This window comes from Arachis stenosperma, chromosome 9, assembly GCF_014773155.1.
Source record: "Arachis stenosperma cultivar V10309 chromosome 9, arast.V10309.gnm1.PFL2, whole genome shotgun sequence".
NCBI classification, from domain to species: Eukaryota; Viridiplantae; Streptophyta; class Magnoliopsida; order Fabales; family Fabaceae; genus Arachis; species Arachis stenosperma.
The window spans coordinates 142,030,217-142,102,305 of record NC_080385.1 but is presented as its reverse complement, the minus strand read 5'-3'; the positions used below and the strand labels follow the sequence as shown (position 1 = coordinate 142,102,305).

Sequence of the window (72,089 nt, the reverse complement as noted above, 5' to 3'; positions counted from 1 at the left end):
AACAGTGATTTGCTTTCTACAACACCAAGACACAAGATTAGATCCTAAAAAAATGTAAAACCCAGTGACTGACCTACAGTCTTCAAGGTCTGATGCCCAATCAGCATCAGCGAATCTATACAGTTTGAAGTCTGTACTCTTATGAAAGAGTAATCCTTGTTGCTTAGTGCCTTCAAGATACCGAAGAACTCACTTTAGAGCCTTCTAATGTGCAAGCAAGGGTTTATGCATAAACTGGCTAAATTTGCTCACAACAAAGGAAACGTCTGGTCTAGTTATTGTGAGATAATGAGAACTTCCAACAACAGATCTATATAATCTTGGATCCTCAAATTCTTCTGAACCTGTAGTCAACAACTGAAGATATGATATCATGGAAGTTGTAACCACCCTATCCCACGAGGCCTATGATTCCTCATTCTTTACAACATTCACTGACGCGCATAGGTTTAGATATATATAAATATTGAGCATAGATAACAAATTAGAATTAGAACACGTAGCGCTAAAACTTTTTTTTAGTGCTTTTGTGTGACAAGTTTTGGTAATTAGATAATTACTGCTATAGTTAATTTATTTCTTTTAAAATTAACTACCTCTTAATAATTCATAAGTAATGAATTAGTAAAAAATTACCTAGATGCTTTACCAACTATTAACTCGATTTTTCCTTCCTCCCTTTTAAAGCCACGATTTTTTCTTCTTTACCTTCTCCCGGTTCAGCCGAACCAAGTTTCTTTTAATTAAACTAAAACCCAAGGGAAACTCTGGTTAAGTTCATTCCCTCTTCCTCTCTCACCATCGAACGCTACTCCAGGAGGAACCATGGTCACCTCTTTATACAATGACTGTTGTGAAATGGTGTTGCAAGAGGAGAGAGCCACGAAGCCTTGTCACAACATCTCATCCTTCCCCACCTTCTATATATATATATATAGTAGAGCCAAGCCTTTTAATTCCTCTAGAAACTACATGAAGAGAAGGAAGGAATCAAAAGTGGCGATCGCTCAAGGAAGAGGAGAAGGAAAAAAGCAATAGGATCATCATCATCATTTGCGTACACCACCATCAACAAGGAAGAAGAGGCCCACTAAAAGAGTTGCAATTTGAAGCCAGAGAAGAAACCCTGCCCCTTTACTTTTTGATTCCCTTGGTATTTTTCTAATATGGTAGGAAATTAGTAACTCTGTGCTTTGTTGTTCTTTCTAATTCAAAGGTTTTACCCTTGTTAAGCTTTAATTTTTGTAAATGAGGACCAACTAATTAAATTCATCCCATCACAAGAATGCGACTCCTTCCCTTACTCCATGTGCAGCTCGGTCATATGGAGTACGATATGGACCTGCATCTATGTTTCACACGAGTCTGAGTTTCACATCTCTGTACAGTACCCTCTCTTTGACTTTAGTATGCTGTACGCGTTCACGCTATCCGAGTTACACCACGTTGGAGATCAGTCCCCCCTTTTCTCGTCCTCTTCTCTTGATAGGACCACGTGGTACGGAATTTATAACCCACAAACTAACCAGCAAGTGCATCGGGTCGTACCAAGTAATACCTTAGGTGAATGAGGGTCGATTTCACGAGGATTGATGGATCAAGAAATAATGATTGAGTGATTGGCTCAGTTAGACAAACAGAAAATGATGTTTGAAGGTTCAAAAGCATTAACAGTAATTCAGAATATTAGAAAGCAAACAGTAAACAAGTAGTGAATGATATATGGAGAAACAGTTAAGGTTTCAGAGTTATCTATTTTCCGGATTGACTTTTCTTACTAGCTACTTTAATCATGCAAGATTTAATTCATGGCAAACTATATGTGACTAGACCCTAATTCCTTAGACCTTTCTAGTCTCCTCTAACTCTCATCAACCGCCAATTCCTTGGTCAATCGATTCCAATTAGGGGGTGAAGTTTAATTCTAGTTATTATGCCACAAAAATCCTAATTATCCAAATATAAGAGGATTATATGTCATGTATCCCGTTAAATCCAGATAATTAGAATTTAGGTGAAATTGTTTTCAAGCTGTTGTTCAAGTAAACAGCTTTTCCAAGTTATACAAGAATTCAGTTAGAAAGAGGGTCATACTTCCGTTCCACCCAAATTCATAAGATAAAGAACAAAAACAATTCTTAAATTATAAATCAGTACATAAATTAAAATAGAAAAATAATAGAATTAATCCATACAAATAGACAGGGCTCCTAACCTTAACAGTAGAGGTTTAGTTGCTCATGGTTTAGAGAGAAAAACTAGGATTCAGGTAAACTGTAATTTACATTATCAAAAATGGATTGGAATCCCTGAAGAGAAGTTTCTTTTTCTCTTTTATATCTAATCCTAATTAGTTTAAAATCTAATTTCTAAAATTAAAATAATATCTTTTCCTATTTTAAAATAAAATTTAAATTTAATTCAGACTTAATTATAGCAATCAGCATTTTTCTACACGTAGCGCATGTCACACGTACGCGTCAGTCACACGTACATGTCGATGGTCTTCTTCGCGTGTCACGCGCACGCGTCGCTCCTCGCTGGTCATCTCCTTCAGCCTTGGCCAAATTGGTGGTAGAGAAGTGTGGACTATTATATATCGTTGGAAAGCTCTAGAAGTTAGCTTTCCAACGCCACTAAAATCACGTCCATTGGATCTCTATAGCTCGAGTTATTCAGGATTGAGTGAAGAGAGGTCAGGGTTGACAGCATCATTTGCCTTTATCTCTTCTTCTGCAGAAACTCCATCAAATCTAGCCGAATGATACCTAAAATAAACAGAATTGTACAAGACTCAAAGTAGCATCCATAGTGGCTAAAAGATAATTAATTCTTGATTAAACTCAACAAATTAAATGCAAATTCACTAGGAAAGATACTCACGCATCACAACACCAAACTTGAATTGTTTCTTGTCCTCAAGCAACCAAAACTAATATAGGCTTAGGATGTGAATTTGTATGAGAATAAGAGTTCGATTAAGCTCATGTTTCTTTTTATAGTGGGGTTTACAACTGCAATACTGAATAGTTTTTGGCATCTCACTCTTCTTTGAATCAAAAGGATGTTACTGTCATTCGGAATTAGAATCTGGATAATATTATGAATTCTCTAATCTTTTGTACTTCAATTTAATCCTTGAACACAGCAAATTTCCTTTGATTATCTTCTCTTTGGTGCTTTGCACCCTGAGCCTGGCTGTGACTTTAAATGTTTTGTCTCAAGATTCACTTGACACAAAAACACCACAAGCACTTAACTGGGGAACTCTCTTTAAGTTCTGATTTTTCTTTCAGTTACTTCCAGACAGTGGTGCTCAAAGCCTTTGGCATACTCTGTTAAATGCAATTGATCTCGACTCTTAGTGTTCTGTCTCAAGGGTTACTTGACACAATCACACCACAAGCATATGACTAGGAAAACAACTTTTTGAGCTTTTAATCATGTCTGACCTCCCTAGTCATTGATGCTCAGAGCCTTGGACCTTGCTTTTATTTTTCTTTTGCTGTTTCTTCTGCTTCAAGGATTAAACTTTCACTTATTGCAGAGAATTCATAATAGTTCTCTAGATTCCTGTTCCTTGTATATCAATATTCTTTAATTCAAATTTAAATATGTACTGTTCATGTCATACATTCAGAGTCACAAAAAATACCACCACATTTGGATAAACGAGACTACTCTTAAAATTAAACCCAATTTTTCATGCACTACATCTTTTCTTCTTTCTTTTTTATTTCAAGCCCAGTGGGCAATATATGAGACATCTTTCAACATTAAAGCAAATAAAAGAATAAAAAATAGCAAAATAAACTGAAACTTAGGAATTGAAGATATAACTGATCATGCAGTAACAAAATAAATAGAAAACAAGAATATAACATAATAAGAACGGGAGAAAGTATAGAATGAAAGAAAATCAACCACCTCAATTATCCTAGTGGCCATCTCATTCTTCTGGTTGTGCTCCTCTGTGAAGATAATTTACCTCCCTTTGGTGCTATTAAAACTAAACAGAAAAGCCAAAAGCGAAGCGTCAACACCAAACTTAAAGGTTTGCTTGTCCTCAAGCAAAGAAGAACTGAAAACAGAGAGGGACATAAAAAGACACACGAAAAAAAGAAACAAATAGTATGATAAAAGAAGAATAAAAGGATAAAAGAATAAGAGGGAATTAAGATTTAGGAGGGAGAGAGAATAATTGAAATTTGGGCGGCGCGCTAGTAAGGTGAGGGGGTGTGTGCGACGCGCACGCGTACGGCATGCATACGCGTGGGTCGCAGAAAGTTCAAGTGACGCGTAAGAGTCTGGGATGCATACACGTGCTCTCAATTTGTGCGAATCGCGTGAAGGTAGCTCCGTGCACGCACAACTCTCGGGTTGATGCGCATGAAAGCTAGATAGACAGATGACGCGTGCGCGTCAGGTACGCGCACGCGTGGATAGGAACAAGGTGAAAATGATGCACACGCGTCCTTGAGGATTGTGCTTCTAGCACAATTCCGGCCCCAAGCCATCACAACTCTCTGGCCAAACACCTATTGACGCCGATTTCCACGGTCACGCGTACGCGTCAAGGACGCTTACGCGTGGTCTGGCAATTGCGCAAGCGACGCGCACGTGTCAGGGATGCTTGTGCGTCGAACACCACTTTTTTTTTGAAATATTTTTTGAAGTGTTCGGTTCCTGTTCTAAAATAGCTGCATGATCAGAACACACGTAAAACGAAAGAAAAACAGGAAAAATTCAATAAAAATCAAATAAATAAGAAAATCACTACTACGAAAAATAACTAAGGATACAAAATTATCGGGTTGCCTCCCGACAAGCGCTTCTTTACCGTCACTAGCTTGACGGTCAGCTCCTCTAAGGAGGAGGATCATAGGGGCTAAGCTCTTCACCCCTTACTTTGAACTTCTTTCCTGTCTCTCCATAGAGTAGTTCAATATGCTCCAGAGAGAGGATTCTGTTTACTCTTTAAGTCCACACTGGATTGCTAGTCAACACCACCTTCATTCCTGGGGAGAAACCTTCAGTGGGGATCTTCTTGTTTCTCCATCCCCTGGGTATTTTCTTCTTTTTGGGAACCTCCTCCTTGGTGGATGATGCATTCCCGACACCAAACTTAGGTTTGATATCAGGGGAGATTTTATTGCTTGTCACCAAAGAAGGGTTGAGCTGCAGATTCTGCTGTCTGTCATCAGGGGGTTCTTGAAGGTTTGGAACAATAAGCTCAGTCTGCATGCACCTCTCTTCTTCACCTACTGAATGTATATCTTTGAAGACATGAAAGACTAGTTGCTCATCATGCACTATAAGCACTAATTCACCCACTTTTACATCAATTAGAGCTCTTCCAATGGCTAGGAATGGTCTTCCTAGAATTAGAGGCATTCTCATCCTCTCTTGTGTCAAGAATCACAAAATCTGCTGGGAGGAAGAACTTACTCACTTTGACCAAGATATTCTCCCGTAATCCGTATGCAGGCTTCATAGATTTGTCTACCATTTGTAATGCTATCCTTCTGGGTTGTTGATGAGCGGATAATTTATACGCTTTTTGGCATTGTTTTTAGGTAGTTTTTAGTAAGTTCAAGCTACTTTTAGGGATGTTTTCATTAGTTTTTATGTTAAATTCACATTTCTGGACTTTACTATGAGTTTGTGTGTTTTTTTGTGATTTCAGGTAATTTCTGGCTGAAATTGAGGGACTTGAGCAAAACTCTGAAAAAGACTGACAAAAGGACTGCTAATGCTGTTGGAATCTGACCTCCCTGCACTCGAAATGGATTTTCTGGAGCTACAGAATTCCAAATGGCGCGCTCTCAACGGCGTTGGAAAGTAGACATCTAGGGCTTTCCATCAATATATAATAGTCCATACTTCATTCGGAAATTGACGACGTAACTTGGCATTGAACGCCAAGTTCATGCTGCTGTCTGGAGTTAAACGCCAGAAAAACGTCATGATCCGGAGTTGAACGCCCAAAACACGTCATAACTCGGAGTTCAACTCCAAGAGAAGCCTCAGCTCGTGGATTGATCAAGCTCAGCCCAAGCATACACCAAGTGGGCCCCGGAAGTGGATTTATGCATCAATTACTTACTCATGTAAACCCTAGGAGCTAGTTTATTATAAATAGGATGAATTACTAATGTATTAGACATCTTTGGTCTCAGTTTTGTTTTATTCTTCATCCTAAGAGGCTATTGATCACGTTTTAGGGGGCTGGCCATTCGGCCATGCCTGAACCTTTCACTTATGTATTTTCAACGGTGGAGTTTCTGCACACCATAGATTAAGGGTGTGGAGCTCTGCTGTACCTCAAGTATTAATGCAATTCTATTTTCTTTTATTCAAATCTCTCTTATTCTTATTCCAAGATATTCATTCGCACCTAAGAACATGATGAATGTGATGATTAGATAACCCTCATTATCATTCTCACTTATGAACGCGCGTGATTGACAACCACTTCCGTTCTACATGCAACCGAGCTTGAATGTGTATCTCTTAGATTCCCCAACAGAATCTTCGTGGTATAAGCTAGATAGATGGCGGCATTTATGAGGATCCGGAAAGTCTCACCTTGTCTGTGGTATTCCGAGTAGGATCCTGGGAATCCGGAAAGTCTCACCTTGTCTGTGGTATTCCGAGTAGGATTCCGGTAATGAATGACTGTGACGTGCTTCAGACTTGCAAGTGCTGGGCGTTAGTGACAAACGCAAAAGAATCAAGGGATTCTATTCCAGTAGGAGCAGGAACCAACCAGTGATTAGCCGTGCTGTGACAGAGTGCGTGAGCGTAGTTTTCACTGCGAGGATGGGATGTAGCCATCAACCATGGGTGATGCCTCCAGACGATTAGCCATGCGAGTGACAGCCGCAGAGGACCATTTTCCCGAGAGGATTGAAAGTAGCCACCGCTGATGGTGAACCCCTATACACAGCTTGCCATGGAAAGGAGTAAGAAGGATTGAGTTGAAGCAGTAGGAAAGTAGGCGTCTTTGAGCCATACAGTATCTCCATATGCTTATCTGAAATTCCCACCAATGAATCTGCATAAGTATTCTATCCCTTTTATTATTTCTATTTTCTTATTTCTATTTTCGAAACCCATAAACAAATTTAATCTGCCTAACTGAGATTTACAAGGTGACCATAGCTTGCTTCATACCAACAATCTCTGTGGGATCGACCCTTACTCACGTAAGGTTTATTACTTGGACGACCCAGTACACTTGCTGGTTAGTTGAACGGAGTTGTGTTCACTCGTGCCAATTTCAAATTCCATAATTTTACAAGGAGTGCAACTTAAAGAATAAGGATCACAATTTCGTCCACCAAGTTTTTGGCGCCGTTGCCGGAAATTGTTCGAGTATGGACAATTGACGGTTCATCTTGTTGCTCAGATTAGGTAATTTTCTTTTCAAAAATCTTTTTCAAAATTTTTCTTTTATTTTTCGTTTTTCTAAACTTTATTTTCAAAAAAATTAATAAAAATTCAAAAAAAAAATTCATAAAATCATAAAAATAATCAAAAATATTTTGTGTTTCTTGTTTAAGTCTTGAGTCAATTTTTAAGTTTGGTGTCAATTGCATGCTTTTAAAATTTTTCTTGCATTTTTTCGAAAATCTCATGCATTCATAGTGTTCTTCATGATCTTCAAGTTGTTCTTGATAAGTCCTCTTGTTTGATCTTGATGTTTTCTTATTTTGTGTCTTTCCTTGTTTTTCTTGTGCACTTTTGCATTCATATTTTCCATGCATTAAAGATTTCTAAGTTTGGTGTCTTGCATGTTTTCTTTGCATCAAAAATTTTTCAAAATAATGTTCTTGATGTTCATCATGATCTTCAAAGTGTTCTTGGTGTTCATCTTGACATTCATAGCATTCTTGCATGCATTCATGGTTTTGATCTAAAAATTTCATGCATTAAGTATTTTTGTTGTTTTTCTCTCTCATAATTAAAAATTCAAAAATTCAAAAAAAATATCTTTTCCTTATTTTCCTCAAAATTTCAATTTTAAAAATCTTATCTTTTCAAAATCTTTTTCAAAAATCATATCTTTTTCATTTTTTTTCTCTATTTTTCGAAAATTTCAAAAATCTTTTTAAAAATATTTTTCAAAATCTTTTTCTTATCTTTATATCTAACTTTCGAAAGTTAACTAATAATTAATGTGATTGGTTCAAAAATTTGAAGTTTGTTACTTTCTTGTTAAGAAAGGTTCAATCTTTAAGTTCTAGAATCTTATCTTGAAGTTTCTTGTTAGTGAAGTAAATAATTTCAAAATTTTTGAATTAAATCTTTTTATCTTTTATTTTATCTTTTTCAAAAATTTTATCTTTTTCAAAATTTGATTTCAAAATATCTTATCTAACTTACTATCTTCTTATCTTTTTCAATTTTGATTTCAAATCTTTTTCAATCAACTAACTAACTTCTTGTTTGTTTTTTTTTTTATCTTTTTCAAAACCACCTAACTACTTTTCCCTCTCTAATTTTCGAAAATATCTCATCCCTTTTTCAAAAATTCTTTTTAATTAACTAATTGCTTCATGTTTTAATTTTAATTACATTTTATCTCTAAATTTTCAAAAATTACTAACCCCTTTTTCAAAATTATTTTCGAAAATTCTCCCTCTCTTTTCTTCTTCTATTTAATTATTTAATTACTAACACTTCTCTCCACCTCTCTTCATCTAAATATCCGAACCCTCTTCTTCATTCTTCTACCCCTTTCTTTTTCTACTAACATAAAGGAATCTCTATACTGTGACATAGAGGATTCCTCTTTCTTTTCTTGTTTTCTTCTCCTTCATATGAGCAGGAACAGGGATAAAGGCACTCTTGTTGAAATTGATCCAGAACCTGAAAGGACTCTGAAGAGAAAATTAAGAGAAGCTAAATTCCAACAATCCAGAAGCAACCTTTTAGAAATTTTCGAACAAGAGAAAGAGATGGCAGCCGAAAATAATAATAATAATGCAAGGAGAATGCTTGGTGACTTCACAAAACCAACATCCAAGTTTGATGGAAGAAGCATCTCCATTCCTGCCATTGAGCCAATAACTTTGAGCTGAAACCTCAGCTAGTTGCTTTAATGCAACAAAACTGCAAGTTTTATGGACTTCCATCTGAAGATCCTTATCAGTTTTTAACTGAGTTCTTGCAGATCTGTGAGACTGTAAAGACGAATGGAGTTGATCCTGAAGTCTACAGACTCATGCTTTTCCCTTTTACTGTAAGAGACAGAGCTAGAGTATGGTTGGATTCACAACCCAAGGATAGCCTAGACTCATGGGATAAGCTGGTCACTGCCTTCTTGGATAAGTTCTTTCCTCCTCAAAAGCTAAGCAAGCTGAGAGTGGATGTTCAAACCTTCAAACAAAAAGATGGTGAATCCCTCTATGAAGCTTGGGAAAGATATAAGCAGCTGACCAAAAGATGTCCATCTGACATGTTTTCAGAATGGACCATATTAGATATATTCTATTATAGTCTCTCTGAATTTTTGAAAATGTCATTGGACCATTCTGCAGGTGGATCTATTCACCTGAAGAAAACGCCTGAAGAGGCTCAAGAACTCATTGACATGGTTGCAAACAACCAGTTCATGTACACTTCTGAGAGGAATTCCGTGAACAATGGGATACCTCAGAAGAAAGGAGTTCTTGAAATTGATACCCTGAATGCCATATTGGCTCAGAACAAAGTGTTGACTCAACAGGTCAACATGATCTCTCAAAATCTGAATGGATTGCAACATGCATCCAACAATACTAGAGAGGCAGCTTCTGAAGAAGCTTATGATCCTGAGAACCCTGCCATGGCAGAGGTTAATTACATGGGTGAACCTTATGGAAATACCTATAACTCATCATGGAGAAATCATCCAAATTTCTCATAGAAGGATCAACAAAAACCTCAACAAGGTTTTAACAATGGTGGACGTAATAGGCTGGCCAATAGCAAGCCATATCCATCATCCTCTCAGCAACAGACAGAGAATTCTGAACAAAATACTTCTAATTTAGCCAATATAGTCTCTGATCTGTCAAAGGCTACTTTCAGTTTCATGAGTGAAACAAGATCCTCCATTAGAAATCTGGAGGCACAAGTGGGCCAGCTGAGTAAGAAAGTCATTGAAACTCCTCCCAGTATTCTCCCAAGTAATACAGAAGAGAATCCAACAGGAGAGTGCAAAGCCATTGACATAGTCAATATGGCCGAATGCACAAGGGAGGAGGAGGACGAAAATCCCAGTGAGGAAGACCTCCTGGGACGTCCCTCAAGCAAGAAGGAGTTTCCTATTAAGGATCCAAAGGAATCTGAGGCTCATACAGAGACCATAGAGATTCCATTAAATCTCCTTCTGCCATTCATGAGCTCTGAAGACTATTCATCCTCTGAAGAAGATGAAGATGTAACTGGAGAGCAAGTTGCTCAATATTTAGGAGCTATCATGAAGCTGAATGCCAAGTTGTTTGGTAATGAGACATGGAAAAGTGAACTTCCCTTGCTCATTAATGAACTGGATACTTGGATTCAGAAAATTCTACCTCAAAAGAAACAAGATCCTGGCAAGTTCTCAATCCCTTGTACCATAGGCACCATGATCTTTGAAAAAGCTCTGTGTGATCTGGGGTCAGGGATAAATCTAATGCCACTCTCTGTAATGGAGAAGCTGGGGATCATTGAGGTACAACCTGCCTTGTTCTCATTACAACTGGCAGACAAGTCATTGAGACAAGCCTATGGAATAGTAGAGGACGTGCTAGTAAAGGTTGAAGGCCTTTACATCCCTGCTGATTTCATAATCTTAGACACTAGGAAGGAAGAGGATGATTGCATCATCCTTGGAAGACCTTTCCTAGCCACAGCAGGAGTTGTGATAGATGTCAACAGAGGTGAGTTAGTCCTTCAATTGAATGGGGACTACCTTGTGTTTAAGGCACATGGCCATCCCTCTGTGACAGAAGAGAGTAAGCATGAAGAGCTTCTCTCAGTTCAGAGTCAAGAAGAGCCCACACAGTCAAACTCTAAGTTTGGTGTTGTGAGGCCACAACCAAACTCTAAGTTTGGTGTTAAGATCCCATATCCAAACTCTAAGTTTGGTGTTGGGACCACACTAAAATTGACCTGATCACCTTGTGGCTCCATGAGAGCCACTGTCAAGCTATTGACATTAAAGAAGCGCTTGTTGGGAGGCAACCCAATTTTATTTATCTAATTTTTATTTTATTTTGTTTTATTGTTATTTTATGTTTTATTAGGTACATGATCATGAGGAGTCACGAAAAAAAATCAAAAAAATTAAAAACAAAGTCAAAAACAGAAGAAAAAATTTTTCACCCTGGAGGACGCACAGGCTGGCGTTCAACGCCAGTAAGGAGCATCTGGCTGGCGTTCAATGCCAGAACAGAGCACCATTCTGGCGCTGAACGCCAGAAACAAGCAACATCCTGGCGCTGAACGCCAGGAATGTGCCTAGAGGAGACAAACTGGCGCTGAACGCCAGAAACAAGCATGAAACTGGCGTTCAACGCCAGAAACATGCATTACATGGGCGTTGAACGCCCAGAACATGCACCAATGGGCGTTTGAATGCCAGAATGATGCATGTAGGCATTTTACATGCCTATAGGGTGAAGGAATGGTATTTCTTATCACCTCAGGATCTGTGGACTCCACAGGATCCCCACCTAACATATTCCTACCTTACCTTTTAATCCTAATCACACTCTCCTAATCCTAAATCTCATTCTTCCTACTCCCCATGTCACACTTCCCAACACCCATCACCATTCACATCAACCCACTCTTCCCCATAAACCCCACCTACCTTCATAAAATTCAAATTCAATTTCCCACCCATTCCCTCCCAAAATGGCCGAACACCCACCCTCCCCCTCTCCTTATAAATACCTTTCCCTTCTACTTCATTTTCACACAACACAACCCCTTCTTCTCCCACATAGCCGAACCTCCTTCTCTCCCTCTCTCCCATATTTTCTTCTTCTTCTTCTACTCTTCTTTTCTTTTTTGCTCGAGGACGAGCAAAATTTTAAGTTTGGTGTGGTAAAAAGCATAAGCTTTTTGTTTTTCCATTACCAATGGCACCTAAGGCCGGAGTATCCTCTAGAAAAGGGAAAGGGAAGACAAAAGCTTCCACCTCCGAGTCATGGGAGATGGAAAGATTCATCTCCAAAAGCCATCAAGACCACTTCTATGATGTTGTGGCAAAGAAGAAGGTGATCCCTGAGGTCCCTTTCAAACTCAAGAAAAATGAGTATCCGGAGATCTGACATGAAGTTCAAAGAAGAGGTTGGGAAGTCTTAACCAACCCCATGCAACAAGTTGGAATCTTAATGGTTCAAGAGTTCTATGCCAATGCATGGATCACTAGGAACCATGACCAAGGTATGAACCCAAGTCCAAAGAATTATCTCACAATGGTTAGGGGGAAATACTTGGATTTCAGTCCGGAAAATGTAAGGTTGGCATTCCACTTGCCTATGATGCAAGGTGATGAACGCCCCTACACTAGAAGGGTCAACTTTAATCAAAGGTTGGACCAAGTCCTTATGGACATATGTGTGGAAGGAGCTCAGTGGAGAATAGATTCCAAAGGCAAGCCAGTTCAACTAAGAAGACTGGACCTCAAGCCTATAGCTAGAGGATGGTTGGAGTTCATTCAACGCTCCATCATTCCTACTAGTAACCGATCTGAAGTTACTGTGGATCAGGCCATCATGATCCATAGCATCATGATTGGAGAGGAAGTAGAAGTTCATGAGGTCATCTCCAATGAACTCTACAAAATAGCCGACAAGCCCTCACCCATGGCATGGCTAGCTTTCCCTCACCTTATTTGCCATCTATGTTACTCAGCTGGAGTTATCATAGAAGGAGATGTCTCCATTGAAGAAGACAAGCCCATCACCAAGAAAAGGATGGAGCAAGCAAGAGAAGCCTCTCACGGCCCTCAAGAAGTGCATGAGGAAGCTCACCATCAAGAAATCCCTGAGATGCCTCAAGGGATGCACTTTCCTCCAAACAACTATTGGGAGCAACTCAACACCTCCTTAGAAGATTTAAGCCACAATGTGGAGCAATTAAGGGTGGAACACCATGAGCACTCCATCATTCTCCAAGAAATAAGAGAAGATCAAAGAGCAATGAGGGAGGAGCAACAAAGGCAAGGAAGGGACATAGAAGAGCTAAAGAACCTCATTGGTCCTTCAAGAAGAAGACGCCACTAGAGGTGGATTCATTCCTTGTTCTTATTTCTTTCTGTTTTCGGTTTTTAGTATTGTGTTTATCTATGTTTTGTGTCTTTATTTCATGATCACTAGTATGTAACCATGCCTTAAAGCTATGAATAAAATCCATTACTCCTTCACCTTTCTTAAAAGAAAAATGTTTTAATTCAAAAGAACAAGAAGTACATAAATTTCGAAAATAGCTCTTGAATTTAGTTTAATTATATTGATGTGGTGACAATACTTTTTGTTTTCTGAATGAATGCTTGAACAGTGCATATGTCTTTTGATCTTGTTGTTTATGAATGTTAAAATTGTTGGCTCTTGAAAGAATGATGAACAAAAGAGAAATGTTATTGAGGATTTGAAAAATCATGAAATTGATTCTTGAAGCAAGAAAAAGCAGTGAAAAAGAAGAGGCATTCGAAAAAAAAAAAAGAGTATATAGAAAAAGAAGGAGCAGTAGAAAAAGCCAATAGCCCTTAAAACCAAAAGGCAAGGGTAAAAAGGATCCAAGGCTTTGAGCATCAATGGATAGGAGGGCCCAAGGAAATAAAATCCAGGCCTAAGCGGCTAAATCAAGCTGTCCCTAACCATGTGCTTGTGTCATGAAGGTCCAAGCAAAAAGCTTGAGACTAAATGGTTAAAGTCGTGATCCAAGGCAAAAGAGTGTGCTTAAGAGCTCTGGACACCACTAACTGGGGACTTTAGCAAAGCTAAGTCACAATCTGAAAGGGTTCACCCAGTTATGTGTCTGTGGCATTTATGTATCCGGTGGTAATACTGGAAAACAAAGTGCTTAGGGCCACGGCCAAGACTCATAAGTAGCTGTGTTCAAGAATCAACATGCTTAACTAGGAAAGTCAATAACACTATCCGAAATTCTAAGTTCCTAGAGAAGCCAATCATTCTAAACTTCAAAGGAAAAAGTGAGATGCCAAAACTGTTCAGAAGCAAAAAGCTACAAGTCCCGCTCATTTAATTATAATTAATATTCATTGATATTTCTGAATTTATAGTATATTCTCTTCTTTTTATCCTAATTGATTTTCAGTTGCTTGGGGACAAGCAACAATTTAAGTTTGGTGTTGTGATGAGCGGATAATTTATACGCTTTTTGGCATTGTTTTTAGGTAGTTTTTAGTAAGTTCAAGCTACTTTTAGGGATGTTTTCATTAGTTTTTATGTTAAATTCACATTTCTGGAATTTACTATGAGTTTGTGTGTTTTTCTGTGATTTCATGTAATTTCTGGCTGAAATTGAGGGACTTGAGCAAAACTCTGAAAAAGGCTGACAAAAGGACTGCTAATGCTGTTGGAATCTGACCTCCCTGCACTCAAAATGGATTTTCTGGAGCTATAGAACTCCAAATGGCGCGCTCTTAATGGCGTTGGAAAGTAGACATCCAGGGCTTTCCAGCAATATATAATAGTCCATACTTCATTTGGAAATTGACGACGTAACTTGGCGTTGAACGCCAAGTTCATGCTGCTGTCTGGAGTTAAACGCCAGAAAAACGTCATGATCCGGAGTTGAACGCCCAAAACACGTCATAACTCGGAGTTCAACTCCAAGAGAAGCCTCAGCTCGTGGATTGATCAAGCTCAGCCCAAGCATACACCAAGTGGGCCCCGGAAGTGGATTTATGCATCAATTACTTACTCATGTAAACCCTAGGAGCTAGTTTATTATAAATAGGATGAATTACTAATGTATTAGACATCTTTGGTCTCAGTTTTGTTTTATTCTTCATCCTAAGAGGCTATTGATCACGTTTTAGGGGGCTGGCCATTCGGCCATGCCTGAACCTTTCACTTATGTATTTTCAACGGTGGAGTTTCTGCACACCATAGATTAAGGGTGTGGAGCTCTGCTGTACCTCAAGTATTAATGCAATTCTATTTTCTTTTATTCAAATCTCTCTTATTCTTATTCCAAGATATTCATTCGCACCTAAGAACATGATGAATGTGATGATTAGATAACCCTTATTATCATTCTCACTTATGAACGCGCGTGATTGACAACCACTTCCGTTCTACATGCAACCGAGCTTGAATGTGTATCTCTTAGATTCCCCAATAGAATCTTCGTGGTATAAGCTAGATAGATGGTGGCATTTATGAGGATCCGGAAAGTCTCACCTTGTCTGTGGTATTCCGAGTAGGATCCTGGGAATCCGGAAAGTCTCACCTTGTCTGTGGTATTCCGAGTAGGATTCCGGTAATGAATGACTGTGACGTGCTTCAGACTTGCAAGTGCTGGGCGTTAGTGACAAATGCAAAAGAATCAAGGGATTCTATTCCAGTAGGAGCAGGAACCAACCAGTGATTAGCCGTGCTGTGACAGAGTGCGTGAGCGTAGTTTTCACTGCGAGGATGGGATGTAGCCATCAACCATGGGTGATGCCTCCAGACGATTAGCCATGCGAGTGACAGCCGCAGAGGACCATTTTCCCGAGAGGATTGAAAGTAGCCACCGCTGATGGTGAACCCCTATACACAGCTTGCCATGGAAAGGAGTAAGAAGGATTGAGTTGAAGCAGTAGGAAAGTAGGCGTCTTTGAGCCATACAGTATCTCCATATGCTTATCTGAAATTCCCACCAATGAATCTGCATAAGTATTCTATCCCTTTTATTATTTCTATTTTCTTATCTATTTTCGAAACCCATAAACAAATTTAATCTGCCTAACTGAGATTTACAAGGTGACCATAGCTTGCTTCATACCAACAATCTCTGTGGGATCGACCCTTACTCACGTAAGGTTTATTACTTGGACGACCCAGTACACTTGCTGGTTAGTTGAACGGAGTTGTGTTCACTCGTGCCAATTTCAAATTCCATAATTTTACAAGGAGTGCAACTTAAAGAATAAGGATCACAATTTCGTCCACCAGTTGTGCCTCTTGAATTTGCACCTTCTTCATCACAGACAAGGGCATTAAATTGATGCTTGCTCCCAGATCACATAACGCTTTCTCAAAAGTTGTGCTCCCAATGGTGCATGGAATTTGAAAGCTCCCTGGATCTGACATCTTTCTTGGCAAGTTATTCTAAATTATGGCACTACATTCCTTAGTCAGTACCACTATCTCATCTCCCTTTAAAGGCTTCTTCTTTGACAACAATTCCTTCATGAATTTGACATAGAGAGGCATTTGCTCCAAAACCTCAGCAAAAGGAACATTGATTTGCAACTTTCGGAAGACTTCCAAGAACTTTGAAAATTGCTTGTCCTTGGTCTCCTTTTGAAATCTTTGAGGATATGGCATTTTAGGCTTGTACTCAGGAGCCTTTGGCAATGTAGGATAAGTGTCAAGAGAGTCTGGGAATGGGTTGTCCGCACGCTTTGGAGGGACGTGCTCTACTTCTACCTTCTTCTCCTCTGGAGCTTCTTTTTCAACTGGCTCCTCATTAACTTGTGCTTTCATACTTGCCACTTGTCCATTTATCAAGGTGATAGCCTTGCATTCCTCTCTTGGTTTTGGAATTAGGTTATCAGGAAGGCTATTAATGGTCCTCTTATCAATTTCATTAACTTTTGTGGCTAATTAACCCATCTGAATCTCCAAGTTTTGAATTGTATTTGCAGACCTCTCAGGTATTTTCTTGCTCAGTTGGCCCATTTACACCTCCAAGTTTCTAATGGAGGCTCTGGTTTCCTGCATAAAACTCCTCATCATCTCCCAATTAGAATCTTGTTGGGATTGAGAATTTGCCTGCTGAGGTAGTTGTTATTGATGAGACTTAAATTGACGGTTATTATAATTGTTCTGTTGGAAACCGCCCTAAGAATTATTGTTGAAATTCTGAGATCTCTGAGGTTGGTCCATCCACCCAAGATTGTATGTCTTAGAATATGGATCATTATTGGGGTTTCTAGGACCATTCCCCATGTAATTTACCTGTTCAGAAAAAGATTGAGCATAATCATAATTCTCATTTTGTACAAAATTACCTGTCATATCATAAGAGACCTCTTGAGGTGGACTTTGGGTGTTGATGGCTGAGACTTGCATGCCACCCATCTGTTGAGTAAGTAGACTTATTTGCTGAGACATAAGCTTGTTCTAAGCAAGAATAGCATTAAGAGCTTCTACTTTCATAACACCCTTCTTCTGAGGAGCCTCAAAGTTAATAGGAATCCTGTTGGATGAGTATAAATATTGGTTGCTAGCAACCAATTCCATAAGCTCAATAGTCTCCTCCGGTGTCTTCTTCTTGTGCAATGAACCACCTGCAGAATTATCTAAGCACATCTTGGACATTTTCACCCAAACCTTTATAAAAGATATCTAGTTGGGTCCATTTGGAGAACATGTCTGGAGGACATTGCCTAGTCAGTAGCTTGTATCTCTTCTAAGCTTCATAAAGAGTTTCACCATCCTTCTGCCTGAAGGTCTGAACCTCCACCCTAAGCTTAGTTAGATTCTTTGGTGGGAAAATTTTAGTAAGAAACTCAGTAACAACCTTGTCCCAAGTATCCAAACTCTCATTGGGTTGGGAATCTAGCCATAGCTTTGCTCCATCCCTCAGAGCAAACGGGAAGAGCATGAGTTTGTACACCTCTGGGTTCACTCCATTTGTCTTCACAATATCACAAATCTACAGAAAATTAGAAATAAATTGATTTGGGTCTTCATAGGGAAGACCATGATACTGGCAGTTTTGTTGTACCAGGGTGACCAATTGTGGCTTCAACTCAAAGTTGTTCGCAGCTATAGAAGGCACCACAATGCTTTTTCCATAAAGATCTGCAGTAGGAGCAGAGTAAGAGCCAAGTGCTCTCCTTTGTTGCTCATTTCCATTCGGATTTGCCACATTGGCATTAGCAGCATCGTTAGGATCCATAGTGGATTCTGCAGCCTTGTAAAGTCTTGCTTGTTGCAAACGCCGCCTGAAAGTTCTTTCAAGTTTAGGATCAAAGTCTAAGAGATGTTCTTTGTCTTTGTTTCTGCGCATAAACAAATAGAAGACAAGAAAAGATGAAACTCTCTACGTCAGAGTGCAGAGAATTCCCAGTGAGGTGACCTGTGTAAAGAGATAAAAGTATTGAATAAAACAAACACTAAAATTCGAAAATTACTATTAAATTTAAGACTAAAAATTTTTGAAATTATTAGGCAAATTAAATAAGAAAAATTAAAATAATACTAACTAGAAAACATCAAACTTAATTTCAGAAATTAAGAAAAATATTAGTGCTATATTTTTTTTCTTTTTTTTTTCAAAAATACAAAGCAAAATTTAAATAAAATTAAAACTAAAACGCTTAATCTAAGTAATCAAACAACTGATAGTTGTTAATCACTATCAATCCCCGGCATCGGTGCCAAAAACTTGGTGCGGAATTTATAACCCACAAACTAACCGGCAAGTGCACCGGGTCGTACCAAGTAATACCTTAGGTGAGTGAGGGTCGATACCACGAGGATTGATGGATCAAGCAACAATGATTGAGTGATTGGCTCAGTTAGACAAACAGAAAATGATGTTTGAAGGTTCAAAAGCATTAACATTAAATTCAGAATATTAGAAAGCAAACAGTAAACAAGTAGTGAATGATATATGGAGAAATAGTTAAGGCTTTAGAGTTATCTATTTTTCGGATTGACTTTTCTTACTAACTATTTTAATCATGCAAGATTTAATTCATGGCAAACTATATGTGACTAGACCCTAATTCCTTAGACCTTTCTAGTCTCCTCTAACTCTCATCAACCGCCAATTCCTTGGTCAATCGATTCCAATTAGGGGGTGAAGTTTAATTCTAGTTATTATGCCACAAATATCCTAATTATCCAAATATAAGAGGATTATATGTCACGTATTCCGTTAAATCCAGATAATTAGAATTTAGGAGAAATTGTTTTCAAACTATTGTTCAAGTAAAGAACTTTTCCAAGTTATACAAGAATTCAATTAGAAAGAGGAACATACTTCTGTTCCACCCAAATTCATAACATAAAGAACGAAAATAATTCTTAAATTATAAATGAGTACATGAATTAAGATAGAAAAACAATAGAATCAATCCATACAAATAGACAGAGCTCCTAACCTTAACAGTGGAGGTTTAGTTGCTCATGGTTCAGAGAGAAAAACTAGGATTCAGGTAAACTGTAATTTACATTATCAAAAATAGATTGGAATCCCCAAAGAGAAGTTTCTTTTTCTCTTTTATATCTAATCCTAATTAATTTAAAATCTAATTTCTAAAATTAAAATAATATCTTTTCCTATTTTAAAATAAAATTTAAATTTAATTGAGACTTAATTATAGCAATCAGCGTTTTTCTGCACGTGGCGCATGTCATGCGTACGCATCGATGGTCTTCTTCGCGTGTCACGCGTATGCGTCAGGTACGCGCACGTGTCGCTCCTTGCTGGTCATCTCCTTCAGCCTTGGCCAAATTGGTGGGAGAGAAGTGTGGACTTATATATATCGTTGGAAAGCTCTGGAAGTTAGCTTTTCAACGCCACTGGAATTACGTCCATTGGATCTTTGTAGCTTGAGTTATTCAGGTTTAAGTGCAGAGAGATCAGGATTGACAGCATCATTTGCCTTTATCTCTTCTTCTGCAGAAACTCCATCAAATCTAGCCGAATGCTACCTAAAATAAACAAAATTGTACAAGACTCAAAGTAGCATCCATAGTGGCTAAAAGATAATTAATTCTTGATTAAACTTAACAAATTAAATGCAAATTCACTAGGAAAAGATAGGAAAGATGCTCACGCATCACACGCCACGATTTACTTCTCCCGAATGTTCCGCACACATATGAGACCGACTTAGATTTTGTGCAGTACCTTCCCATTTCCTCACCTAAGTTTGAGCCCATCGAGTCCGACGACCCTCTGGAGTTTGTGGCAGCAGCCATGGAGGCTGACCCTTTGGATGATTTTACCGTCTAGAATGATGAGTCGGAAGAGGATTTGGAGTCTGACGAGAAGCCGCTTCCATCTTGGGCCGACTTTCAGGGGATGATTCAGAGGTCACGCCAGAGTTAGGCATGGTGGATCTACTACTCCTTTTTTTCTGGATCAGTAATATTACTTTTCCCTCGCTTTTGTAGTACTTTTAGAGGGGTAGGACCTCTTAGTAGTTTGGTTCCAGTTTAGGAAACCCATGTGAGGGTTGGGACTGACTTTCTCTTTTATATTTGTATATATAACTTGGTGTGGTACTCAAATTTTGATAGATGATGTGTATCTCCAACCTTAACTCATGTGTATATTTGTATATGTGTATATATGATAATTTTTGTTCCATGTATTTATCTATGATATGGCTTTAAATATTAACCTTGCAAACAACTAAACAATTTTTCAAGATTAGTAAGTTAATCACGTTGAATTAATAAAGGCTTGTATTAACATTTATTTATGAAATCCGAGTCTAGAGCCAAGTAGGTCCTTATCACAAGTAACACCTAAACATTTGGTATTGGTCATGACGTGTCAAAAGTTGGGTCGTTACAGGAGTTGGCATTGCACTTGCCTCTCCCATGTTTAATTTTGAGAGTAAATTATTCACATATTTTGTTTGAGATAAATGAATATGTCCTGCAATAGTTCTTCTAACTTCAACACCTAGAAAATAACTCAGTTCACCTAGATCCTTTAATGAGAAAACTATATTTAAAGTTTTAATCATCAAGTCAACTTGAGTTGAATCACTCCTTGTAATAATGATGTCATCTACATAGCATAGAAGATATATGACATGATTAGAAGTGTATTTCAAAAACAAATAGGTATCTAATTTTGCAGTGGTAAAGTCAAATGTTTCTAGAATTTTGTTCAACTTTAGAAACCATTCTCGGGGTGCTTGCTTCAGACCATATAAAGATTGATTTAGTTTACACACTAAGGTTTCAGAATTGACTTCAAAACCCTTGGGCTGTTGCATATAAATAATTTGAGATAAATCTCCGTTCAAGAATGTGTTATTAAAATCAAATTGTTGAATAACCCAACCTTTGGATAAGACTAAGCTTAACACAATTCTCACAGTAGTAGGCCTAATCACTGGACTAAAAACCTGGTCAAAATCAAAACCTTCACTTTGTCCAAAGCCTTGTGCAACTAATCATGCTTTGTGTTTTTGCACAGATCCATCAGGATTCCTTTTAGTAGTGAAATCCATTTAGAGCCTATTATTTTAGCATGAGGTGGTGGCAAGACTAGGTTCCAAGTATTAGTTCTCATAAGGGCATTATATTCTTCTTTCATAGCCTCATACTAGTGTGGTGTAGTGAGAGCAATAGCTACAATTTTTGGTGGCCTTTCTTCAGATTTCTCATCACTATGTTTAGTTAGAAAAATTTTGGGTTTAGACTTGCCTATCTTGAATATGGTGTTTATACGGTGGACATTAGTGTTGGTGGAATGGAGGGGGGATTTTGTGGTACACTATGACTATGTTGTGAACTATCACAGGGTAACTGACTCTCTATAGTAGAATCAGGAATAGGGGTTTCATGGTACAAAATTGAAGGAGAAACTTGATCAAATTAAAAATTTTCTATATTAGAGCTAGTGTTAGTACTATTACTTGACTTATGAAGAGTTGAATTACGGGAGGGTGGTGCGCGAAACTGGCTTCGCAGTATTCACACAGATAGACTGGCAAGTGCACTGGGTCGTCCAAGTAATATCTCAGGTGAGTGAGAGTCGATCCCACGGAGATTGTTGGTTTGAGCAAGCAATGGTTACCTTGTAGATCTTAGTCAGACGGATAAAAAATATAGTTGTCATGAGAAAACGCATAAAATAGATAAATAAATAAAACATTATTAGATAGGTGTGAAATCAATCGTATGAAAATGGTTGAGGCTTCAGAGATGCTTCTTGCTTCTGGATCAACTTTTCTCACCATTTACTCTAACTTCTGATTGATTCATTCCATGGTAGGTTGTATATGATTAATGCCGGGTCAGCGGTCATTAATCTCCTCTGCTTCAGATCAAACGCCGGGTCAGCGGTCATCCAATCTGAACGGGGGTGAAGCTCCTGTAGTCCATTCCTTTGGTGATCCTACTCAAAGCACCACAGATAAGGTCAAATCTTCCAGAACAGAGAATGCTACGTCTTGGTTCTAGCCTATACCATAAAGGACCTAATCGCTCGTACCTCGGCTGAACTGATGTCCCGAGAAGTCCCCAATGAAGTCGTGGATTAGCCATCTAAGAGATGTATAATCAAGCTTGTGGTTCAATACTATCCCATCAAGGACTCGCAAGAACCTATTTGAATAGGGATGACGGTCAAGTTACACTCCCAATCCGTTAGGATGAAGAACAAAGATACATCTTAGAATAGAATCAAGCATAGATTGAAATAGAATAGTGATATTATTAATCTATAAGAATCAGCAGAGCTCCTAACCTTAACTTAGGAGGTTAGTGACTCATAGCTTACAAAAGGTAATGTTTGAATGTAAAAGTGGGGAAGAAGATCCTAAATAAGGGTGATCTCCTCCTATATATACTAATCTGATAACTAAGGATTAAAGAAATAGGATAAACTAGGTTGATAGTACGAAAATTCACTTTTGGGGCCCACTTGGTGAGTGTTTGGGCTGAGCTAAAGGTGACTCCACGAGCTAGTACCCTTTTTGGGCATTGAACACCAGCTTTGGACTCCTTTTTGGGCGTTGGATGCCAGCTGCTCCCTTTTGGGCGTCCAACGCCAGGAAGAGGGTGAAGTGCTGGCATTGAACACCAGTTTTGAACCTTTATTTCCAGAGCAAAGTATAAACTATTATATATTACAGGAAAGCCCTAAATGTTAGCTTTCCAACGCCGTTAAGAGCGCGCCATTTGAACTTTTGTAGCTCCAAAAATGATCCTTCAAGTGCACGAAGGTCAGAATCCGACATCATCTGCAGTCCTTTCTCTGTCTCTGACTCAGACTTTTCCAAAGCTCTTTAATTTTAGCCAGAAAATATCTAAAATCATAATAAAACTCACAAACTCAAAGTAGAATACAAAAATGTGAATTTTTCACTAAAACCTATGAAAATATAATAAAACTTAAACAAAACATAACAAAAGCTATATGAAAATGATGCCAAAAAGCGTATAAAATATCTGCTCATCAGAACACCAAACTTAAACTGTTGCTTGTCCCCAAGAAACTAAAAACAAAGTAGGATTAAAAAGAAAAGAAGGATACAATAAATCTTAGTTTTCAATAAAGCTCAGTTTCAATTAGATGAGCGGGACTAGTGGCTATTCACTTCTGAATAGTTTTAGCATCTCACTTTTCTTTGAAGCTCAGAATAATTGGCATCTTTAGGAAGTCAGAATCTAGATGATACTATTGATTCAGTTTAGTTCTTTTTTATTCTTGAACACAGCTTCTTTTGAGTCTTGGCTGTGACCCTAAGCGCTTTATTTTCCAGTATTACCACCGGGAACATAAATACCACAGACACTTAACTGGGTGAACCCTTTCGGATTGTGATTCAACTTTTCTAGAATCCCCAGCAAGTGGTGTCCAGATTTCTTAAGCACACTCTTTTGCTTTAGATAACGACTTTAACTGCTCAGTCTCAAGCTATTCACTTGATACTTTCACACCACAAGCATATAGTTAGGGAAGTAGCTCATTTGAACTGTTTTAGGCCAAGATTTTGTTTCTTTTTGACCCTCCTAACCATTGATGCTCAAAGCCTTGGATGCTTGCTCTTACCTTTTGGTTTAAAGAGCTATTGGCTTTTTCTTTTGCTTCTCTTTTTTTTTCCTCTTTCTTTTAGATTTTTCAGATTACCAATAATACTTCTCCTTTTTCATTATTCTTTCAAGAGCCAACATTCTTAACTCCAACATCAAATATGTACTGTTCATTCATGCATTTAGAAAGCAAAAGCAATGCCACCACATTAAATAATTGAACTATTCTTATTATATAACTCGAAATTCATGTATCTCCTTATTCTTTTTCAAATAAAATTTTCTTTTAAGTATGGTGAGAGATGCATGGAACATTTCACAGTTTAAGACACAACAAATGATGATCATGCACTTAAAAACAGAAAACAGACAATGAAATACAATGAAAAGTAGAAAAATAACATAAGCAAAGGGGGTAATGGAACGTGACCACCTTAGTGACGGTGGCTACTGCTTCCCCAATGGAGCACTTAATTTTTTTTATGTCACGCTCTTGTCTCTGTTGCTCTTCCCTCATTCACCAATCTTTGGTGCCATACTTAGGAGTGGTAGAAGTCAAAAGGCAAAGCTTTTGCAACACCAAACTCAACAGTTTTGCTCGTCCTCGAGTAAATATGAACAATAGGGAAGAAGAGGGTAGAATAAGAAGAAAGAGGTAGATATAGAAGGAGGGAAGGGAAGGGGTGAATGATAGGTGGGGTAGATGTAGAATCTGTGGGACCCACTAATCCTGAGAGGCTAGAAAATTTGAATTTCCTGCCCCTTGTGGGTGTTGAATGCCTAGCCTCTGCTCCCTGGCTGGCGTTCAACGCCAGCTTCCTGCTCCATATAGGGCGTTGAATGCCCTTGAGGGTGGCGTTGAACGCCAGCTTCTTGCTCCATTGTGGGCATTGAACACCCTCTAGGGACTCCTCCCTTGGCGTTCAATGCCAACTTCCTCACTTATTGGGGGTGTTAAATGCCTCCTTGCCTCCTTGTTTGGCGTTCAACGCCAGCAAAGGGGTCTACTCTAGGGTGTTCTGTTTCCATCTCTGAACGTCTCTGTCTCTGTTCTAAGTACTGCACATGATCACAAACATTAAAAGCAAGGGAAAACTAAAGGAATTAAACTGGAAAGAACTCAAGTGAAAATAATCAAAAGAAAAACAAAAGTACTCTACTCATGGTTGGGTTGCCTCCCAACATACGCTTCTTTACTGTCATTAGCTTGACGGACAACTCCTTTCAAGGAGGAAGGTAGTCATAGAGGATTAAATTCTTACTCCTTACTGGGAGTGTCCTTCTTGTGCTCTTATGTATTAGCTTAATACGCTCAAGAGATAGGATCTTGTTCACTACATGAGGCAGGGTTGGGCTTGCAGCAATATGTTGGTGTCCCTTTGTGCCATTTTCCTCTTCCATGGTGAATACTATGATGAGATAAGTGAATACTACCATCTTTCATAGTGAGAAGCCTTCAGTAGGGATCTTTTTGGTCCTCCAACCCCTAGGCATCTTTCTCTTAGGACCCCCTTCCTTGGTTGATAGTGCACACCCAACACCAAACTTACATTTGGTGGTAGGGGGTTGAATTGGTTCCATCCAAGAGAGGAGGTTTGAATGCTGAATCTTTTATGCAAGTGCCTCCCTTGTCAGGGGGTAATGGAGGGTTAAGAACCTTGAACACTATCCAGTCCTCATGCAACCTCAATGCCTTCTCTGCTTACTCAACATCTATCAGGGCTCTTTTAGTGGCCAAGAGTGAGGTTCCGAGAATAATGGAGTCATTCGCATTCTCTCCCAAGTCAAAGCCTGCAGGGAAGAAGAGCTCTCCAACCTTTACCAGTACGTTCTCCACTGGCTCGTGTGCTTGCCTCAAAGACTGGTCATTCATTTGTAGGGTAATCATTATTGCTTGTGCCTCTTGAATTTCCAGCTTCTTCATCGCAGATGAAGGTATCAGATTCAAACTTAAGCCAAGATCATACAGGGCTTTGTTAAGAGTGATCTTTCCAATAGTACATAGAATCTGAAAGCTCCCTGGATTTGGCATCTTCCTTGGTAGTTCATTCTGGACTAAAGCACTACACTTTTTGGTCAGTACCATAGTCTTATCTCCCCTTAGGTCCTTCTTTTCAAAAAGAATGCCTTTTAGATAGGCTGTATAGGGGGTCTTCTTTTTCAGTACCTCTGCAAAAGAGATATTGACTTACAGCTTCTTGAGTGCTGCTAGGAAATGAGTCAGTTGCTCATCTTCTGGTTCTTTTTGCATGCCTAGGAAAGGTAGCTCTTGAGGCTCTTTCACCTCTGCAAAAGCGTGCTCTGTGGTAATCACAGACTCCTCTTGCATGCCCAGAAAAGATTCAACTTGAAGTTCCTTCTCCTCTGTAGGGGCGTGCTCAATGGCATTCTCAGAATCCTCCTGGTCCTTGATTGCCTTTAGTCCTTCAGTAGCAGGCTTTTGAGGTTCGGCCTCCTTGGTGAAGACTATTATTCCACCTTCTTTTAAGGTCTGCTTCCCAGAGAGCATCAGGCTTTCTATGAAGGCCCTATAGGGATACACCTCCTTAAACAACTTAGTAAGAGGAATATTGACCTGCTCAGGTGTCCACTGGTCATGGGTGTGAGTGTCTCCTTGAGGGTAGTTACCATTCATATCACTAGGAGCATTATAAATCTCAGCAGGGGGTACGGCTACAGTCTCCATGTCTAGAACCTCTATTCGAACTGGTGTCTCCTCACAGGAGTATAAGTGCTGGTTGTTGGCAGCTATCTCAATGAGCTCATCTGCCTCTTCGTGTGTCTCTATAAAGAATAAAGAACCGCCTATAAAGTGATCTACTATCTTCCTGGCTATCTCAGAGATGGCTTCATAGAAGATGATCATCTTTTCCCATCCTGAGAACATATGGGGAGGACAATTCCTGAACATCAGCTTGTACCTCTCCCAAACATCGTGGAGGGACTCGCTCTCCTTCTGCCTGAAGGTCTGAACATCTATCACTAGCTTAGTTAATCTCTGTGAGGGAGAGAACCTGTTCAGGAATTTGTTAACAACCTTATCCCAGGTGTTCACACTTCCTCTAAGTTCAATATGCCACCATTCATTTGCTTGATCACTCAGAGCAAATGGGAAGAGTTTCAGCTTGGGGACTTCAGGGTTCACTTCATTGGCCTCTACAGTGTCACAGAACTGTAGGAAGTCAGAGACAAACTTACTGGGATCTTCCTATGGGTGTCCATAAAACTAGCACTTTTGCCGTAATAGCAGGACCTGGTCTATGTTGACCTTAAAGTCATCTGAGTCAATAGGAGTGTCAAATGTATAGGAGCACAGAGGTCTCCAGATTCATGTATTCCCCTTTAGATCCATAGTGACTTAGACGTTCCTGCATACATAAATAAGAGACAAAGAAAAATGGTAGTCTCTATGTCACAGTATAGGGAGCTTCCAGTGAGATATCCAAAAGAAATAGAAGAAAAAAAAGAGGGATAATTCAAAAATTAAGGAGGGAAAAGGAATTTAAAAATTACTTTTTTTATAAAATTCAAAAATAATAAATAAAAATGGAAAAATTAATAAAAATTAAAAAATAAAATAAAAAATTAGAAAGAAAGGGAATTAAAAATTTTTGAAATTCAAAAAGAAAGATGAACAATTAACTAACAATATTTGAAAAGAAAGATAACAGATTTGATTTTAAAAATTTTAAAATTAAAAAAGAGAAAGTCAAACAAAAAGATTTGAAATTTGAATTTGAAAAGAAAGAAAAGATTTGAAATTTAAAATTTAAAAGAAAGAGTCAAACTAGATAAGATAAGATTTACAAATTTAAGATTTAAAGATTTGAAATTTAAAATTCAAAAGATTTGAAACTTAAATTTGAGATTTTGAAATTTAAAATTTAAAGATTTAAAATTCAAATTTGAAATTTTAAAGATCAAGAATCTAGAAAGAAAAGATTTGAAAAGATTTGATATGAAAATTTTTTAATTTGAATTTTGAAAAAGATTTGATTTTGAAATTTAGAATTGATTTAAGATAAGATAAAGATTTTGAAATTTGAATTTTAAAATTTGAAATTTGAATTTTAAAATTTGAATTTAAAATAAGATAAGATAGGATTTTTTTAAAATTCAAAGAGAGATAAATATTTGAAAAGATTTTGAAAAAAATAAGATATGATAAGGATTTGAAAAAGATTTGAAGAGACAGGATTTAAAATTTAAAAATTAAACTTTACTTAACAAGAAAGCATCAAACTTTTATTGAAGGAAAAAGAGTACAATATCCTTCAAGAAAAAAGAGTACAGTCTCCCCCTCTTGTCGACATCAGTTAATGTCTCGAAATCAAAGCATCCCAATCACATGTACCAATCTTTCAAAGGATGATTTTGGGAGTAACTTTGTAAATAAATCTGCCAGATTATCACTTGAGCGGATCTGTTGGACATCAATTGTCCCTTGAATTTGAAGAAAAATTTGGGAGAAATATGCTTTATTCTATCACCTTTGAAGTATCCGCCTTTAAGTTGAGTAATGCATGCTGTATTATCTTCAAATAAGACAGTTGGAGCTATTTTATGATCATTTAGTCCACATGATGATAGAATATATTGGATCAAACTCCTGAGCCAAAAACACTCGCGACTTGCTTCATGTATCACTAGTATTTCAGCATGATTAGAGGAGGTTGATGCTATCGTCTGTTTCGTAGACCTCCATGATATAGTTATACCACCATATGTGAACAAGTATCCTGTTTGAGATCTCCCTTTGTGTGGATCATACAAGTATCCAGCATCTGTATAGCAAACTATTTGTGACTTGGATCCATAGGGATAAAACAATCCCATAGCAATCGTTCCATGAAAATATCGAAAGATTTGTTTGATTTCACTCTAATGTCTTCTGGTTGGAAAGGAACTATATCTTGCTAGTAAATTCACAGCAAATAATATATCGGGTCGTGTATTATTGGCAAGATACATTAGCGCTCCAATGGCACTAAGATATGGTACTTCAGGACTAAGGATATCTTCATTTTCTTCTTTAGAACGGAATTGATCATTTTTCACATCCAAAGATCTTACGATCATTGGGGTACTTAAAGGATGTGACTTATCCATATAAAATCTTTTCAAGATCTTTTTTGTGTATGTTGTTTGATGAATAAAGATCCCATTTTTTATATGCTCGATCTGCAGGCCGAGACAAAATTTAGTCCTTCCAAGATCTTTCATCTTAAGCTCTTCTTTTAGAGTTTTTATAATTGTTGGAATCTCTTCAGGAGTCCCAATGATATTTAAATCATCAACGTACACAACAATTATAATGAATCCAGATGCAGATTTCTTTATGAAAACACACGGGCAGATATCATCATTCTTAAATCCATTTTTGGTTAGATACTCAGTAAGACGATTATACCATATTCATCCAGATTACTTTAGACCATATAAAGATCTTTGCAATTTGACTAAGTATAACCCCTGTGAAAATTTATTGGATGGTTTAGATATCTTTAGTCCTTTAGGGACTTTCATATAGATATCCCGATCTAATGAGCCGTATAAATAGGCTGTTACCACATCCATTAAATGCATATGCAGTTTATGATATGTAGATAAACTGATTAAATACATCCACTACAGGGAAATATGTTTCCTCATAATCTATACCAGGCCTTTGTGAAAAACCTTGTGCCATAAGTCGGGCTTTGTAGCGTACAACTTCATTTTTCTCATTTCATTTTCTCACAAATACCATCGGTATCCAATAGGTTTTACATCTTCAAGTGTACGGACTACAGGTCCAAAGACTTCACGTTTTTCAAGTGAGTCTAATTCAGCCTTTATGGCTTCTTCCCATTTTGGCCAATCATTTCTTTGTCGACATTCTTCAACTGATCTTGGCTCAAGATCCTTACTTTCATGCATGATATTTAATGCCACTTTATATGCAAATATTTCATTGACAATTGTCTTATTTTGGTCCTATTTCTCTCCTATAAAGATATAATTTATTGAGATCTCGTCATTTTCACAATTTTTAGGTACATGAACGTCTTCTGGCGTTAAAACTATATCAGAATTTTGGACAACTACAGGTGTCTTTACTATGTCTTTTTCAACAGGAATAGTATTTACCTCTTTTCTTTTTCGAGGATTTTTGTCTTTGGAACCGACAGGCCTGCCACGCTTCTGGCGTGAATTTGCTTCAGTGGCTATTTGTCCAACTGGGACATCAATTTGAATTGGGACATTTTTCACTGGTATATAAGATTTGGTTATCCTCTTTGTATCGGAAAATGCATCAGACAATTCATTTGCTATTCTTTGCAAAAGTATAATCTTTTGAACTTCTAGTTCACATTGCCCTAATCGAGGATCTAAATGCATCAAGGATGATGCATTCCAATTAAGTTCCTTTTCAGGAAGCTTATTCTCTCCCCCTAATATTGAAAATTTTGATTCATCAAAATGACAATCTGCAAACCGGGCTTTAAATACATCTCCAGTTTGTATCTCAAGATACCTCACTATAGAGGGAGAATCATATCCAATATATATCCCAATTTTCTTTGGGGTCCCATTTTGATGCGATTAGGTGGTGCAATGGGAACATATATCGCACACCTAAATATTCTTAAATGGAAAACATTTGGCTGCTGGCCAAAAGCTAATTGCATAGGAGATAACTGATAGTAACTCGTTGGCCTCAATCGAGTAAGTGCTGCAGCATGTAAAATAGCATGCCCCCAACCTGAGGTTGGGAGATTTGTTCTCATAAGTAAGGGTCTAGCAATTAATTGGAGTCGTTTAATAAGTGATTCTGCTAACCCATTTTGTGTGTGAACATGAGCTACTAGATGTTCAACACTTATTCCATTAGCCATACAATAAGCATTAAAAGCTTGGGAAGTAAATTCACCAGCATTATCAAGACGAATTGCTTTGATTGAATTTTCTGAAAATTATGCTTTTAATCGAATAATTTGAGCTAGTAATCTCGCAAACACCAGGTTGCGAGAAGACAATAAGCACACATGTAACCATCTTGAAGATGCGTCTATCAGAACCATAAAATATCTAAAAGATCCACATAGTGGATGAATAGGTCCATATATATCACCTTGAATCCTTTCTAGGAATTTAGGGGACTCAAATCCAATCTTTACTGGTGATGGCCTTAAAATTAACTTCCCTTGAGAATATGCAGCACAACAAAATTCACTAGATTTAAGAATCTTCTAGTTCTTTAGTGAATGTTCATGGGAGTTTTCAATAGTTCTCTGCATCATGGTTGTTTCCGAATGACGCAATCGGTCGTGCCAAGTTATGAATTCATTTGGGCTAGTAAACTTCTGGTTTACAGTGGCATGTGATTCAATTGCACTAATCTTGGTATAATATAACCCAGATGAAAGTGAGGGTAACTTTTCTAGTATAACCTTTTTATTTGAATCATGAGTTGTAATACATAAGTACTCATGACTTTCCTCATTCATAGTCTCAATATGATATCCATTTCGGCGAATATCTTTGAAACTCAACAAGTTCCTCAGAGACTTGGTAGATAATAGTGCATTATTTATTATGAATTTCGTTCCTCTAGGAAACAAAATTATAGCTCTTCCAGAGCCTTCTATCACATTGCCTGAGTCAATAATAGTATTAACATATTCTTCTTTTGGCAAAAGATGGATAAAATATATATCACTTTTGAGAATGGTGTGCGACCTTGCACTATCCGCAAGGCATACATCTTCATTATATATCCTTGTCATTTTTTTCAAAGACAAATAATAATAATAAAATGAGTAGTATGCACAGTTAAATTGAATACTTGATTGAAATTATTTTTCTAAGAAACATTGTACATAAAAACAATGTCATGTACTAAAATTTTATTTTAAAACTTAACACATTTAATGATTTCAAAATTCATAAACTTTAATATTTCATTATTTATATACATCATATACATAGAAAATAAAACTTAACAATAAGTTCTTTATATTATTTATTTACATGGATACTTAATAATTTCACATATTAAACTATTCCATCATTGATCAAATGACCAATATTTCGTTCAGGGTCCTCAAAGAAATCAGATACATCATAATGAGTGGTAAAATTTTCAACAACATCATTTGAAACAAAATTCATCTCCTTTCCCTTGTCGTCTTTTTTTAAAGATGCTTGATAAAGATCGACTAGGTGCCTTGGGGTACGGCATGTACGTGACCAATGGCCCTTTCCACCACAATGGAAACACTTATCCTCTGTCAATTTATTTTGCCCAATATTTCTTTCTTTATCCCACTTTTGGTGAGATCCTCTCTTTTAAACGTAATTCTTTTTCCTTTCATAATTTTTCTTGTTATCAAAACCTTGCCATTTACCTCTTTTGGGATAATGATTTGCCGCATTTACTTCAGAAAATGGGGCGGCGCTAGCTGGGCGCGCTTCATGATTCTTTAAGAGCAACTCATTGTTGCGTTCAGCAACAAGAAGACAAGAAATTAACTCATAATATTTTTTAAATCATTTTTCTCGATACTGCTGCTGCAGGAGCACATCCGAGGCATGGAAGGTCTAAAAAGTTTTCTCTAACATATTATTATCAGATATCTTTTTCCCACATAATTTCATTCGTGAGGTGATTCAAAACATTGCCAAATTATATTCATTTATGGATTGAAAATCCTGTAGACGCAAGTGCGTCCATTCATATTGGGTTTGAGGAAGTATCACCGTCTTTTGATGATTATACCTTTCTTCAAGGTCTTTCCAAAGATCTACATGATCTTTTAATGTGAGATATTCATTTTTCAATCCTTCGTCAAGATGACGACGGAGAAAAATCATGTCTTTGGCTTTATTCTTCTACGATGCATTATTTTCAGCCTTAATGGTATCTCCAAGATCCATTGAATCAATATGGATTTTAACATCTAGTATCCATGATAAATAGTTGTTTCCAGATATATCAAGAGCATTGAATTCAAGATGAGAGAGCTTCGACATAATGAAAATTTATTACCTGAATCTTCCTAAAACTTTTATCAGAGTCTCGTACTGATAACGTGTTGTGAAATAAATAAGGAAGCGAAATAAATATAGAATAGAGAAATATAAATATGCTCTTATTTCACTATAATAATTTACAAATATTATATGTCGTAAGGTATATATATATATAAAGTAAGAGAGAGAGATATGTATATTAAAGTGAGAGAGAAATATTGTTCCGTAAAGAGAGGGAAAGAATTATTATTATTGTGTGTGTTATTATTCAGAGACTTAAGTCTCTATTTATATGTGTATAAGATGACACATTTTCAAACTTCATTAAATAGAATCATCCTTGATAAACTAAGTTTCATTGGGAATAAGCATTCACATAAGTTCTTATCACAACATAGATAACTTACTTGAAATTTAACTTGAGAGGAGATGAGAGAATAAAGGTGAAAATGAGAAGAAGAGAGTTCGCCAAACATAAACAAGTGAAAAAATGAGGGAGACCATTTGATTTTTACAGGCGATATAATGTTCACCGTGCCAATGGCAAACTCTCTATTTTTCATGAAATTCGTCAATGCAGTGGACGAACTTCATCAAATTAAACAAGTTGATGTAGTAGGCGAACTTGCTCCGGCGTTAAAAAAAAAAAATTCGGTAAATAAAAATGAAAATTTTTTTTATTTTATTTCAAAAAATTTTTCTAAAGCCAAAAAAAAAAAAGACTTAATATTAAAGTTTTTTTTTTTTTTTCTGGACAGAATATTAAAGTGTTTAAACGTGGCATAAAGAAGACAAAAACCTTTTCAAGTCGCTCGTTTGTAACAGCGTTTCTGTGTGTTTCACACTCGACTCAACGACACAAAAACAACACTAACACATCAGCTGAGCCACACCCTCCCTCTACCCTCTCTCTTCCCTCCCGAACCCAAAAATCCCTTCTTCCCTCTCCACAAACTCTCCCTTCTTCCTTCCAGGTTCCAACTCGTATATTACGGTTTCGTATATACACACAAAGAGAGAGGGGGAAAGGAAGAAAGGAAAAGGAATGGATTCAGATCAGGGGAAGCTATTCATCGGGGGGATTTCTTGGGACACCAACGAGGACAAGCTGAAGGACCATTTCTGCAACTATGGTGACGTCACCAACGCCTCCGTTATGAGGGATAAGAACACCGGCAAGCCCAGAGGCTTCGGCTTCGTTGAATTCGCCGATCCCTCTGTTCTCGACAGGGTCCTCCAAGATAAGCACGTCATCGATGGTAGAACGGTAACTGTTAAAAACCCTCATTTTCTTCTCTCTTCTTATATTTTGACATTTTCTTGCCATAACCCCCTTTGACCCCTTTGTTCCTCGGTCTAGGTTGGGGTTTCCGTCATTTTATTCTATGGAAAAAAAAATTAGGGTATCAGTGGTTATTTAAGTGTTACAATTTTGATAGTGTCTTTGTTGCTTCTGAATTGCTGGTTTTATTGGAATCCAGTTAGTTGTGGGTTTTGTATCTTAGTTTGAGTTGCTTTTATTTTAGGGTTTCTATTGGTTTTTTTTTTTGGCAGTATTTGCTTTCTGGGATTTTCTGAATTTTTATTTTGAATGACCTGTGAATTGTTTTTTCTTGTTGGCCTTGACATGTTCCTAATTTTTTTGTTCATGGTTTGGTCATTATCTTAATTTTAGATACGCTTTACTGAGAACACTATTATTGGTGTTATGTACTTCTGTTGTGCAGGAAAAAGGAGAAATCATACTTATGGTTTTTTATTTAAAGAAGGAAATTAATACTAGTTCTTTAGTTGGATGCACGTTAAACTGCTAATTTGTAATATCATTTACAATCGTCAACTGATATAGTTGAGGCTAGTGGTGCTTGTTTATGCTTATGCCTGATGAGACTAATGTTGAGATGGGAGATTTGAATTAAATGTCTTATGAGTTGTGCGATTCTATGACCCATTTCCTTCAACAAAATGCTTGTGCTTATGGTCATTTGCTCTTATTGAATAGCATGCCATTGATTGACTATTCTTGATTTGTCTGATGTTCTGAATTTCTAGAAACATGAGTTGTAACCCAGCCTAAAGAAAAAGAATTAAATGTCTTTTGAGTTGTGTGATTCTATGATCCATTTCCTTCAACAAAATGCTTCTGCTTATGGTCATTTGCTCTTATTGAATAGCATGCCATTGATTGACTATTCTTGATTTGTCTGATATTCTGAATTTCTAGAAACATGAGTTGTAACCCAGCCTAAAGGATTATTTTTGAATTTCAATAATAAATGTAGAGAACAGGTCAATTTGTGATACTTGTTTTTTTTTTTCTTTTCCATAATCAATATATAGGCCTTTCTAGTGACTGATTTTATAATCTTATAATTCTCATATTCAGGTTGATGCTAAGAGGGCCTTATCAAGAGAGGATCAACAAATTTCTGTCACTTCCAGAGGTGGAAATTCCCATTCTGGTTGGAATTCTGGTGGAAATGGTGGAAATATGAGGACGAAAAAGATATTTGTTGGAGGGTTACCTCCCACACTGACTGAGGAAAAATTTCGTCAGTATTTTGAGTCGTATGGTCATGTAACTGACGTAGTAGTTATGTTCGACCAGAATACTGGACGACCACGTGGATTTGGTTTTATTTCTTTTGACACTGAAGAGGCAGTTGATAGAGTTTTGCACAAGACCTTTCATGATTTATACGGTAAGCAAGTAGAAGTGAAGCGTGCACTTCCAAAAGATGCCAATCCCGGTGCAAGTGGCCGTGGTGGCGGTGGCGGCGGCGGTGCCGGAGGCTATCAGGGTTATGGGTCATCTGGTGGCAACCAGAATGCTTACGATGGCCGTATGGATTCTAATAGGTATATGCAACCTCAAAGCACTGCAGGTGGTTTTCCACCTTACGGTTCTGCTGGCTATAGTGCGCCTGGATATGGCTATGGTCCAGCTAATAATGGTATGGGCTATGGTGCATACGGAAGTTATGGTGGTGCTGCTGCTGGGTATGGTGGAGCAGCTGGGGCAGCATACGGGAATCCAAATGTTGCTAATGCTGCTTATGCCGGTGGTCCACCAGGTGGTCCAAGGACTTCATGGCCAGCTCAGGCTGCTTCTGGTTATGGGTCTATGGGCTATGGGAACACAGCTGCATGGGGTGCACCAAGTGGTGGTGCTGGCTCTGTTGGTGGTGGCCCTGGTTCAGCAACTGCAGGTCAATCCCCCAGTGGAGCTGCTGGATATGGGAATCAAGGATATGGATATGGCGGGTACGGTGGGTATAGTGGAAGTGATAGTTCTTATGGGAACCCCGGTGGATATGGTGCTGTTGGAGGGCGTACTGGGAGTACCCCGAATAGCAATGCCAGCGGTGCTGGGGGGAGTGAACTACAAGGTAGTGGTGGCAGCGGCAGCTATATGGGCGGTGGCTATGGGGAGGCTAATGGAAATTCAGGTTATGGAAATGCTGGTTGGAGATCTGAACAAGCTCAAGGTTCTGGAAACTATGGGACTTCTCAGGGGGCTCATGGTGGGCAAGTTGGTTATGGTGCTGGATATGGTGGTGCTCAGTCTTGATGAGACAAATAGGAGTAATTTTGACAGTAAAATCACTTACTGGATCTTGGACTTCGACTTGTGGATCTGTGGCATTTAATATTAAATTGTGACCTAATGAATTTTTCCTAGCAGTAAAGGAGTGACTCAAGCTCGATATCGATACACAACGGGATTGGTTGGATTGCTTGAATCCCATTGGTTTTCACTTTGCAGTATCTGCTTTCATAGTTTATAATAAGTAGTATGGTTGAAGAGATACTAGTAGCTACTTCCTATTTAGTTGTTTTTGTGTGTAGCTTTAAATTGCGTGCTTGTGAGATTAGTTGATTTTCATCAGTTCTTGTAGTAGTCGTTCAACTATAGTATTATATTTCACCTAATATGATGGTTTGATGCATTTATCTATATATGCGTTGCCATTCTGTTTGCTTTTCCATTTTTTCTTTCCTCAATTTGCTCTTTCTGGATGCTTTTCTGTTGTAGGAAAAATTATTATGTAGACTGTAGCCACATGCTTTAATTGTTGCAACAAGCAGAAATAAGGTGTAGTTTTCTAATAACAGTTTGAGGCCTGGGTTGGTCACTTAATAGTGGGTAGCAGTAATAGTAGTGGTAGTGTGATAGTAAAAGCTTTGACAATGGCATAATCATTTTCCCCCTGTATTTGCAATTGTGTTGTACAGGAGTGATGCACCAGTCCTGAAGTGGAGCCAAGTGTCCACTCATGGCTAACGAATGAGCGTCATTCAGTCCTATTGTGTGCTGGAGAGGTGTTGTATTTGCGTTTCTGAGAGGTGCACAAGTATTCATGGCTAAGGAACAAACATTGTTCGGTTGTGTTGTGTGTTCTGGGAAGTGCATCATCAAATTTGAAGGTTCATGGCTTTTCAAGTGATGAAATCTCAGAGCCTTCAATCTGGTTAGTGTTGAGTAACAGAAATTGTGTGGGAAATGATTAGGGACAAAGTAGTTGGCTTTGAGGGGTTAGAATTTTTTTTGGCTGAATTTTAGTGTCCAGTACTCCAATTTATGCAATGAAGAATGCTATGATTGAATTACCTATTAATTGTTGTAGGCAAGGCTTCTCTAGTAAATTTTCTTCTTTTGTCTTGCATTCCTTTCCTACCATTTGTGGTTTAGGTGTTCTTCACTGCTTAGCATATGTTTGTGAGTGAGTTGGGATTCCCTGGCTGACTCATCTTATAAGGGTTGACTTTGACTAGCTTGTGCATTAAAAATCCTAATATATGTTATATATGAGAAAAATCCAACATTTTATACAATATTGATGTGTTGGATGTTTGCATAATCAGATCTTTAATAATTCATTCATTTATTGAATATATGCTCAATATATATAGTTTTCTTGATAGAAGCTTGTTTGACTTTTCTACAGTAACACCTTCATCTTGATTGATGAGGCTTTCACCGCAAAGCTTGTCTGGTATTTAGTTGTCTCCTTTTAGATTCCTTAGTTCATCATGATCCAATAATGGATGTTGTATGTTGGCGATAAAAATTCTTCATGCATTCACTTGCTTATTTTCACTTTCGTTGTGTTTGGATATTAGTCTCTCCATTCCATGTTAATTTTCGTTTCGAAATTTGGTAAATTCATAAAACGATATAAGTGTTCTTTTATTATTATTATTATTATTATTATTATTATTATTATTAGGAATTATACATGATCAGAACACACCAAAGGTTTAGATTCATATCCATTCAGGTACGTTAATACTGGAGGTAGAGCGTGGCAATAGACCAATATATAGCTTCTTTGGTTATTTTGTTAAACTGAGAAAAGAGACTTTCAAAAAGGATATGGTCATTGGTCATATTATGTAATTATCCAACAATAATATATTTATTATTTAATTTAATCTTGTTTTTTAATCCATCACAGAAAGTCCACATGGTACAAGTACTAAGAAGACCGAATAAAATGAAATCTTTACTTATGGTAATATAAAATGCAAAGCATAGTTCTTTTATTTTTTCACAAAGAGATAACCAGTCTCCCCTTTGCAGGCAACAAACCAGCAAAGAAGGTAAATCAATATCATAAATATATCTTTTGCCGTTTGTCATAAAGAAGGTTCATTGCAACATCGTGCAATAAAGTACGTTATTTTGGTATTACCCAAAAAAAAAAGTACGTTATTTTGGGTTATGACTTGTTCTCAACATGCAGAGGGCCAGCTTCTGTACGGATCCTTGAGTGTAGTAGTGTTGTTAGGCCGTGAGAAAACCATCTAATAATACATAAATGAAAACCAGTTAATTTCACATGATCCAACTGTTAAAAAATATTAAAATCATTATTAATGCTGATCATTAATCCTTATTAATGAACTCTGTTGTTAGTTAAGTATTATATTTAGGAGTGGTCTAAATTTCAGCCGTATTATTATTACTTTGTTAAGGAAGACAATCTATTAGTTCTTTTTATACGTTCTTTTTATATTTTGAATTTATGTAAGGTTTATTCTGCTCTTACTCTCTCCTTTTGCTATTAACATAAAGTAGGTATCAAGACACCTATAGTGTATGGTTCAAAGAATGTTCTTATAATTCTGGAAATTGTTTTTCATTAGAAGTCCTATTTCGAAATATTTTCCCAATACAAAATTTTGAAAAATATTAAAAATTTTCAATGCGGGTTTGTTTGTGCCGTACCTGATAATTCTCGAGTGTTTGTGACTTAAAACCTGCAGCACAATAATCAAAATAGTATTTCCATGTCTTGATGAACTTTTCATCGAACCCAAGAGCCAAAATTTCACTAACAACAGAGAATTTTCAAATAAATTTGTAAGTGTAAGTAGGAATGGGAGATGTAAAAAGAAAATACGTTCAATTAGTAACTTACTTTAGTACAACAAAGTATGTTTCTGTGAAATTAATTTCATACCTCTGCTTTTCCATGAAGTTCTTACTCCACCACCTTAATGTTTGGTGAAAATGAATTCCTATATTCTCAGTATGTTCCACACTACATTCAACAAAGTTCATTTCTTCATTAAGAAAAGAGAATAATGAAGAGATATGCTCTTGGTTATTAGATTCTGCAGTAACATATAAATCGTACCATAGTTTTGATGTAGCCACCATGGCTGATATTACCCTACTTAGGGAGGGTAGACATCCACCTGGAAAAATATATTCCTTAATGAAGCCAGGACAACGCCTATACTCATCGTAACGATCATCCGAGATAGATGAAAACTATGGAATAAGATAACCATCGTTATAAGTTAGCACCAATTTAAATACCAAATTTTGTAGCAATAGTAGTAACTCCTTTTTTGGGAGAGTAGTAAGTATATACATCCTTGCAAAAATGTTATACCTGAAGAACGAAAAGTCCATCATCTGCCAATACTGATTCACAACAACCAAAGAACTCTTCCATATATTCATGACCAACTGCTTCTATCATTTCACTGGATACCCTTAAACATGTTATGCAATACATTGGACAATAATTTACCATATGTAGTTCTGCAGAGTTAAAGATAAAACTTGCTCACCAAGATATAATCCTATCATATTTGAATATATTCGGTAGTTGGCGATAATCACATAGAAGAAATTTGATATGGTCCTGAAATTATGAATTTATAACCTTTGACAAGGGTGATACTCATGCAATGAACTAAATTACAAAAAGAAAGAACTAAACATGCATATTTAGTGTCTATCATGGACATAGAAGACTATTAAAAAATTGATGAAATAATAAATATTAGTTTGTCATATACCTGAAGTCCAACATCTCTTGCTTTTTTTTTTGCAAATTTTAGTTGCTCCTTAGACAAAGTGATACCAGTGTATTTACAACCAGTTTGTTTGACAATTTCAATAGCTAAACCTCCCCATCCACATCCGATCTCAAGAATTTCATGTTTCTTGTCTATTCTAGCCTTCATTTATTCAATAAAAATTATTAGGCCCTTTACAATGTAGAAAGTAAAACAAGTTCCTAAAGTGATTTTAAAGTCACTCACTTTTTCAATGAGAAGAGATAGTTTTCTCATCTGTGCAGTTTTCAAATCCTCATCTTCATTCTATGTGGAAAGAGACAAAGAAAGACAAATGTGAACAAGAGCTAAAGCAAAAATTATAAAAGAAGTATATATATTTTTACGGTTAAGTATGATTTTGGTCCCTAATGTAAAAGCCGAAAATTTATTTCATTTTCGGACTTTTTTCCGCTACAAAATAGTCCCAAAGGTTTCAGTTTGTTTTAAAATCGTTCTTTTTATCAAACTAAGTTAAACCTTCGGGACTATTTTGTAGCGAAAAAAATTCGAGAACAAAATAAATTTTCAACCTCTACGTTAGGGACCAAAATCATACTTAATCCTATATTTTTACAAGAAATATGGACTGGAGTATCAAAAAGTTGTTGCCTTGCCTTGAACACTGCACATGAATATTGCATTGTTTCACCCAAGAATAGTGCAAACAATTCATTGCTCTAAGAAACAAAAAACAAACACTTTGAGATATATTATCAAGAAATAAAAATAAATAAATAAATAAAAGAAATATAATTAATAATTCAACTAAAACTTCTTTGTAAAGGAATGATTATAGCTTAGCTGGCATGAAAAGTTACACTTTTGGTTCTTTTCTATTCTAGTTACAGAAAGTTGAATAAAAATCCAAAATATAGGGATATATAACCCCTCAGTTCATGTAAGCAGTAAAATATCTAATTTGACATATCTTTTATGCTTAAGTCAGATGATATAAGATTGATGTACTGTTGTCTTTGTTATCTTTTATGCTTCATGTAGTTAGGATTCAATAATTGCATTTATTGAGTTTCTTTGTTTAGTAGTAAGTACATTCTTCCTATTGTACATTGACGAGCAATTCGGTCTCATTCTATGATTCTATTAGTTTCTTTGTAATGATAAAAGAAACTTTATATTGATGAAAATTTATCACAATTTGTTTAGAATAATATCATTGACACTTGTAACTTTGGTAATTAATGATCTTTTACCAGATCGTAGTGTTTAGAGATGTTGCGACGAGCTTGTGAGAGAGTATTTTTCCTTAAATAATGCTTAATGGAGAATTTTGCAGATGATAAAATAGCTGTAGGGAGAATTGGTGTCCACCAACCCCTGAAGTAAAAAATGGGGCAAAAAAGTTTGAAAAGGAAAAATACAATTTCAATGCATATACATATCATGATAAACTTACCTGTTCTTCAATTTTGCGTTTGATGCATTTGAATCTCTGCTTGCTAAGATAATCTATATATAAAGTATACAAATACATGAAAGTAAATAATAATAATAATAATAATAATAATAATAATAATAATAGTAGTAGTAGTAGTAGGTTGTGTTAATTAGATCCTAATGATTCTGCTTACCAAAATAAGATTCAAAAGACCCTCATCTTTATCAACAAGGGAAAAGTCTCCATTAATATATGCATCTGCAAGGCCTAAATCAGCTTGTGTCATAACCTGACAAATATATTAAAAATGTTAATTGTTTTAGTTTCATGCCAACAAGTGAAAATGAAAATCAATAACTTTATTTCCTGCATTAATAAAAAACACATACACACCTTCCAATAAAATTGGGGACTGTGGATTCTCATCACACACTTTAGAGAGCACTTCATATCGGTTCCTTCGAAGGTAAACATTGTTCCTCCCTCTTCCAATAAACTGTAAACTCCTTAAGACAGGATAGATGAGTGATTCAAGAAATAGAATAAAGCCAATGCTATAATCTTCTTCGAGAATATCATTATTGTTACAATAGTACTATTTTGCACGAATATAATACTTCTAACGTGAGAGTGTGAAAGAGGCAGCTACACACTGATAAAAGTGAACTTACGTTAAACAACCGGTATTGACATAGGAACTTAGGAATCTCGTCACATAAAAGCGTGCACTAAGTTCTTTCCAGGAAGGTACCATGTGTTTGGGGTTTGTTTGGAGGGAACAACATCTTCCAAGAACTGCATTTGCAGCAATCATGCCAGACTGCAATTTTTTTCATATAGGTTAGTCTTTTCATTCCTTTTCAACTTATCATTTGGATAGAAAATAGATTCACATAAAAGTTTGCAATTTCTATTAGCCATTATTGATATAAAAAAAAGGTTCGATTGTCTCATGCATGTATAAGAAAGTATTACTTTTAAACAAAAAACATTTCAAACTTGTTTTCATTATAATAAAGTTTCTTTAACTACCTTTAAATAAAGTTTCTTTAACTACCTTTAATCCATCTTCATGAAATCCACAACCTGAAAAGCACAAATATTTGATTATGTCACATGTATATTTAATGCATATCAAAATGATAGTAAAGGTGGTTATTGAAAAAGAAAACGTGATTTGATATACATAATAACTTTATCTATCTAGAGTTTTATGTTAGCATTTCTGTGTATAAGTAATTTTAACGTTTATAATTTAACTAGAGCTTATCTTGTAATTAAATGGCCAAAACCAGGTCAAATTAAAGTACCTTGGTAGGCGCCGCAAAACCAAATTCCTCTTTTTCCTTGAATTTTTTCAAGCTCATGTGAAGCTTTGAATGCAGCAACTGATGGAACTGGATGTTTAGTTGACCACTTAAGAAGGGTACTTTTTGGTGTATGATTTGGATTTAGAGTTATAAGAAAGGGTAATCTTGTTTCACCAAGATTCTGCAAATTAGAATATAAAATCAACTAACAAGTTTTATTCATAGTTCACTTGTCTTCTAGTAGATTTAAGTTATGAAAAAATGCATTGTATGAATTGTTACCAACCTGAAGAATGTTGAGCCAAAATGTCACACAAACTTTGTTATTATTGTTACATCCAAGAAAATTCCATGCACTCCATGCTGATGGGTTTTGAGGCATTAAATTTTTGTCATGGTGAAGAAAAGTATCACTGCCAACAGAAATCAAAGAATTGTTGTACATGTGGACTTATATTATTTGTACACGAAGAGTAAAGATCAATCTTTTCCTTGTAACATGTTTTGTAAAGTATTATTCATTTAACAAACATGGAGACTCTTAAGCAAAAAAAAAAAAGGCTTCTAGTTTTATAAAACTTGATTTTCAACTCTATCTTATAAAGAGAAAATATCATCATCATCATATCTTTTGATGAAATTAATCACTTTCAAACGTAACTAGTTAAGATGAACGAATATTAGCCAAGATAAGAGTTATAAATGTTAAGATGAATCTTACCTATATGTATATTGAAAAGCACCTAGAATCCTTCGCTCATCATATGTCGCTTCCTCTCCTAATAATCTCAAAGTGGCAGGTGCATGTGTTGCGATTATGCAGCAATCATACATTTCTTTGGAACCATCTTTGCAGTGCACAAGACATCCTATAACAAAATTTCTCAGATTGTTGCTTAATCAACATCATTCAATCACACATGATGTTTGAAAAAAAAAAAAAGAAAAAGAAAACGTGTATGACTAAAATCATGAGTGTAACAAGGGAATAAACACATGACTTACCATTTTCTGTTGCTGAAACCAACTCCACCTCACAATTTGTTATTGCCTGACCACCTCTTGCAACAAGCTCTTCTTTGACCTAGTTATTATAACAAATAATTAATGTTAAAATCTTCATTTTTAGCTTAAACTAAAAGATATATGGTATAAGTTACACGAAGAGATACTAACACCAAGCTTAACATTATAAATTAATTACTATATGGCACCTTCTTAATATAAGTGTGTGAGCGACGTTTAACAGTTAGCCATTGCGGTCTTCCAAAGAGCTGGAAGGAGAAGAAGAGGTTCAAGTGAATCAAGCAGTCCTTTATTTTTTGTTATTTGAATATTTGAAACTGGATCATTCATCATTATATAAATCTGAGATAGATTTTCTCCTTACTAGCTACCTAAAGATGATGGTGATTGCGAAAGAAGGAGAAAACTGAGAAAGTAGAAAAGCTCATAACTCCTTCAAAAGAGCAGGGCCATATAGAACCACAAATTGGAATCTACATTCATTAATTTCATATTATAACAAATTAATAAGCATACACTAATTATGCCACTACCAAAGTAATGTTTATAGAAATAAAAAAAGTCTTATAAAATGCAAATGAACTACTCACAATATATGCTTTTACAAATAATTTAGAATAACCTCTAGTCTTTATGAATTGCTCCAAGGTCTCATTGTGCTCCATATCCAGATTGTTATCAAGCATATCAAGATAGCTGCATTTTTTATTGGAAAATGAGACAACAAACTCAATTTATTAGGATATAATCACTCATGAACTAGCAAATTAGCATTACTTTTCTCAATTTTAGACATTCATACACTTTGATGTTGAAGTTTAAAAATCTATTATTTTTACAATCTTAACTCGCACTAAAATGAGTGGTATAGTCATTGTTATTTTCATATAGTACTACTTGCCTTGTAACATCATCTTGAAACTTGATAATATCCCTAAGCATTTGCCAGAAGTGAGGGTTGATCACATTCTTCTTCTGTGCAAACAAGCCAGACAAACCGTTTCTGCTGCCCCATTCACAGCTGCGACCGCCATCGAGACTAATGGCAAATGACATGTCTGATAATTTCATGTCAACTCCAAAATTCTCAAACAACTCCATCATGTTAGGATATGATACCTATTTAATTATCAATGTTACATTTTTTAATTGTACTTTTAAGTGAGGAAAATGCATTAGTAATTAACATTTTAAGAGGTGGGAATATTTTTCAACCACTTGTTAAAGACAAATACAGGGCCACAACAATTAAAAAAAAACAGATTATATATACATATATGATATCTCACGTAAAAAAAAGACTTAATAACTGTTGGAGGCTCTCATCATTTGCATATTTGTTGGATTTATTGTTGATATTATATTTTAATTTGTGTTGCGCATTTAGTGATGTATAATAAAAAAAATAAGCAAAGTTTTTTAATGGCCATGTCAAAATAATTTTATAAGAATAAAATTATATTTTTGGTGTATTACTGATACTTATTTAATACATGTATTTTTATGAGTGTTGACAAATAAATATTATAAGAAATAATTTGAAAAAGGAGCCACGTAATAATTAAATTCAAAGCTTATCTAATAAAGAGGGAAAGAGTTATTTTAATAGGATATTCTTTGAATATCAGTTTTAATTTTTATAGTAACTGAACTAATTTAAAATTGAAATTTACGTTGTCTATTATTTTTAAAATAATACTGATATCAGTAAAAAGATACTATATCATTTTAAAGAAAAACTAATAAAATATTATATTTGTATATTTATTAAATGAATATTATAATTTTGTTATATAACGTTGTTAAATTGAAATGAAATTACGTATTAAAGTGATAAATTTTATAATAAATTTTAAATTAATTTATATGATATATAATTTTATAAATATTTATGTGATATTCTAAAATAAAATAAAATTAAAATTAAGAATTGGTGATGCTCATGTGATATATGTGTGTGTTACGTAGGGGTGTACATGGTCCGGTCCGACTCGAAAATTCGATCCGGCTTCGAACACTTTAGGAGCTAATTTAGTGTGATTTCATCGGGTTTAGGGTCGGGTAAGGGTCTCAAAGATAGACCCGGTCATTATTTCGGGTCGGGTCCGGATCATAGCTCGAGTCACCCGAACTCGGCCCGATGGCCCGGTCATCATACACAATTAATATTTTATGTTGGATGATGTCTATTCTTATGTGAAATTTAAATATTGTAAACCTTAATATCTTGTGTTATTAGTCATTTATAAGATTATAAGTTAATGTTTTATGTTTAAAATGCATAAGACTTTACACTAATGCATAATATTGTTTTATTTGTATTGATTTAAATATTTGGTGTTAGACAATATTAGTATTGATTATGGTTATGCTTTAATTTTAGAGAATGGTTGGTTCTTGTTATAATTTTTAAGTGAATTTTACTATGTGAATTGTGAAATAAAGGTTGAAGATTAGGTGATTTTTACATGCTAAAGATCCGATTTTCACTCGGTTTTTACCCGATATTCACCCGGCCCGAATGTGCGTAGATTTCATCAGCTCTAAGATCGGGTTAGAGTCCAAACATTAGGCCCGGTCTATATTTTCGACCGGGTCTAAATTAAGCCAAACTCGATGTAGTCCGGCCCATGTATACCCCTAGTGTTACGTTTAACGGGTTCATTATAATTTAGGAGAATAAATTTTATTACTCTTTTCAATATTTAAAAGGTCAAAAGCAAACAAAAGATAAACAATTCTTTAATACATATTAACTTAATTATTAATTTATATTCTAATAAATTAAACTTTTTATGTTAATGTGTTGAAAATCTAACAAAGTTCTATTATCTATATTTATTATTTAACAAACTTTGCATGTGCTTTTTTTTTTTTCTCCTTTGAAATATTGACTTTAAAATAGGTAACATAATTTTGGGCGGAATTTAAATTACTTTACTATACCTATTATTTTGTTGGATATTTTAACAAAGGAATCATTTCAATTTTTCTTCCCTATATATATTGTGCCTTAGTTTTATATATCTTTGCGGTTTAATTTGTTTTAGTTTCATCTGCTCTATTCTCTGTTTTGTTGCAGCTATATTTCTCTGTTCTCTAGTTTTATACTTATTATTTCTTTAACGATTTTGGCAACTTGCAAGTTTTTAAGATTTTTTTGTAATATGCTCTAGCTATATACTTTTTCTCTATTTTATGAATATGCTTTTCCATTGTTTCATTTTATTTGAGGAAAATGTCTTTGGTAGGAAAAGAATAATCTACAAAAATATTCTAAATGAATAATTTAGATTGTATCCGTATTAAACTTGTTAAAAATATTAGTTTTGACTCAAAATTAAATGTATTTATAAATCGACTCCAATATAGTTTAGTTAGACCAATTTTATAATGACTGATTTTTTTGACAAATTGATAAATTTGTTTTTTTAGACTTTGTCACATGGCCACATTCACAATCCACTCAAACAAAAAGTCCAGACTCAATTACTACTCACTATCTAACAACATTACCCATATCCTTTACAATTTTATCTTCTATCTTCTCATGTGCATAAATTCTGAAAAAGCTAAGACCAAAAATATAAAAAAAATTCTAAAAAAATTTCAATGACATAAAAATATTAATAACAAAGGAGATTAATTTAAAAAATTAAATTATTTTTGTTCATATAATAATAATAATAATAAGAGTGACATCTACTAATAATAATAATAATAATAAGAAGAAGACGACGATTCAATCATATTTTTCTAAAAAATTAAATTAAAAAGTTCATATAATAATAATAATAATAATAATAATAATAATAATAATAATAATAATAATAATAATAATAATAAAATAAATAACAGTAAGAAAATCCAGTCATGTTTTTTGAAAAATTAAATTAAAAAATTTGTATAATAATAATAATAATAATAATAATAATAATAATAATAATAATAATAATAATAATAATATCAATGATGAATTGATGATGATGATGATAATAATAATAATAAGCGTAATAATAATAGGTCTCGAATATGAAATATAAGTCTTACGATGTTACATGTTAAGTTGGGATAAGTAAAATTTTATTTAACGTGGTAAAAATACGATGATTTGGATTTATGAAATTAGAATGTGAAATTTCTTTTTAAACAGATTAATTTGTTTTGTAATTGAAATTTTGTTTTATGATAAAATTTGTAATGATTTATTTGTTAAGTTGGTAAAATTCATAATTTTACTTCATTTTTTGATGTAATTCGAATAAATAAAAAGCTAAAAAAAAATAATTAAACAAGTTAATTTAGTAACATATCATTATTTAATTAGATATTATATTAATATTTTGACATGTTATTCTTCTTCAAGTTTGATTAAAAGTAAAATCATTTATATATATATATATATATTACTAAAAATTTAGATCTGATCGTATAAAAATTATATGAATATCATTAAAAATATCATTAAAAATTTAGATCAGATCGTATAAAAACAGGATGTCACGTATTACGGTGTTAAGGTGTCAATAGATCTGTGAAAATGTGATACGATCGCCACAGTAACTGCAGCCACGGTGTTAGGGTGTCAATAATTATGATTATTTTTATCCTCAATAATAACCTATTTACTTTTTATTATTTGTGAATCGATCTCTTTATTTGTTATTAATTTTTTTGACTATCTGATCCTGAAGATACTTTTTTTTTTTTTTATACTGAAGAAAGCTCGTTGATTTGAGAAGATATTAAGTTTATGATTCAAAGGCTGGTCAAAAGATTCATATAATGATGTAATGATTTATGATTTCATAACATAACTAATTTACAGCTTTGTATCATATATATGATATATATTTTGTGTGTATTTACACAAGATGAACCAAATTTATTTATCTATTTATTGATAAATAATATCCCGACTTAAATTAATCTCGAAAAATTTTTTTGTTGAATACTTTAATCTTCAATAAAATTTAAAATATCTCTGCAATCAATATTTTTTATTAATATTAGTCAACATTTTAAATTAATATTTTATTTTTAAATTATTAAATTTAAAATTTAAAATTTAGTTTTTAGTGTTTAGAATTAATTAAATATTGACAAAAAATAATAAATTTTATTCATCGTATATATAGTATTGTTTAAAAAAATATTCACACTTTAATATTTCCCAACGATTTTATTGACATATTAATTATCATTTTTTTATTTGTGCATGTCATGCTAATTTTACTTGTATTATTCTAATTTTATTGGATGGCAATAAAACAGTAGCTAAGAACTAACCAAGTAATTAAAATAATTTCTTTGAGAATGTTTCAGCATTCATTCAAATTCAGGCATAATAACAATAATGTAAAAATAGTTGGAATTGAAGATGGGGGGAGGGAGGGAGAGGCAATGAAAATTGAGCACTTACCCGGTTGAAGATCATAAAATCAAGATCCAAATCAAGACCTTCAACATTCACAATTTTTGCATGACCTCCCAAATAATCTTCTTTTTCGTAAAGAGTCACATTCACTCCCTCTTTGGCCAACACATATGTTGAAACCAATCCACTTATTCCACCACCCACCACTGCCACTCTCATCATTTTCTTTTTCTTACCCCTTAATAACACTATATTATTCAACTATTATTCTTCTATGTAGTAATAGAAAAACCAAATTATTTTATGAAAAAATCTTGCATGCCCTGTATATATAGTGGTGGAGCAATTTGCATATGTAATCACATTGTCCCTACTTCTATATATAGGGGGGTTTGCTCAATTCTATACGTGGAACTCAATCCACATAGAAATTTAGAGCTTAATAGTATAAGTATTTTAATTAATTTGAGACTAAATATTAACATGGTAAATCTTATTTTTAGTTTTAAATCATTATGTATAATATAAAATTTAATAGAATTCAAAATAAAATTAAACTTAAAACTAGCATAAAAAAATATTCTAATTAGCTTTTAAATTACTTTGATGAATGCTGACTTTTTCTTTCTTTTTTTTTTTTTGTATCAGACGAATGTTTTATTTAGAACTAAAAAGAACATTTTAAAAAATTTATTAGAAGAATAAAATATTTTTCAATAATACAAGCGAGTAAATGGCATAAGCTAATTTATTCAATTAAGTTTCTATGAATAGAAGGTAGGAAAAATAATTTACTAAATTATAACATAGGTTATGACATCTTGATTCGATGTTAATCATGTTATCTCAAGATTTACAATCTTGATACATTTATTTATTTATTTAAAGGAGAGTATATAACCATATAAGAATATGATAAGGGAGATATGGGTCCCACTTAAGGGTTGTGGTCCTCAACAGCTGGATTAGGCTGTCATCACGTTTCCAAAGGAATAGAGGGATGAGCAATTCAAACTGCTGCAAAAGCATGCCATCAGTGAAAACCAAACGCACAGTTAATCCATCTTCTCAGTGCTGCAAAGTGCAAAGCTATTCAAACCGCGCTGATTTGGTTTGCCTTTGTTCTTACAAGAACTCCATTCAGCTTTCTCTTTTTGGAATTGATCCTCTTCTTGCTATCACACTTCCTTCTCGCTGCAATCTCAGGATTCCTGTTGGTTAGAATGGATGTTAATATTATTCTGTTTCCATGCTATACTCTTTCTCTTCTTAATTAATTATCGAGTTAATATCCAAAATCGTCCCTGAAATATACTCCGATCTCCATTTTGATCCTCGAAAGATAAAGTTAATCGAAATCGTTCCCGAAAGATACACGACTTGGTCACGTTAGTCCTTCCGTCAGTTTGTTGATGACGTGTCAGTTAAGTGCCATGTGGCATATGATGACGTGGTGGGTTAACGCCACATGTCACGATACAATTGGTTGACGTGTCTCTGCGTGTCAGATCAGTGACACGTGAGTTATTTATAATCAAAATAGTTCTTGAAAATTCAGACGTAAGTCATTTTCATCCCTAAAATTTTAAAAATTAATCAAATTAGTCTTTATATAATTTTTTTTGATAATATTAAATTTGAAATATTTTTTGATACTACTAATTTTAATAGAAATGTAATTGACAAACAAAAAATTAGTAATTGTATATTTTATTTTTAAAAATTTTTTCAATAAAATTATCTCTCTCCTTTAATTCTTCTCAAAAGCTCTCTTATTCTTTTCTATTCTAAAACATTTTTCTTACATTATTATATTTTGCTGGAATATATATATATATATATATATATATATATATATATATATATATATATATATATATGAAATGTATGTATTTGTTAACCTAAACAAAGTTATATGCTCAAAATCAAAATTTATGTATATTAACCTAAACAAAGTTAATCAAAATTTATGCTAAACGAATTGCTTCTTAAGCGTACTACATGCAAAGATCATAATAAATTTTTGTGTGTTTCATATGTTGAGATAGATGATATAATTTTTCTTTTAATATCACTACCATTACATCCTATATGTAAGTAATACCATAATGAAAAAAAAGAGATGTAGTAGACAAAAAATAGTGGTATAACTTTGTTTAGGTTAACATACATAAATTTTGATTTTGAGCACATAACTTTGTTTAGGTTAACAAATACATACATTTCAATTTTAAGTGTATATATATATATATATATATATATATATATATATATATATATATATATATATATATATATTCCAGCAAAATATAATAATGTAAAAAAAAGGTTTTAGAATAGAAAAGAATAAGAGAGATTTTGAGAAGAATTAAAGGAGAGAGATAATTTTATTGAAAAATTTTTTAAGAATAAAAAATATACAATTACTAATTTTTTGTTTGTCAATTACATTTCTATTAAAATTAGTAGTATCAAAAAATATTTCAAATTTAATATTATCAAAAAAATAAGAAAAATTATATAAGGACTAATTTGATTAATTTTTAAAATTTTAGGGATAAAAATGACTTACGTCTGAATTTTTAAAGACTATTTTGATTATAAATAAATTTTTTACATGTCAAGTGACACCTGGCATGCCACGTGTCACTGATCTGACACGCAGTGACACGTCAACCAATCGTGTCGTGACACGTGGCGTTAACCCACCATGTCATCATATGCCACGTGGCACTTAACTGACACGTCATCAACAAACTGACGGAAAGACTAACGTGACCAAGTCGTGTATCTTTCGGGGACGATCTCGATTAACTTTATCTTTCGAGGACCAAAATGGAGATCGAGATATCTTTCAGGGACGATTTTGGATATTAACTCATTAATTATCATCTAAATTTTACGTTCTTACTATGCCAAAAATTAATATATTCAGACATATATTATATTTTTAGTATACTAAAATAGTAAAATAAAAATGAGAATTGATTAAGCACTAAATGAGTATACAATAAATTTTTGTTAAGAATACAAAAATATATAAAAAAAAAGTTGATAGAGAGAATATAAACATTTATTCTTGTATTCTTGACAAATTCTAACAAAATGCTGTATCGTCAAATATATGTGTGATGGAAATTTTATATGGTTTAAGAAACATTTAATATATGTAATTATTCATTTTTATTTATTAAAAATAAAGAATGAATGACTATGGATAATTTTGGAATACATGTTAAATGTGTTATTAAATGTATGCAAGAGTATTTCTTTATGTATGTGTATATCTATGTCTGGATTTGTACTGCATTAGTGCTTAATATGTTTTTGCAGACACGTTGGACGTAAGTATATTCAGCATTAGATTGTGATGTGCGTTTTAGAAAATTATAATGATAAACCAACATTTCTCGTTTTCTCTACATTTTTCTTTTCCTTCCTTTAATCTACTTTTTGCTCGTCTACTATTTTGTTAGCTGTTTGTTGATTAATAAAAAAAATTGATTTTTTTAACAAAACCAAAATTTATTTTTAATATATCAAATGCATTACTTAAAAATATTAAAAATTATTATATTTAGTAGTTTTGTTAACTATTGAAATGATGAGCCATGCTTATTTAAGTTTGAGAAATACTATTTAGGCCTTAATTAATAGAGGAAAAACAATAAAAACAATTCATATTGTGGAAAGAAATTAGTCACGTGTATATATATATATAGGTGTTTGCTTTAATACGGTGATAAATTTATATGTATCAATACGGTAAAATTGTAGACAAATTAAAACATTACAAGTAGATTATATTTTCCACGTCAATGATTAATTTTTTTCGTTTTAAATATATATCATATCAATAATTTTACTAAATCACCTATATATTTTAATAAAAATAAAAAAATTATTCAATTTTATAAAAAACTTAAATATTTTTTTATATTGGACAAAAATTACTCTAATTCTTTTAATTTATACAAAATTTAATTAACTTTAATTTTATAATAATTTTAAATTTAAATCAATTTAAAAATCAAAATCAAAATACATTTCATTATTTATTATTCATGTACACTAAAAGATTGCTTCAATTCTAATGACCCTAATCTAATTTCTTCTACCCTTTCATATAAAGAAGAAGAACTCTGAAAAATTGTTCTTCATCCTTGTATACCAATCCGTCAATAAAGAGCAACCTTAGCCTAATCCCCTATCCGGACAGCAGCAGTCTATCATCACCCTCTCCCTTTCTCGTAGCCACGCTCTCTCTTTGTCGGTCTTCACACAATAGCAGCACGCACCAGCAGCCGCCTTGTCGTTCTTCGTCGTTCTCCTCTCCGTCTGGACAAAGAAGAAGAAGAACCAAGTTCCTCCACGTCGTTTCAATTCTGAGTAGGGATTCGGCGTCGCAGCAGGTTGAGGTGGAGGAGGAGATTGAGGAACCGAAGGAGGTTGAGGGATTCTGCTTAATAACTTTAAGATTTTGTCAAATATGTTTGAATTTCATTCTTATTATGTGATTTCTGTTCTTACATGTAGGTCATTCCTATTCCATCTTCCAAAGTAGTTATGGTTGAAAAGGCATTCAATTTAGCTGCACATAGGATGGGATTTAAATTTGTGTCCAAGAATTGTAAGTATTAATCTTATGGTCATGCTTTCTATTTCATTTTTTGTTATGTATGCTTTTGACTAACCTTTCTTCCCTCTCTTTGTAATTTCTTGTTATTAGTCCTAACTTACTAATGACATGACTCGAGAAATTAATTCCAATTTGTTTATTCTGAAAAATGATCTACACTTTGACTCATTTTAGAGTTTATATTCGTTCTTATATTCTTTATTGTGACAAAGTTGATAGCGTTTCTGATGAAAGAAAATTTCTGAAGACACATTCACAAGCTGATGGGGAGTCAAGTTTGTTCTATGCCGAAATCCCAGGAGACACAATTCTACTGCACCGTGTTGAGGAAAAAGTGACATGGAGCGTTTGCTTGTCCGCATCTTATCCACTAGATAAAAGATATCTATGCAACTATGTGATATTTAATTATTTCTATATACTTCACTGATCATATTCTTAAGTACCCACTTTTGTTTTTCATGAATGTAGTGAAGCTAATAGAAGGAATGCTAATAAAGTGGTTCTGTATGAGGATGCAGCAAAGAATCAACTGCTGGAGTTTATTTCTGCCAAGGTTGTGAGAACTGGATCAGTCACTGAACTGGTCGAGTGACTGGTTTAATGATTCAATAGTTCAACCGAAATTAAACCGTAGTTGAACCAATTAAATTAAATATAGAGTAAAATTATAAAAAATTTAATATATAATTTTAAATATTTAAATTCAATAATTTTAAACTAATAAAATTTAAAATTTAACAATTTCACAAAATGAGATAAAAATAATTTATCATTAAAGGTTCATAAATAACTTCAAATATCAAAGTTCATAACTAAAAAAAAATCAAAGCACACATAAATGACAAACATAAAATATTTTACAACCAAAAGAAACAACATCGAACAAATAATAGTTCAACTAAACAAATACACTACTCATCAGATTTTTCCTCCAGAGGAACTTATTTGAGATTCTTGGACAACATTTTGTTGTGGTTGCTGATCATTTTGTGGTTGTTCCATATAAATTCAGAATGACAGCAATTCAGAATTCTATTCATAATTAAATTCCAAATTAAATCCAACAATTCATCCAGTTAAATTCAAATTTCAATTCATAATTAAATCCAGCAATACATGGATATCAATTCATACCATTCATACGACATTCAACGTAATTAAATTCAGTAATTCATCCATTCAATATAGCAGAAATGCAGAATTCAATATAACAAAATTGAACTTACATAGCAAAATTCAATATACCAAAATTCAAGATTCAGAGTCTTAAAATTGAACTTATATCAAATTTATTCAGAATTAATAAATTAAAAAAAAGCAGAACAAGAACTTAGAAGAAGAAGAACTGAAAAACTCTGCATCTGAGTTTTGAACTCTGCATTTGTCCTAAATTCCTCAATGAATAAACTTATATCAAATTTATTCAGAATTAACAAATTATATATATGTATATATAAAGCAAAACAAGAACTCAGAAGAAGAAGAACTGAAGAACTCTGCATTTGCCCTAAATTCCTCAATGAATACACTTATATCAAATTTATTCAGAATTAACAAATTAAAAAAATAAAACAAAAAGCAGAACAATAACTCAGAAGAAGAAGAACTGAAAAACTCTGCATCTGAGTTCTAAACTCTGCATTTACCTTAAATTCCTCAATGAATAAAAAATTAATTAAAAAAATCAAAAACACAAGAACTCGAGAATCCAAGAACAAAATTCATACAGTTAATACACCAAATAAACAAAATTAATTAACAAACAAAAAGATTAAAGCACTCACCGCGGAAGAGCAAAGACGTCGACCAGATACCTGACGAGGACGTTGACAGGAACCGCGACTAGGACCACAAGCCGACGACCAGAAGATGCCAACTTCAAAAGCTTCAAACTTCAGAGTTCAGGACAATGACGTCTCTCATAGCTGCCTCGACCCGTGACGGTGACGCTTTGATACGCAACGGTGATGCTTCGATCTGGCGTAGATGGTGTCATTGACGGTGGCATTTGTTGGAGGAAGGTCGAAGAGGAGATTAGGGTTGGGAGGTGACTAGTGAGTGTCTTCGAAGTAGGAAATTAGGGTTGGATGAAGTTGATATTGATTCAACGTTTTTACTTCAGCCTTTTCTCTTTTTTTTCCCTCTAGTGTCAAAACGACGCCGTTAGGTGGCTTGTTGGAAAAAACTGGTGCTTGTCAAAACCCGGCCAGTTCGTCCGGTATGGAGATTAACCACCGGTTCAACTGGTTTTTTTGTCAATTTTTTGTAAGACAATTTTGGGGTGGACCGGACCGGCTAGATGACCGATTTCTGGTAAACCCGCTTGAATCGGCCGGTCCGGTTTGATTTTCAGAACCTTGATTTCTGCTCTTCGTGGTTGTGAACTAATGTCACAAGCATGCTCTTCTCTTGGTGTTATTATGAATATTTTTTGGAGCACCTTTTTCTGTGCTCATTTTTGAAACATAATTAGTTGGGAATTTCTAAATGTAGGAGGGTGTTGAAGCCTTGGCAGAAGATGTTCCAGCAAAGTCTGTACTTTCCAGACATTCATCAAAGAGGAGTAGAACAGTAGAAGTTCATAATTTGTCAGAAAAGGTTTTTCTGAATTTCTACTGTGGCTTTTTGTGGTACTTGGTTTTGATTTCATTCAAACTTATGGTAGTTTTCGTTGTTGAGCAGAGAAGGACTAAGATCAATGAAAAAATGAAGGCCTTGCAACATCTAAGTCCGAATTCTATCAAGGTAACTCTAGAGTTTCTTTCATGCTTTAGTATTAAAGGGTGCATTTCATTAGTTTCATTATGAAAAAGCAGGATCTATCAAGAGCATGATCTTTTTAATGTAAGATATTCATTTTTCAATCCTTCGTGAAGATGAAGACGAAGGAAAATTATGGCTTTGGCTCTATCATTTTGGGATATATTATTTTCAGCCTTAATGGTATCTCCAAGATCTATTAAATCAAGATGGATTTTAGCATCTAGTATCCATGATAAATAATGGTTTTCAGATATATCAAGAGCATTAAATTCAAGATTAGAGATTTTATATGGATAAGTCACATCCATTAAGTACCCCAATGATCGTGAGATCTTAGGATATGAAAAAGGATCAATTCAGTCCTAAAGAAGAAAATGAAGATATCCTTGGTGCTGAAGTACCATATCTTAGTGCAATTGGAGTGCTAATGTATCTTGCTAACAATACGCAACCCGATATATCATTTACTGTGAATTTATTAGCAAGGTATAGTTTTTCTCCAACCAGAAGACATTAGAGTGGAATCAAACAAATCTTTCGATATCTTCATGGAACGATTGATATGGGATTGTTTTATCCATATGGATCCAAGTCACAACTAGTTGTCAATGCAGATGCAGGATAGTTGTTTGATCTACACAAAAAGAGATTTCAAACAGGATACCTATTCATATATGGTGGTACTGCTATATCATGGAGGTCCACGAAACAGACAATTGCAGCAACATCCTTTAATCCTGCAGAAATACTAGTGATTCATGAAGCTAGTCGCGAGTGTTTTTGCCTCAGGAGTTTGATCCAATATATTCTGTCATCATGCATGTGGACTGATTGATCAAAAGATAGCTCCAACTGTCCTGTTTGAAGATAATATGTAAGGTCCCACATCGGTTGGGGAGGAGAACGAAGCATGCCTTATAAGGGTGTGGATACCTCTCCCTAGCATGACTCGTTTTGATGAGTGAGTGTGGGGGACTTCGGCTATCATCCTTATAGTCAAAGGCAAAACCTTGAGGCCTTGTGTGCCAAAGCGAAAAATATCGTGTTAGCAGGTGGTCTGGGTTGTTACAGATGGTGTCAGAGCCGGAGCCCAAATCGATGTGCTAGCGAGGGCGATGGGCTTCCTTAGGGGGGTAGATTGTAAGGTCCCACATCGGTTGGGGAGGGGAACGAAGCATGCCTTATAAGGGTGTAGATACATCTCCCTAGCATGGCGCGTTTTGACAAGTGAGTGTGGGGGGCTTCGGCTATCATCCCTGTCGTCAAAGGCAAAACAGTAAGGCCTTATGTGCCAAAGCGGACAATATCGTGCTAGCGGGTGGTCTGGGCTGTTACATAATATATTTTAGCAAGTTTGCACACCATTCTCAAAAGTGATATATATTTTACCCATCTTATGCCAAAAGAAGAATATGTTAATACTATTATTGGCTCAAGTAATGTGATGGAAAGCTCCGGAAGAGCTATAATTTTGTTTCCTGGAGAAGGTTATATTAGAAAAGTTATGTAAGAACCGCAACTAATCAACCGGTTAATTAAGTGATTAATAGCACAAATTAGATTATGAATAGTTAGAGAGAGAATTTGAGGATTTAAAGGTGATTTTTGGACTCAGTGGGTCTTTCTGAGTCAGAAAATGTACCTTCTGCGAAAAATCGTGAAAAACTGCGAACCGAAAATTGAATCGGTTGAACCGGTTTAAGTCTGCCCGGTACCGCACGAGAAAAGTGAAAAACCGTCGAAAACCTTAGAAAAATATTAGAAGTTAAAAACCGGGCGTTAAGTTTAAAGGTTTGGCCCGAAATTGAGCCAAACGGGCTAAAAACGCTAATGGATTGGACCGGACCCAAGTTGGGCCCAAGCCTAATATATATAAACACTAAGTGAACCCTTTTCACCTTCATTAAACACACACACATCAGATTTGAGAGAGGGAGAGGAGAAGAGATTGAGCACTATTTACCTCAACCTTCCAAAGCTCATATCTTGAGCTAGAGAGCTCCGATCGCCACACCGTTTGTGGCTACGCGTTCCTTGTGAAGAGCTCTACAAAACCCATACAAGAAACTGGAGAGGTAACCACGAAATCTTTTCTATTCTTCACTCCAAAATTTCGGTTCTTAGGGTTTGTGATTAAGTGAGTTTTTGTAATTTTGGATGTTTAGGTTTGTTCTAATCCTTGCTTAGCCTTGGATTTTGACATCCAAATTTGTTGGAAGAGGTAAGAGCCGTTAAACCCTTGTGAATTTATGTTTAATTAGAACCCTAGGTTGATTTGAGGTGATTTATATGTATATAGTTTGATTTTTGTGGCTTTGGGAGCTATTGGGACTTAATTGTGCTTATTGGAGTGGAATTGAAAGCTTGGATTGTGGTTGGAAGCTTGTTTGTGCTAATTTGGAGATTTGGTGCATATAGGGAATCGGCCAAGGTATGGTTTCGGTTTTCTCTATGTAGTATATAATATTCACGGACACATAGGCTAGTGACCCATAAGATAGGTTTGATTTTAAATGGTTGTTGAGTTTGTTGAATAATGATATCTGGTAATTTATGATGAATTAATGATTGTTGGATTTGAGTATGATGAAGGATGGTAATATGATAATGATGATTGATTGTGTAACTTGAAAGGGCATAATGATGATATAAGTGATGATTGAATTGGATGATTTGGTATTATGGTTGTAAAAGTGGAATATATTGGTGTTGATGTTGAATATGATGAAATGTGGTAATGTTGGTGTTTTAAGGCACAATAGGTTAATTCTGATGAAAGATGAGGTTTTTGAATGGTTTGTGTAAATGATGAAGTTTGGTAAAATTAGGTTTTTGGTGAACTATGTTCGATCATAACTTTCGCCTCGGTTTTCAAAAATTTATGAAACTTGTTTTCAGCAATTTTCACTGTTTTTAATATCCAAACAATTTACTAAGTAATCAATCAACACAAGTGTTCTTGGCTTGTTATCTTCGATTATCTTTTAGTTATTAACTTTTCAATCACTAAGACAATCAAATAAAGGTTCAAATTCTAATCCACCCACCAAGAAATTCCAAGTATTGTTACTAATTTATTTTATTACTTTAAACCCTTTATCAATTAATCAATTCCGCATCTCCAATTAATCCAAGTCAATCCATAAAACTTACACGTACACTAAAACTATATATTTTCACATAAACATCGATTTTTGACAATTTCGCGAAATAGAAATTAAATTTAGAAAAAAGACTCTTACTTCAAATATTCGAAAACTAATAATTATTAAACGCGACCAAAATTCCTTTTTCTTTTGGCCTACAACAGCAGCAGTCACTGTAAGAACCGCGATTAATTAACGATTAATTAAATAATTAATATGCCCAAAATAGGTTCCAAAAATTTAGAATATAAAGTAGAAAATTTAAATATGAATTTTGGATTCAGTAGATTTTTCTAAGTTAGAAAATGTAAGTTTTTGCAAAAAATCGCATAAAAACACAAACCGGTAAATTAACTGACAGTATCGGCTTAAGTCTGTCTGGTACTGTGCGAGAATAATAAAAACAGTAGAAAACCTTAGAAAATCATTTAGAATTAAAAATCGGACACTAATTTTAAGGGTTTGACTAAAAAATTAAACCAAATGGGCCAAAAATCCTAACGGGTTGGATTAGGTCCAAGTTGGGCCCAAGCCCAATATATAGAAGTTCACTAAATGAGCTAAATCAGCTCATTTCAGCACCAAAGAGAGGGAGCAAACGTGAATTGAAGAGAGGAGAGGTGAGGGTTTCATTTACTATTCATTATCTTTTTTTTGGAGCCATATCTCACTCTTTAGAGCTCCGATTCCTGTGCCGTCAGTTGCCACGCGAAACTCTTGTCGAGCTCTTCGATTTCATTAGAACAAAGTGGTAAGAAACTTTCAATTTCCTGCCCAGTTTTCCCTTCTATAATAGATTCAATTTTGGCTATGGTGAATGAGTGGTTCTTGTGATTTTGATTAATTATGTACAATCTAGCACTACGTACTTAGTGGGTTTAGTCCTAATCAATTGTGGATAAGGTAAACTTGCCCTTATCCCTTGTGATTTTGGTGTATTTTAGAATCCTAGGTATTGATTTATGATAAATTATGTATATCTAGTTTGGAATTGTGATTATTGGAGCATTGGTTCTTGAATTGGAAGCTTTTGGTGAGTTGAGGCTTGTTGGAATCAGATCTTGGTGATTTTGTACATATTGGAAATCAGTCAAGGTATGGTTTTGGTTTCTTCTATGTAATATATAATATTTCTGGACGCTTAGGCTAATAACCCATAGGATAGGTTTGAATTGAATTGGTTGTTGAAACTTGGTTGATTGATGATGTATGATGAATTGATAACTTTGATGATTTGGATGAATAATGTTGTTGAGATGAATAAATAGTATTGAATATTGATATTGTAAATTATTGAGGTTGATTATTATGATTGGTAATGATAGAGTGATGATTCATGAGTGTGTTGGTTCAGAAATGATTATAGTGCCATGTATTTGATATTTGGAGTTGAGGATTATATCATGTGAGTGGTGAATTGTGACACAAGTAGTAAAATTGGATGTAAATTGGAGCTGGTGTGGTTTTGAATTGGTTTTGGTTGTAAATTTTGGAAAGTTGAGAATCTTGATATTTTTGGTAAACTTTGACGGATCATAACTTGATCCTCAAAGCTTGAAATTTAATGAACTTTGTTTTAAATTAAAGATGGCTTTAAGATATTTAAATTGATATAAAGTTTGTAGAAAATGAAATTTTGTAGAGGAAGTTATGACTGTTTAAAGTTTGGTGCTAAAAAACTGAATCATGCAACATTTGAAATTTTTCTATGTCTGGTATGGGCTGCGTACGTGACAGGGGGCACGCAACGCGACCAATCCATTCAGGTTGGGTAACTCGTGTACGTGAACACTGCCTGCGTACGTGAGAAAACTGATTTTTAACTCATGCGTACGCGACACAGTGTACGCGACGCGACCAAACCATTCAAGTTGGGCCACTAGCGTACGCGAGCTATCGAAATTGCAACCTTGCATACGTGAACTTTAACACACAACGCGAGCAACCCATTCGGGTTGGGACACTCGCGTACGCGACCACCCCATTTTCAATAGCATGCATACGCGAGGCAGGGGTTTGCGTATGCGAGACCCATGTTTTGCTGAAAAATGTTTTTTTTGTTTTTAAGGGTTTTCCAAACTTTCTAAACTTCTCCAAGATGCAGTTTAAGGGTAATATGTTGTAGCTAGTCTTAAGGACTTATAAAAGTGAATTATTGACTTAATTAGATGAATTTTACATGAATTTAGAAAACGGAGACTTAAGTTTCTGGAGTACTAAGGACGGATTTGGTTGAGTAAGAAGGCAGAGTATTGTATTGATGATTAGTAACAATGAATTGTGGAAGTGGTGAAATACTGAGTACTGAATGAAATGATTTTGAAAACTACCGATGTAATGTTTTTAAACTGAGATTGTTAAGACGCTATGCGCTTGGCAAGGACGGTGGCTAATCCCGCTTGTCGAGGTAGCGGCGGTGGCATAAGGGCGGTGGTTAGTCCCGCTTACGTTGAGATGTGAGGTCTGTGGCAAGAGTATCCCACTTGCATCCCTTCGGATCACTAGAGTGTGTAGGCACTATATTCTGGATCGTGTTTCGAGCACGATATCTCGAGGGTTCCCATTATGAAACCGAAGGGCGACATCTCCATGGAGATGTGTCAGGTTGGCAGTTGAACCGACAATGTGATATCACAGCCAAATCGAACAGGCATTCATCATGTGCATATTGTATCTGTTTGTTTGCTTTGCCGACTTGTATTGTTTGCCTAAGTGTTTAACATGCCTAAATGCTTATTGAATTACCTGATATACATGCTTATACTTGTGCTTTACTTGCATTGTTATTATCTATGCATTCTACTGAGATTAAGGAGGTTCGGAAGGCAGTGGCAATGGGATCATATGGCAGTTAGGCAGGCAAAGGCTGTGGGACAATGGAGAATTGTTAGATTAGAAATTCACTAAGTTAGATCCCCTTATTTTCTCTATAGTTTTAAGTAATGGTTTTAAATGTACTTATGCATTAAGTCTAAATCTCATGTTGGATATGAAGCTCTAGAATTGCCTCTGGCATCTAGGAGTCTTATATCTTACATCACTAGGCACTGTTACCATGCTGAGAACCTCCAGTTCTCATTCCATACTCTGTTGTTATTTTTCAGATGCAGGTCGCAACCCACCTTGGTGAGTTGCTTGATGGTGACAGAGTGGAGAATCCTTGCTGTGTTTTGGAAGTCTTTTGATTATTTTGTTTAGCTTCTCTCACTTTTGTATTTATTTTGCCTAGAGGCTTACTTTAAGAGGAAGTTTGTATAAGCTATTTTACTTTCTAAATTCTGTATGTCTGTATATAACTAGCCAGCTTAAACTCCGCGAGCCGTGGCTAGACTCTTATGACTATTATACTTTGATATATTTATAAATATGTCTTGATATCTGTACGTATATCTTGTGCCTCGTTTAGTGTACCTTCGTGTGAAAGTTTTGCTCTTTTTGAACTTTATTTTTGAGCTTATTTCTTCATCGGGCTTCTAGAATTATTATTTCTTTCTATAGATAAATATGTATAAGCCTTAGAATTCTCGTAACATTTGGTCAACATTTGCTTTACGATGCGAGGTAAGGCTTAGAGTAATTAGGGTGTTACATTTAGTGGTATCAGAGTGGTTCGTCCTTGTGAGCCTAATAATTCAAGCACTAGGCTTTTGATATTGAGACTGATCACCTTGATATCGATTGTTTGGTGTAGATAGGAACCCTATTGGCTAATCACAGACAAGGTCGTACGCATTCACGAGGAGAGACTGAAAATGAACAACTGGCCGATAACTATGCCGAGTTTATGACGGCAGTGACTAATCTTGCTAATACTATGGAGGTGAATGCTGCTGCGACCCTGCAAGCTGTGCAGAGGTTAGGTCAACCAGCTGGAAACGGAAATGGTGATGGAAACGGGAATAATAATAGAGACAAAAATGGTAATGACTTAGGAGGTGCTCCAATGACCTTGGTTTCGTTTCTCAAGGTTCATCCACTGAGTTTCAGAGGTTTGACCAATCCTACAGAAGCAGATATTTGGTTCCAAGCTATGGAGCATGCGTTACAAGCCCAGCATGTTCTGAACAACCAATTTGTGGAGTTTGCTGCGTAACAACTCTTAGGAGAGGCCCAATACTGGTGGCAAGGAGAATGCCACTTACTGCAGTTTCAAAATGCTGACATTCCTTGGGATGTATTCCAGACGGCCCTCTACAAGAAATATTTTCCTGAATCAGTCAGAGAGGTGAGGGAGTTAGAGCTTATGCAGCTGAAGCAGGGCTCATCGTCTGTGGCGGATTACACTAGTGGGTTTGAGGATATAAATATGTATAAGCCTTAGAATTGTCGTAACTTTTGATCAACCTTTGCTTTACGACGCGAGGTAAAGCTTAGGGTAATTAGGGTGTTATAATCACATCCATAGCTCCATTATTTCCGTCGCCACAACAACCACTTTGTTCATTCCCACAGTAGCAACAGCGACAACTTTCACTGCATGCAATTATCGGAAATTGACCTGTAATTAAGAAGAACAAGAAATGGAGTAGCAACAGCTCCGGTGACCCCATCGGTAAGTATAGAATCAGCAGAAATGAAGCAAAGTTAGGGAAAAACAGAATTTATCACTTACAAAGTAACAAGCACAGTAATGACGGCGGACAATAGTGAAACATTACAAAGTGAAGAATGAAATAGATTCTAACCGGAATGGAAAAGGAATAGCACTGCCGGCAGTGGCGTGCAGCTCAGTGGCAAAGCTCCTTCAGTGATGATGACTGTGGCTCCGACGGTAACAAGACGGAGGCCCTATCAGCACCATGCAACTTGCCGGTGATTGCAGCAAAGACTGCATTGGCGTTGGTGGCTCTAGGCAGCAAGGGCGCAACACCGATTCACCTCCAAGGACGGTGAGCTCCACTAATAACGATGGCAGCTTCCCTCGGTGGCAAGCTCGCAGTAGTAGACATGATGCCCTCTCTCTCTCTCTCTCTCTCTCTCTCTCTCTCTCTCTCTCTCTCTCTCTCAGCACCATGCAACTTGCCGGTGATTGCAGCAAAGACTGCATCGGCGTTGGTGGCTCTAGGCACTTGAATGATTTAAAAATTTTCTTGTAAAATTATTATTTTGTTTCTCTTAGTAATATTTTGAGAGAGATAAAAATAGATAGCCTATTAATTTTATTCTCAACATGTTACAAAATATTGATTGGAATGAAGCGTCAAAAGAGATGAGGCATTAAGATAAACGCGGTAAAAATTTATGTTTTAGTAAAGTAAAATTTAATATTCAATTGAATGCGTAATTCATTGTAATTATATTAAAAAAATCAACATATTTAAAAATATATATTTTAAAATTGTTGATATTGTTATTTTGTTAGATATAATTGTTAGTATACCTATTACAATATAAAACTTTTCATCCTAACCCATAATGAGCACAAGACCCAACCCAATTCATTAATATATATGAGCTTCAGCTCATCTTCCTCCCCCATCAAGTGAAACACGCTGGGTAAGGAAAATAAGGGGGAAGAACAAGGAAAATTTGCAAAACTTTGTTTCTTGATTCAAATTCACATAACTTTTGATTTAGAAGTCCGATCGCTGCACTGTTTATAGACAACATTTGATTCGCCGTGGTATTTATAGACGACATTTTAATATACTTTAAGACTACGGAGGAGCACGAAGAGCACTTGTGGATAGTTTTGCAAATTCTGAAGGAAAGAAAGCTCTACACAAAGCTTTCCAAGTGTGCATTTTGAAAGGAAGAAGCGAAGTTCTTAGAGCATGTGGTGAGCCAAGAAGGAATTTCAATGGATCCTACTAAGATTGAAGCAGTTACTGAATGGGGACGACAGACGTCTTTTACGGAGGTAAGGAGTTTCTTGGGTTTGGCTTGTTACTACCAAAGGTTTATTAAGGAATTTTTCCAAATTGCTCTACCGATGACGAAGTTGACTCGCAAGGATGCACCTTTTGTATGGACGTCCGAGTGTGAAGAGAGTTTTCAGACTCTAAAATAGAGGTTAACTACAGCACCAACGCTTGTATTGCCCGTACTCCATGAACCATTTGAAGTTTACTGTAATGCTTCGTTGAAAGGTTTAGGGTGTGTTCTGATGCAACACCAAAATGTTGTAGCATATGCTTCCCTACAGTTAAGACTGCACGAGATGAATTATCCAACTCACGACCTGAAACTTGCAGCAGTTGTATTTGCACTGAAAGTGTAGTGGCATTATCTTTACGGAGTGAAATTTCAAGTCTTTTCCGATCATAAGAGTCTAAAGTACGTCTTTGATAAAAACGAACTTAATATGCGTTAAAGGAGATGAATGAAACTGCTGAAGGACTACGATTTTGAGTTAAACTATCACCCAGAAAAAACAAATATAGTGGCAGACGTCTTGCGCAAAAGGTCACCAAGTATTACTTGGATGATGATTAAGGAAGAAGAAATATTTAAAAAGAATGTAGACCTTAAATTGGGTGTTAGAAAGGTGGTTGGGAGTGTATGCTTAAACCAACTGCATACCTATAGCAACTTCAAGGCTGAAATTCAAAAAGCTCAACAAGATGACTATGAGCTGCAAAAGATGCTACAGAAAATTGGACAAGGAAAACATGGAGAAATTACCCAAGATGGGGAAGAAATTTGGAGATACAAGGAGAGAATCAATCTACCAAATGTAGGAGATCTACGACATGAAGTATTGACAGAGGCTCATAAGAGTGAATTTTTTATTCACGCTGGAGCTACCAAGATGTGCCATGACTTAAATGGGATGTTCTCGTGGATATAAATGAAGAATGACATGGCAGCATATGTGTCAAAGTGCCTTACATGCCAGGAAGTGAAGATAGAGTACCAAAGGCCATCTAAAGTGTTACAACCCCTTGAGATTCCACAGTAGAAGTGAAAAGGTATTGTCATGAATTTTGTGTCAGGCTTGCCAAGAACTAGAGTAGGATATAATGCGGTGTGAGTAATTGTGGATCGATTGACAAAGTCTGCTCATTTCTTACCCATTCGTATGACCTATTCCTTAGAGGAACTGGTGAGACTATATATCAAGGAGATTATGAGGTTACATAGCATGCCTACGATCATAGTGTCGGACAGAGATCCTCGATTTACTTTGAGATTTTGGAGAGTATTTTAGAAGGCGTTCGCAACACAATTGTGTTTGAGCACAACGTACCATCCTCAAACTGATGGGCAACCGAAAAGAACAATCCAAACTTTAAAGGATATGCTAAGGGCATATGTGTTAGATCAACCAACTAGTTAGGATTGTTACATGCCTTTAGTGGAATTCTCATATAACAATAGTTACCATGCAAGCATTAGAATGGCTCTGTACGAGACTTTGTACGGAGAAAGTGTCAATCTCTGTTGTGTTAGTATGAGGCTGAAAAATCAAGCATATTAGTCCAAAATTAGTAGTAGAAATGATAGAACAAATCGAGAAGATCTGAGCTAGAATCCTTATTACTCAGGCCGTTAGAAAAGTTCGAAGAGGGTGATCATGTGTTTTTGAGAGTTACTCCGACTACGGATATTGGGAGAGCTATAAAGACTAAGAAGCTGAATCCCCATAATATCGATCCATTTCAAATCTTGAACAGGATTGAGCCAATGGCGTACTAGATGGCTTTGCCGCCACATCTCTCAAATTTACACGATGTGTTTCACATCTCTCAGTTTCGAAAGTATACCCTCGATATGACTCATGTGTTAGAACCTGATTCAGTTAAACTGAAAGAGAATATGACATTTTAAGTTGCTCCAGTTAGAGTTGATGATGTTAGTGTCAAAAGGTTTTGTGGAAAGGAAGTCCCATTAGTAAAAGTTGCTTAGAGTTGTGCTGGAGTGGTAGAGCATACGTGGGAACTTGAGTCAGGCATGAGGAAGGATTATTCCCCTTTATATGTAATTAAATTTTGAAGGTAAAATTTCTTTTAAAGTGAGTAGGATGTAAGACTCGAAAAAATATTAATTAATTAATTAAAAGTGAGCTAAGAGGGTTTAAATCGCTCGATCTAAGTTAAAATTTAAAATTTGAAAATTTGCAGATAAAAATTTAACTTAGAAAGTTAATTGGAGTGCAAAAGTATAATTAATTGTGAAAAAAATGCGTACCGGCAGTATACTTAACTGTATAGGCTTAAATCTATCCGATACTGCATATGAAAAAAATAGAAATGTAGAAATAACCGGAAAAGTATTTAGAATAAAAATTAGAATACTTATCTTTAAAATTTTGGTCCTAAGTTGGACCAATAGACGAAATTACCAAAATGCCCCTCACCCATTTAGCAAAAAACGTGACATTTTTCTTGTTAATTCCAAATGTCTTTTGTTTTTGTATAAAGAGAGGAGAGAGCTCGAAAGTGAAAGGAGAGGAGGAAAGAACCCCAACCCAACTTGACACTATTTACATATACCTTTAAATTTAATTTTCTCACAAATTGGAACTCTAATCAACGACCCGTTTGTGACTACGCATCGCTCTTAACTTTCTTTACGTTTCTATACCACTTTTGCAGTGAGTAATCATGAGAGCCCTACCATATTTCTCTATTTTATTTTGTTTTTGCATTTTGGGTTGAGGGTGTTAAAAATTTTTTATTTTGATGCTTTAGGGGAAACTCAAGCTTATATTCTAGTGGGGTTTTGACCTAAGATCATATAGTACAAGGTAAGAGAACTCTTTTCTTCTATTTTTCTTTAATTTGTATGAAAAACAAGTATGAACATGTGAAAATTTGAATGAAATTAGATTGAATAGAGTTGTTTGGATGATTGACTTGGTTGGTGTGGATTGAGGCTTTGAATTGGTCGGAGAGTGACCTAAGAGGTTGAAATCATCATCAACGAAGGTACACATTTTGATTTCGAATAATCACTATGTGATGCTATGTGAAATTCTAGGCTAGTGACCTTAAGAATATGTTGAATTGACATGGTTGATGGTTTAGTAAGAAGGTTTGATTTGGTTTATAATTGATTGTGAAAGAATTTTGGGTCGGAGGCCGTGATTGGGTGAGTTACACCCCTTGGTAAATTTGGTAAAAAATTGAATTGCATTGATGTGTTGTAATATTCTAGCCGGCTTTCTTTTCGCCGGTCAACAGTAGTGACTATTATGTATTCTATTTTAAATTGTTGTATATATTTTGTTTCTGTATAAGACATTTACTTACGTTGACGTATTTCGCATGTGATTAACGGCTGGCCATGCTTAACTTTTCTTCAAAGGCTCCTAATTATAATATTATCCTTCAAGTAGTATGTATGTATATCTCTTTTTAAGTGTCTTAATACCTTACCACCTTTGATTTACGACAATAGCATAAAGTTTTATGTGGTTGGATATTACACTGGGCGCCACCCTTCCAAGTTGGGCGCCAACCCTTGTTTTGTAGTTGAAGCGCCTGATTTTAGATTTTGGGTGCTGAGCACCCGTTGTAACGACCCAATTCTCAATACGTCATGACCATACTGGAAATTAAGTGTCACCAATTTGTTCACCTAATAGCTAACTAAATATTTATTACTAAGCCTGTAATCGTATTAACACACGAATTGAATTTTCAAAAAAACTAAGATAATTCAGTAAGTACAATAAAATAACACAAACATTAAAAACAGAGATAATATACATCATACATATATATATATATATATATATATATATATATATATATATATATATATATATATATATATATATATATATATATATATATATATATATATATATATATATGTCATACGGGTTTGAAGTTAGCATACAACCCTTCACATCTGGTTACTATATACATGATCAACACTCCGGGTCCTGGTCCATATAGGAAGCCCCTAAGCTGGCACCCGAAAACTAGCCTAGTGATGAGTGGATAATTTATACGCTTTTTGGCATTATTTTTACATAGTTTTTAGTTAGTTTTAGTTACTTTTTAGTATATTTTTATTAGTTTTTATGCAAAATTCACATTTCTGGACTTTACTATGAATTTGTGTGTTTTTCTGTAATTTTCAGGTATTTTCTGGCTGAAATTGAGGGACCTGCGCAAAAATCTGATTCAAAGGCTGAGAAAGGACTGCAGATGCTGTTGGATTCTGACCTCCCTACACTCGAAATGGATTTTCTGGAGTTATAGAAGCCCAATTGGCGCGCTCTTAATTGTGTTGAAAAGTAGACATCCTGGACTTTTCAGCAATGTATAATAGTTCATACTTTGCCGGAGATTTGATGGCCCAAACTGGCGTTCAAACACCCACTAAAGACCCTTTTTCTGGAGTAAAACGCTAGAATTGGCACCAAAGCTGGCGTTTAACTCCAAGGATGGCCTATGCAGGTGAAAGCTTTAAAGCTCAACCAAAACACACACCAAGTGGGCTCCAGAAGTGGATTTCTGCACTATCTACTCATTTTCTGTAAACCTAGGTTACTAGTTTAGTATAAATAGCACTTTTTGACTATTGTATTTTATCTTTGGACCACTTTTCGATCCTTTGATCAGGTCTTTGAACCCTTTTATCATTTATCATCTTTGGGGAGGCTGGCCATTCGGCCATGCCTAGACCTTTTTCTCTTATGTATTTTCAATGTGGAGTTTCTACACCTCGTAGATTAAGGTGAGGAGCTCTGCTGTTCCTCATGAATTAATACAAGTACTATTGTTTTTCTTTCAATTCACGCCTATTTTTTCTCCAAGATATACTTTCGTACTTGATTCAGTTAAGTCAGACTGAAGCGGTGATCCGTGACAATCACCCACTATCTTCAGTACTCGCTTAGCAAAGATCCGCATGCCTGACAATCAAAAGCGGTCTACGTGATGTTCAACATAGTCATTGGATGCCAGCTGGAGTATATTCTCTTGGGTCTCTGATCCATGCATTTGATTAGCATCTCCTGACAACAGAGCATTCAAATCAGTGAGATTAGAACCTTCGTGGTATAGGCTAGAAACAATTGGCAGCATTTCTGAGATCCGGAAAGTCTAAACCTTGTCTGTGGTATTCCGAGTAGGATCTGGGAGAGGATGACTGTGACGAGCTTCAAACTCGCGTTGGGCGCAGTGACAGTGCACAAAAGGATCAATGGATCTTATTCCGACACAAGTGAGAACCGACAGATGATTAGCCCTGCGATGAGAACCGTAGTCAGACCATTTTCACTGAGAGGACGGATGGTAGCCATTGACAACAGTGACCCACCAACTTACAGCTTGCCATGGAAGGGAGTGTGCATGATTGGATGAAGATAATAGGAAAGCAAAGGTTCAGAAGCAACAAAGCATCTTCAAATGCTTATCTGAAATTTCCACCTATGAATTACATAAGTATCTCTATGTTATTTTCTATTTTATTTATCTTTTAATTATCACATCCTCATAACCATTTGAATCCTCCTGACTGAGATTTACAAGATGACCATATCTTGCTTCAAGCCGTCAATCTCCGTGGGATCGACCTTTACTCACGTAAGGTATTACTTGGACGACCCAGTGCACTTGCTGGTTAGTTGTGCGGAGTTGTGAAAAGTGTGATCATAATTTTGTGCACCACCTAGTCAACTATATACGTTCTACTCTCTCAGTGAATCTAACCAAAAGTGAGAGATTAAACACAAAAACTAGGTTATCACAAAAACTCCCAAAAAGTCTCATACTCAGCTCTCCAACATCAACTGTCGTCAGAGGAGGAAATCTCGAACACATCTGATGGGGAAGGAAGGAAGGGGTAAGAACTGGGGAGTTCTTAGTAGGATCGGGGTAGTTAGTTTAGTTCGTTTTATTATGTTCTCACTAAATAACACCAGTAAAAAAAGTACAATCCAACTCAGCAATTACGGAAGATAGAATCCAATCACAAGCACACACAATCATAGAAAACAAAATCACAAACAAATATGTGCAAACAAGGATAATGCATGTCTAGTCCTATCGCAGACCATGAGCTTATGTGTCAGTTGCCTACCCGCTCCCGACATTACCCGAGCACGAGTCCCAGATATGGCTTTCCAAATGCATACAGTGTGCTTATAAGTCTTACAGTTAGGCCGCATATAGTGTGACTTTCAAATCAATGGGCTTACATCT

General features: G+C 35.4%; 1 protein-coding gene and 1 pseudogene across 2 annotated transcripts; one reads left to right on the top strand and one right to left on the bottom strand.

The window, feature by feature from the left end:
- The first annotated feature begins 33,784 nt into the window (after positions 1 to 33,784).
- Positions 33,785 to 37,596, top strand: LOC130948562 (heterogeneous nuclear ribonucleoprotein 1-like). 2 transcript variants are annotated; one of them, XR_009073096.1, is made up of 3 exons: positions 33,785 to 34,236; positions 35,356 to 36,697; positions 37,206 to 37,596. XR_009073096.1 is itself a non-coding variant. In XM_057877331.1 (2 exons), exons 1-2 carry the CDS (start codon positions 34,015 to 34,017, stop codon positions 36,538 to 36,540), a joined length of 1,407 nt encoding a protein of 468 aa, XP_057733314.1. In that variant the 5' UTR covers positions 33,785 to 34,014; the 3' UTR covers positions 36,541 to 36,956. The 2 variants fall into 2 exon arrangements, 1 of the variants encoding a protein (XP_057733314.1); XM_057877331.1 differs by lacking the exon at positions 37,206 to 37,596 and having other exon boundaries at positions 35,356 to 36,956.
- An 841-nt stretch (positions 37,597 to 38,437) lies between these two features.
- Positions 38,438 to 49,693, bottom strand: LOC130947472 (uncharacterized; annotated as a pseudogene).
- Between the last annotated feature and the right edge of the window lie 22,396 nt (positions 49,694 to 72,089).

Coding starts and splice junctions, on each gene's coding strand:
- LOC130948562 (XM_057877331.1), top strand. CDS start 34,015: ATGGATTCAGATCAGGGGAAGCTATTCATCGGGGGGATTTCTTGGGAC. Junction 34,237..35,355: donor ACGTCATCGATGGTAGAACG/GTAACTGTTAAA, acceptor TCTCATATTCAG/GTTGATGCTAAGAGGGCCTT.